This window comes from Artibeus jamaicensis, unplaced genomic scaffold (assembly GCF_021234435.1).
Source record: "Artibeus jamaicensis isolate MK-2021 breed Jamaican fruit bat unplaced genomic scaffold, CSHL_Jam_final contig_589, whole genome shotgun sequence".
In the NCBI taxonomy this organism is placed as follows: domain Eukaryota; kingdom Metazoa; phylum Chordata; class Mammalia; order Chiroptera; family Phyllostomidae; genus Artibeus; species Artibeus jamaicensis.
The window spans coordinates 2,371,468-2,443,556 of record NW_026521896.1 but is presented as its reverse complement, the minus strand read 5'-3'; the positions used below and the strand labels follow the sequence as shown (position 1 = coordinate 2,443,556).

The 72,089-nt window shown below is 40.7% G+C and overlaps 1 protein-coding gene and 1 non-coding gene across 4 annotated transcripts; both read left to right on the top strand.

The window, feature by feature from the left end:
- The first annotated feature begins 5,017 nt into the window (after nucleotides 1-5,017).
- On the top strand, nucleotides 5,018-5,180 carry LOC128628207 (U1 spliceosomal RNA). Its single transcript, XR_008392535.1, has one exon. It is a non-coding gene; the product is annotated as a U1 spliceosomal RNA (small nuclear RNA).
- A 37,674-nt stretch (nucleotides 5,181-42,854) lies between these two features.
- On the top strand, nucleotides 42,855-64,509 carry LOC119046736 (zinc finger protein 420). 3 transcript variants are annotated; one of them, XM_037141859.2, is made up of 5 exons: nucleotides 42,855-43,160; nucleotides 44,577-44,625; nucleotides 48,444-48,532; nucleotides 50,746-50,872; nucleotides 61,372-64,509. In XM_037141859.2, exons 3-5 carry the CDS (start codon nucleotides 48,524-48,526, stop codon nucleotides 63,285-63,287), a joined length of 2,052 nt encoding a protein of 683 aa, XP_036997754.2. In that variant the 5' UTR covers nucleotides 42,855-43,160; nucleotides 44,577-44,625; nucleotides 48,444-48,523; the 3' UTR covers nucleotides 63,288-64,509. The 3 variants fall into 3 exon arrangements, with proteins under 3 accessions (XP_036997754.2, XP_036997755.2, XP_053526536.1); XM_037141860.2 differs by having other exon boundaries at nucleotides 44,574-44,625; XM_053670561.1 differs by lacking the exon at nucleotides 50,746-50,872 and having other exon boundaries at nucleotides 44,574-44,625.
- The last annotated feature ends 7,580 nt before the right edge of the window (nucleotides 64,510-72,089 follow it).

Below are 72,089 nucleotides of genomic sequence, written 5' to 3'. Positions count from 1 at the left end.
GACATTTAACAGTGGCAATTTGACAGGTCCTTTGCACCTGTAGTCTGTACATTTTTGGTAACATCACAAACCTGGCTTCAACTCTTAAATGAAAATAAACTTTTAAGACAGTTAGCTATGCCATTCTGATGGCCAATACTGAGCATAGTGATTTTCCTTGAACTATAATTTTTGTCCTGAAGATCACCCTTACTGTTACTACAGGGACTACTTTGGGTCCCACTTTTTATTTTGACTCTTCATTTGCATAAACACACCAAGAGCAGCCTGGATTACTTATGATCCTTAAGTCCGCTTTGCTGGAACTCACTCAGGGAACCTTCAGATTGACTTCTCAGTCCACCCCTTGGGGCACAGAAGCAGAGCCACACATCTGCCATCTCGCTTCCCTTGTACCAGTCATTTCACTCAAATTCTTGAGCCTCTATTGTGTCTACGGGTTCCTTTTTAGCCATCTTTCAGGAAAGCAAACTTCTTTCCTTCCCTGGAAAGGCTGACTGGAACTACACAACCAACCAAAGTACCAGGATTTTCTCCTGGGCTTTCGCTAGCTTCACAGGTCAATCCAAGTTCCTCTGAGCTCTCTGGTAATGACCAGAACCCATACACGCCTCCTTCATGAGTGACATTCCAGTCAAAGTCCTGGTTAACAAAACCACTTATTGGTCTTACTGGTTTTATGCAAAGAAACCTTAGGTCATCATTTATACCTTCAGAATGCCAAATTCTGGAGGGATCGGGTAGGGAGAAAACACAAAGCTTGAAGGAAAATCTTTCTCCTTCTAATACCCATCAAGATACATCTTCATGGATCTTGATGGGTATTAGATCCACCTTCCATAACTGACACCACATAATTTCTTTCCAAAACTTCCACATTTCTATTTATTTTTATAAGTTCCCACAGACTTTCTGCAATATTCACAAACCTTCTATAGCTTTTTTACCTATCTAGATTTATCCACAATTCACTTTTAATCCCTGTTCCTTTCCCACACTGGGAAGGACTGTACTTAAACTCAGGATTTGGCAGCTAAAAGTCCCTAGTACTATCGGCTTCTTCTACTAAAAGTCCCTAGATTCGCGGGGACATTTTTCATTTTTCTGAAGCTTAGAGCTTGCAAACACCCTATAAATCAGATGGTCAGCCTTGGACCTCAGTTCATGACCTTCAAAACTAGAGCTATTCCTATCAGAACCAGTTACACAGAGAACCTGACTGCTGCAGTGTCCACACAGCAGCAGCAGAGAGCTCATAATCTGAAAAGAAGCCTTAGCCAGTTCTAAGATGGCGACGCCCATGACTGCTCTTTCCTCCATGGTGGGGCATTCACGGGGCTCATCCATTTTACCCAAAATGGCAGCACCCCGACTCTGGTTCCGTCCACCTACGTTGGCAGCCCCAAGGCTCTGGCTCCAGTCTCTAGAGCAAAGGAGGCCCCCAAGGCCCCTGGCGCAGCAGGTGAGCTGCGAATCCATGGTGGAGACTTCTCCCACTAGCAGGGTGGGAGAAGCCATAGTGGGCCTCACCTCCCCGGAAGGTAACATCACCATGGGAGTTCCTGCTGTCTGGGGTCCCCCTTTATCTATTCTGAGGATGGTAGGAGGTCTGCCAAAGACTAACTCATACAGAGTGTAGCCTGAAGGGTTAGGGGCATTCCTAATTCTAAGCAGTGCCAGCAGCAGCAAATTAGTCCAAGGTAGTCCAGTCTCCTGGTGGAACTTAGCTAGAGCTTCCTTGAGAGTCTGGTTTATGCGCTCTACTTTTCCTGAGCTCTGGGGTCAGTATGCAGTGTGCCCACTCTGTTTCAATTTGTGCCCCTTCTTTAAGGACACCCGGTACCCTGTCTCAGTTAGCAGTTCCAACAGCTGGCAAGGGCCCTCCCAGCACCCATCTCAGGTTGGTGCGGCTGAAAGGAGGTCATCTACACACTGCAGTAACACTGGGTCAGTCTCCTTCTCAGTGAATAATTTTAGATCTCTGGTCAGGGCCTCTCCGAGGGGAGTGGGAGAGTTTCTGAAGCCCTGTTGCAGTCTGGTCTGGGTCTAAGCCAGCTAGGCTGAGGACTGTAGGCGCCTGTAACCCTGGTCTTTGTCACCTGCCAGTGGGCTTTTTCTTTTTCCTTCTCAGAGCAGATACAGAGAAAAATCCGAAACACAGACTTCCAAAACAACACACAGGTAGAGGCATTCTCTTGCACCAATGCGTCCACTGGTGCCTCACAGACACATGCTCCTTCAGGCCTGGTCTCATGGCAGAGACATGCTGCTTTGCCTCAGACTAAAGCCCCTTCCTGGGTCCCAAGTGGCAAAGGCATTCTCCCCAACCAGCTAGAGGCAACCTTTCCTAGGTTTTACAATACAGGTTTCTGATCAGAAACAGAACCACATGTGAGAAGTTTGCTCTTTTCCCACAAAACCAGAAAACAAGTAGTTGAGGTTTCCTTTACTCCAGGTTTAAAACTTTCACATCCTTTATACATATTTCTACTTATCTAGATTTATCTATCATTCTTTTTACTCTTGGTTCCTCTGCTTAGGCAATCTGGTGGCTCCCTGGTCCCAGAAGGTATCTGGTTTCCTAAAGGACCCCTGCTGGGGCCGCCAGCAGAGGCCCAGGAGGTCTTTGCAGCTCGCTCCTGGCTCAATCAAGGGGGCTCAGCTGGGGTAGCCCTGCTTGTCTCCTTGGCAACCCGTTTAGTAGGACCAGGTACAGGGGGGCATGCTGGCCTCCAGTGGCCTCCCATTCCTCCAGCGGGGGTGGGGGTCACTCTTGATCTGTAGGTTTGTCACCCGTGGAGCCACAAACAGTCACTCCTACAAACACACAGACAAACATTCAAGAGTTTATACAGTCCCGCCCGAGTAGGACTGCCCAGGTGGGTATACGTTTCCCCTTCCAGATGGCCAATTAATTGGTCTCCAGAGGTCTTAGGGCTAATTGCCTGCCTGAGAGGTGATCAGTCTCTCCTTCCACCACAAGGGGTGGGCCGGCGTCCGGCTCTGGTCCCTGGGGCACTTACCGAATGGCACCTTCTCAGGTCTGGATAGTTCCAGTCCACACCCCGCCTGCCCGGGTTGAACAGCAGTCCAGAGGATGACTTCCACGAAGCCCGGGGTGGCCAGGACCCCAAATCAGTGGGGCACAGGCTTCCCTTTTGCAGCCTGATGCCTCTGGGTCATTCCCCCGTTGCCCCTTACCTGAGGCAAAAAAAAAAGCCTGCTCACATGAGTGTCTTTCCTGGTCAGGGAACCAAAATGTTACAGAAAGCAACTCAGCCACTTTCCGGTGTACGAAGTGGAAGTTTATCTTATGTGTGTGGCCCAGAGGAGTCAGTCTCCAAATTCTGGGCACTCAACAGTGGGGGAGCTCTACTTTTATACAGCAAGGGAGGGCCCGTCCTTTGGACCCTTACTTCTGGCATGAAAGCAGGAGGCAGTTACAGAAGCAGAAAGCAGAAAGCAGAGCATTATCTCTGTCATGCAGACGATAAGTAGTTATCCAGAGAAGCCAAAAGAAAACAACAGGGCTGCAAAAACAAATCACTCTCTAGTCACTGTGTTGTGTCTTAAGATAGCTATCAATTTCCCCCAACACACTAAGTAACAGGCGAGTCAAGACACACACACAAATAAATGGCCCAAATGAAAGAACAAATCAAAGCTCCAGAACAAGTGATTAAAAGATAGTCAGCCTATCAGATGCAGAGTTCGAAACACTGGTAATCAGGGTGCTCACAGAAATGGTTGACTATGTTCACAAAGTAGAGGAAGAAGTGAAGGCTATGCAAAGTGAAATAAAGGAAAATGTACAGGAAACCAACAGTGAAGGGAAGGAAACCGAGACTCAGATCAACATTTTGGACAGGAAGGAACAAATAAACATTCAACCAGAACAGAATGAAGACAAGAATTCAAAAAAACGAGGAGAGGCTTAGGAACCTCAAGACAACTTTAAACTTTTCAACATCAGAATCCTGGGCATGGGAAAAGAGGAGGAAAAGCAAGGAATGAAAAACTTATTTGAAAAAAAAAGAAAAATGAAGGAGAACTCCTCCAATCTGGCAGAGGAAATAGACTTCCAGGAAGTCCAGGAAGTTCAGAGAACCCCAAAGAAGTTGGTTGGATCCAAGAAAGCACACACCAAGGCACATCCTAATTGTATTACCCAAAATGAAAGACAAGGAGAGAATCTTAAAAGCAGCACAAAAGGAGACGGTTGTCTACAAAGGAGTTCCCATAAGACAATCTGCTGATTTCTCAAAAGAAAGCTTGCAGGCAAGAAGGGGCTGGAAAGAAGTACTCAAAATCATGAAAGGCAAGGACCTACAACCAAGATTGCTCTATCCAGCAAAGCTTTCATTTAGAATGGAAGGACAGATAAGGTATTTCCCAGATAAGGTCAAGTTAAAGGAGTTCAGCATCACCAAGCCCTTATATGAAATGTTAAAGAGACTTATCTAAGAAAAAAGAAGATGATCAAAATTATGAACAGTAAAATGACAACAAACTCACAACTATCAATAACAGAAACTAAAACAAAAACAGAAACAAACTACGCAAGCAACTAGAACAGGACAGAGTCATAAGAGTGGAGCTCATAGGGAGGTCTATCAATGAGGAGGGGCAGGGAGGAGAACAGGGGAAAAGGTACAGGGAAAAAGAAGCATAAATGGTAGGTACAGAATAGAGAAGGGGAGGTTAAGAACAGCATAGGAAATGGAGAAGCCAAACATCTTATATGTACAACCCATGGACATGAACTAAGGTGGGGAAATGCCTGTGGGAGGGGGGTACAGGGTAGAGGGGATTAAAGGGGAGAAAAAAATGGAACAACTGTAATAGCATAATCAATAAAATATAAAAAAAGAAAAGTACCTGATTTAGATGTAAGAAAAATATATAATATATATGAGAAAAAACTGTAAAAAATTTTATTTTGTTTTCTTGAGCCCCGGCCCCATTGTATCCAGGGTTCTCCAGACTGCTGAAGGAATACAATAGTCTCTAAAATGAGATACTTACCTGTTAGGGGAAGTACCATGTCAAGAAGGTGATCTTCCCAGGATTAGGCCCACCCACTGTACTTTGTGTGTGTTGTCCCCTGCAATTTCTCCAAATGTGGGAAACTTGACCAAATAATTTGTGATAGTGGGGTTCTGCATTTGCTCTCTCCCCTGATAACCGATGTTCCAAGAGTAATTGTCTTCCCTGGCTGGTGTGGCTCAGTAGATTGAGTGTTGGCCTGCTAACCAAAGGGTCACCAGTTCAATTCCCAGTCAGGACACATGCCTGGGTTGCAGGCCACATCCCAAGCAGGGGGTGCATGAGAGGCAACCACACATTAAGTTTCTCTCCATCTCTTGATTCCGCCATTCTCCCCTCTCTAACAATAAAGAAAGAAATGATTTAATAAATAAATAGGAGATACACTTTGCCTCCTTGCATAACCAAAAGCACAACAAATTCAAAAACAAAAACCAGAAGTGCAAGAAGATTGAACTGCATGGAACAAAAACAAACTAAGCAAACAACTAGAACAAGAAGAGAATCACGGAAATTAAGATCACATGAAGGGTTATCAGTGGGGAGGGAGTAAGAATGGGGGATAAGATACAGAGGATAAGAAGCAGAAATGATAGGTAAAAAATAGCGGGAGGTTGAGAATAGTATAGGAGATGGAGAAGCCAAAGAATTTCGTACAACCCATGGACATGAACTGGGCAGGCAGAGAACGCTGGTGGGAGGGGAGGTGCAGGGTGGAGAGGAATAAAGGGGAGAAAACAATGGGACAACTGTAATAGTATAATCAATAAAATATATTTAAAAATAGAAGAAAATGATAACATACTTGTCATTTTTAGTTTTTTTTTTAAAAACAATGTGCAGTCATTTGTTCATTCATTCCTTAGAGATTTCAGCACTATAATAAGTAGTCTTGTCACAGGTGGGCACAGGTAACCAGGTTCTTGGTGATCGTGGACAAAGAATTGAACCAAACACACAGAGTTTATGGCATTATGGGAGAGAGCAGATTTATTAAGCGGTAGTACACTCCATGGAACATGGGAGTGGGCCAACTCTGAGCAGAGATTTACCTCAGGGGCTGGAGGGATTCTGTTCTTATAGGGCAGTTCCTTCCTGGCTAGTCTTGGCTTTTATTGAGCATGTACAAGTAGTTGTACTACTTCACCTCAACTGGAGGTCCAGCATCTACCTGTAGCAACAGTGGAGAACTTGTAATGGGCCACAGAGATATCACAAAGGTGCTGTGACAAAGCATTTTGTGTTCTGCTGACCCGGGTTTATCTGGGGGCCATGTCTCAACCATCCAGGGCACTGTGTGCAGGTTTCTCTCTACCCCTTGGTCCCAAGGGGCAACAACAACCACCCAATGAGTGTGGGGGGCAGGGGGAATGGGCCTTTATTCTCCAAGATCATGGCCAAGTGGCTGTTTGCTCTCACTCCAGACCCTCAGGTGCAGGCAAGACAATATTTCCCATTCCCTGTTTCAGCAAAGCACCCTTAGTCTGTACCTGCAGCTGAATTGGAGCAGCAGTCCAGTGGAGCAGCGCTTCAGCCCCAGCTGGGCTGGGTCCCCATCTGACTCCTCTCATATAAGCCTTTCATCCAGCCACCCAGCACTGGGGTGGCAGCCACAGCTCACAGGCCCTGCTTTAAGAGGCCATTGTATCATTCAATCATTCTGGCAGCTTGAGAGGGATAGGCTACATGGAATTTCCAGTCAATCTGCAGGTCTCAAGCCCATTGTCACACCAAGGGCCCAGTAAAATGCTTCCCCCGAACACTTTCAATAATTAGGGGTCGACCATAGGCAGCACACGTCAACTCCAGTGCAGCAATTCCTGCTTTCTCATCTGGGTGCCAGAGGGGTAAGCAGCTTAAAGTCCTGTAGCCGTGTCCACACATGAGATTACATACCTATACCCCTCTGAACTAGGTAGGGGCCCAATCACTTCAACCTGCCACCGTGTCAGCGGTACTGTCCGCAGCCACCTGCCCAGTAGTTCCCACAGGCCTCCGGGCATGCTCTCACGAGCAGACAACACAGATTTCACAAGCTTCCCGCACCTCTGCTAGGGTGACAGGTAACCCCTAAGTTTTTATGGTGAACCACATGGTTTTCTGTGCTGCATGTAAGAGGCAACAGTATAGCCACTAGGCTACTTCCCTTCCTGATGGGCTGGTGGTGGGATCCGTTTCTAGCCATCACGCCTGGGCTAGAGCATTGGGTTCATCATCCCCAGGGAAGGCCAGGAGTGCACGCCCAGTCACATGATATACAGTGCTTAGTTTCTGGTGGCCTAATTCCCAGAGGTCTTGCCACAAGACCTGTCCCCTGAAGGGCCTATGCATAACCAGCCATTTATGTGCATGCCATGTAGAGGTCCATAATGTGAGCCCCAAGCACACTGCCCAACTACCTGTGCAAATAGTCGGGGCAGGGCTTCATTGACAGTCACATGCCACACAGCTTTGAGTTCTGTCACTGGCTACTTGGGCCTACACCAGTGTCACACCAGATTGTGTCTGTTTCTGGTTGAACTGCCACAGCCATCCACACTGCAGGCTGACACCTGCTGGACCCATCAGTGTACCAGGCATCTGAGGGAATAGGTGCCTGCCTGTCACGGAAGGGGTTACTGTCCAGTTCCTCCATAGGGACAGAACAGAAGATTTTTCATCTAAATAGGAAACAGGACCTAGCACTTCCTGCAGCTCAGCTGAGAAGGAGCCAGTTGACAGAGTCCTCCTTTGCTGCAGATAAGCCCCCACTTAGTTAACGTGGGCATCTGAGCCGTCCCACTACAAGGCTTGGCCATCCAGTCTTGGACCCACCCTGCGATGGGGTGTGTGGGCCTCACTGTCACGGGGGCAGTTCCTATTATGGCCTCTGTGGCCAACAGGGCAGCACACACTGCAGCCAGCTGCTTTTCAGTCAGGGAGCACCGTGCCTCTGCTCCCTTCTAGAGCTGGGACCAGAAACCCAGTGGTTGATGTAGCTGTTCTGATCGCTGTCACAGACTCCACCTAAAACTTCCACGTGTCACATTCACATCTAGCTCACAGAGTCTAGCAGGATCCAGCGCTTGCAAGACCTCAGTGCGTTTAATGGTGGGTTTTGCTCCTTGGAACTCTTGTCCTGAGGTCAGGGTCTGATCCCAGCTTGCTCCCTTTTTCACCAGAGCATACCAGGGGCCGACAATCTGTGGGAGGTGAGCACAAATGCTCTCCAGTACCCCAACAGGCCCAAAAGTGTCTGTGGCCCTTTCACAGTGGTAGGGGTCAGGCACGCCTGAATCCCATCTATCACCGCATCAGGGATGACTTTTGTCTTACCGGACCAGACAACCCCCAAGAACTTGACAGACAATGCAGGGCCGTGCAGCTTGGCCTCGTGGACTGACCAGCCATTTGACTCCAGGTGTGACAGCATTTGTGGCACTGCTTTCTCTAACTCTGTAAGAGAATCACTGGTTAGCAAGATGTCATCAGTGTAATGGAACAGGTACACTTCTGCAGGGGGTGGCCACTCAGCCAGGTCCTCTGCCACAAGCCTGTGACAGATGGTAGGGCTGTGCAAGTACCCTTGAGGGAGTACTGTAGAGGTCTATTGTCAGCCCTCCCAGGTGAAGGCCAACCTACCTTGACACTCCAGAGCAATGGCAATGGAGAAAAAGGCATTTGCTACATCAGCTACAAAGTGGTAAGTCCCCAGCTCATTAGGTAATCAGCCCATCAGGTCTACCACAGAAGGCACCGCTGCATGAATTGGAGGAACAACCTCAATGAGCTCCTGGTAATCTGGCTTATCACTTATCATTCTCCATGTGCCATCTGGCTTCCTCACTGGCCACATGGGGGAGTTAAAGGGACTGTGAGCAGCCCTAATTGTCCCCACCATTCCCCACTCTCCTATAGTTACCACAATTTCCTCATGTGCTCTGGGCAACTGATATTATTTCACCACTGTTACCTGTCGTGGGGGTGGCAACTGTATGGGAGGATGCTCAGCATGTCCCCTCAGCATGGCTGTTACCACTCGAACCCTCAGGTGAAACCCCTCTGTGGTTGTGTGTAACCACAGTCCTTGGAGCACATCAATAGCCAGGATGTACTCAAGAATGGGGAAAACATAAACAATGTACTCAAAGAGGGGCAAATGCTTAATACCCAGAGAGAGCCATACAGCCTGCACCCTCACACTCAACAGAGATTTATGCAGGCCCTGGAAAGTACTCAGGGAGTCCATGTAGGAAGGTACATTCAGCTCCTTTGTGCACTAGGGCCAAAACCTGCTGGACATTTGTAGGTGACCAATGGCTAGCCAATTCAACATGTGGCCTCCAGTCCCTGGCCGTTCCCTGTAGACAGGTTCCTCATCCTGCCCCCTTTTCAAATGTCCAAAGGATATCTGCTCTGTCTTCTCAGGAGGTTGATGTAGTGAGGTGGCCTTCCGGCCACACTGCATGGGCCTCTGACTTCATGCTCCCAGTCTTCTTCCTCACCACCTTCTTCTTCTGGGGCTGCAGGAAGTGTTGGTCCGCTCACAGCAGCTTCCAGAGCTCTAACAGGTAAGAGTTTGGAATCCTATCAATCTTAGTTCGATCCACTCCAGCCCCTAAAAGACACGACCGCATCTGTGTTCTGGTCACCCACATGGGAGTGCTGTTTTGACCGAGAAACAGAGGGACTTTAAGACACTGCTGAGCTGCTTTTTGCTGGCAGCAAGACTGCCTTTCCCAGACTCGCCACAATCATGGTGACATTGATACAGGGTGCAGCCAGCGGGGGGGGGGGGGGGGGGGTGGGGGCACAAAAAAAAAAGATTTAGAAAGGTGTCCAGAATTGAAAGTGTATAGAAATATTGGAGAGACATATAAGATGTCCTCACCACCACCCCCCCCCCCAGGGGGAAGGGATGAATGGAGCCAGGCCATTGAGAGCTGTTTTGCATAGCAACAGTTTTGGAGCTAACCTTGGGAGGAATGGTTATTTAACATATCTATAGCCTTTAACTGGTTTCATAGATATGTTAAATAGCAGTGGCCAAGTTTGGAGCCAGAGAGAAGGGACTAGCAGGGACTGAGGAAGGAACTAGCAGAGACTCAGAATGTAACTAAGGGCTGCTCTCCTGAGGGAGAAGGTTATGGCAGGGACTCAGGATGGAAACTAGGGTCTGGGCTCCGGAGTGAGAAGGCCTGTGTGGGAGCTTGGAAAAGACTGGCTGCAAGACACGAAGGGTCCCCGCTTGGCCAGATGGAGAGAGAGCCACGCGGTTTCAGCAGAGTGAGGACCCCCTCTTTCCCAGTTGAAAGGGAAAAACCACGCAGCTTTGCCAGAATGGAGATCCCTGCAGCCAGGTGAAGAAGAAAGCCACATGCTTTTGGTGGAGTGCGGACTCCTGCAGCTTTTGTAGAAGAGGCCCACGCGGCTTTGGGGTGCCCACTTTGGCCGCGTGGCCTGAAAAAGCAAGAGAGACTTTGACTGGAACTGGGTACAAAGGACTCTTGCCAGTGGACCGTGAGAGGGTACCACAGTACTTTGGATTAACTCGAGATCCTGCACAGTGACCCAGCTGACGGTGCCAGCGGCCTGCAACACAGACGTGTGCTCTTTTCCTGATTTACGGTACCTGGAGTTGGGACAGTGGGAGAAGGGAGCGCTGTGTGGGTATAGGTGTATACATAAAGGACTTTGATATTTTAGTGGTGGCATTAGGCCTGAATAGCATTAAATAAACATTTTGTTTCCTTTTCACAAATCTTTGGCATTAAGAGATGTCTTTCCAATTGGCGGCGGACAGAAGGGCCCAGTAGATTTTAGTATTTTGTTTTTGGGAGGGGCCCCTGTTGTATAGCAGTTTGGGGCATCCCTAGGTGGGCCAAATATTGTATTGCCCCTCCCTCGGACCTCCTCTTGTTCGGTAACAACATCATTAATATGACAGTGGACAGACAGGGCAAAGAGTGCCAGGAGCGATCAGAAAGAGGCAGGAGGAGTGTGCTGTTGCAAGACACCCTGCATCCCTGCTGTGAAAATTCATCATCGGGGCCCTGGGTCTTGGGATTGAACATAGCCTGACGCATGCCCAACTCCTGCAGGATTTGCACTAAGTCCTCAAAGGACAGCCACTTGTTCACAGTGTCTGGCACATCTCCCGCATTTGCCCAGACTGTACAAACAGCTGCCATGACCCACTGCAATAGCAAATGCGAGCCCTGCACCGTCATGTACCGCCTGCTAGTCTGCAGCCCTTGGCCCAGAGACGGGTGAGTCATGATGGAAGCTAACTTTTCCATCTCCTTATCAGTGCACTTGATCCTGTCCACCCCTAAATCTCACAGGCTTGAAAGCCACAGTGCTAAGGGCTCCCCGGGTCGCTGGTGAAACTGATGCGTGAGATCGACCAGATCGGCCTCTGTGTAAGGATGATAGGCGGTATGTTCCTCCATCTGAGCGGGACCAGGTGTATCTCCCCTCAGCGCCAGGGGCTGCGGGGACTTCATTTTCTGTAACGCCACTGAGTGGGCCTTCTGGGAACATGGTTCCTCATTCCTGTCCTTTTCAGCTTCCCACCCCTCCACTATGGCACCTCCACTGTGGCAGGGCAGGAGGATTGTCGCTGCTCAGCGGCTTGGAGCTCTTCCTCTTGGGTGTTGATTCAGAACCAAAAATACTATCTGTTTAACAGGAAATATCAGGTTCCCCCAAATGGGGAAGTTCCCCACTATCCTGGCTGGGGGAAAGTGAAGCAGAGCAGGGCCATTGAGATTTACTTTGCATATCTGAGGAACTTGGCCAGTGTATGAGTAATGGTAAATAGCTGTGGTTGGTACTCCCTGGCCCCCAGGCAGGGAGATGAGCATGACTCTAAGCCAGGATGCAATGTAATTGGGGGAGGGGGGGCTTGCTGCGCTGCATGAGAGTGGCTGGTCATCACAGGGCCACAGCTGCCCAGACTAACAATGGCGTCTGAGAAAGGCAGAAGAAAGTGGACTATTGGCAGGTGTAACCCTTTGTAGGAGGAGTTGGAAATGGGGCTATGGAGGAAGACCCGTGCCAGGATTTAAACCCCAGTGCAGGGGCAGGCAGTCCCACCCTTAGCCATGTAAGAGCTATGGACTGGGTGGGAAGGAGAGGAGGAGAGACATGAGAGGCTCTCTTTTGCCGCGGTCCGGCCGCAGCGGGTCAAAGGTTCCCTTCGAGGTGAAGGTAGGAGTCGGCGCGGAAATCAGGCCACTACACAGCTCAAGGCAGGTGATGCTCTGAAGACGTTTATTGAGAATCAAGCAGGGTTTTTCTATTTTTCTACTTGGCTAGCAGTTCTGGTTTCATGGGTTTTGTGGTTTTGATACAGGGTGCAGCCAGGGGGGCCCCCCAAAAAAAACAGATTTGGAATGGTGTCCAGAATTCAAAGTGTATAGGAATATTGGAGAGACATATTAAGATGTCCTCACTGCCCCCCCCCCCCAGGGGGAAGGGATGAATAGAGCCAGGGCCATTGAGAGCTATTTTGCATAGCAACAGTTTTGGAGCTCAGGAGAATGTAATGAGGGGCTGCACTCCTGAGGGAGAAGGAACTAGCAAGGACTCAAGATGGAACTAGAAGCTGCGCTCCTGAGTGAGAAGGGACTCGAGATGGTAATGAGGGGCTGCTCTCCGGAGTGAGAAGGGCTTGGACTCAGGATGTAGCCAAGGGGCTGCGCTCCTGAGCGAGATGGCCTGGGTGGGAGCTTGGAAAAGACTGGCTCCAGGACATGAAGGGTCCCCGCTTGGCCAGATGAGGGAGAGCCACGCGGTTTCAGCAGAGTGAGGACCCCCCTGTTGGTGAGGTGAAAGGGACCCACGTGGTTTTGGCAGGGTGTGGACCCCCTCTTTCCCAGGTGAAAGGGAAAAACCACGCAGCTTTGCCAGAATGGAGATCCCTGCAGCCAGGTGAAGAAGACAGCCACATGCTTTTGGTGGAGTGCGGACTCCTGCAGCTTTGGTAGAAGAGGCCCACGCGGCTTTGGGGTGCCCCCTTTGGCCACGGGGCCTGAAAAGCAAGAGAGACTTTGACTGGAACTGGGTACAAAGGACTCTTGCCAGTGGACCATGAGAGGGTACCACAGTACTTTGGATTAACTCGAGATCCTGCACAGTGACACAGCTGACGGTGCCAGCGGCCTGCAACACAGATGTGTGCTCTTTTCCTGATTTACGGTACCCGGAGTTGGGACAGTGGGAGAAGGGAGCGCTGTGTGGGTGTAGGTGTATACCCTAAAGGACTTTGATATTTTAGTGGTGGCATTAGGCCTGAATAGCATTAAATAAACATTTTGTTTCCTTTTCACAAATCTCTGGCATTAAGAGATGTCTTTCCAATGGGCGGTGGACAGAAGGGCCCAGTAGATTTTAGTATTTTGTTTTTGGGAGGGGCCCCTGTTGTATAGCAGTTTTGGGCATCCCTAAGTGGGCCAAATATTGTATTGCCCCTCCCTCGGACCTCTTGTTGTTCGGTAACAGTTTCTCAAAGTTCCTGTAACAGGAACTTGGCTGTCTTATCTAAGTTTCTTGATGCAGGTATCCTATTCTTTGTTCCGTGTCTGGGTTAATATTAGAAATGGGTTGGTGGGTAATTATGCCCGCCAGGTTGACTTGTATACTTGTCTATGCCTTTTCTTATTTTCTCTTCTGCTAAGGGCTGTAATTCTTTGAGTTCTTCTAAAATCTCTTTATATCTAGTTGGCCATATTCTAGAGTAGTATCTTAAGAGACTTTTCTTACTTCTATTTTTCTTTGAGCAGTCATACATTTTTATGGGGTGTTGTCTGATCTTGCTAGTCTTTCTGCCCAGCGTAGGCTTGGTGGGTCTGGGGGGTGTAGGGACTACTTGAAGGCCCTTAGCTCCCTTAGGTGGGTACCACGGCCTTCCCTTAAGGAGATATGCTGGTCCCCATGGAGTTTTTACGGTTGGTGGAATATTCCTGGGTCTATTCTTAGGTTTTGGAGGGGCTTTTGTCCCATAGGGCTATTCCTACGTTGCAGGGGGCTTCCAAGGGTACTTCTTTCAAGTTTCTCTAGGAGTTCTTCTATAGACATGTTTTGTACTTTGATTCCCTCTAAGAAAGCAGTGAGATCATCTCCTGATTTCCCAGAGTTTTCTAACTTATCTTGGGTGTTTTTTCAATGATCTGTTACTGATTAAGCTTGAATTCTCAGAATGTTCTGGTTGTTTGGTCCTACATTCCCTGACATTTCTAGTATGGTATCATTATTCTGCTCATTGAGCAGGGAAAGGTCTAAGTACACTATCTGAATCACTGCCAGGGTATTCATAATGATTAAAGCAGAAAAGGTCATGATCCCCAAAGCAAGCACAGTCATAATAGGTACTGCAGGGCCTTCCATGCCACGTCCACCAGGTTGGAAAATGCTTCCTTGAAGTCTTACACCCCCTCTCAGGACCTTGTCACGGAGAGAGAGATCCAACAGTGGACGCGGCAGTGGACATGGCACTCTTTCTCTCACACTCTTAACCATGAGGCTGAGGAAGGAGAAGCCTCTTGACCATGTAGCAGCAGTGCAGGGTCTTAGCCACGCAGTCTGAAAGGATGCAGAAGGACCCCCACCAGCCCACCATAAGCATGTGGCTTTGGATCAAGAGCAGTAGTCTAGCTGAGCACAGACAACTGGTAGAAGCCAGAATACAGATGAAAATCTGCCCAGCTAAGCTACAGATTCTATTTCTTTTCATGAGAGACTGTGCCTCTGACTGGCCAGGTTTAGCAAGGGGAGAACTATGTGATTATGGGTGCATTTTTTTTGTTTGTTTCTAAAGAGCATAGGATTTAACAGAAGAATTCCACCATTGTTCTAAACCTGCATAACTTTTGAATAAATAGTTCCTTTCCTCTTCATAAGACTCTGGCATTGGGAGTCACGGTTCTTACTGGTGGTGGGCAATAGAATCCAGTGGTTCTGTTACAACTGCAGAGATGAAAATGGGCTTTATATTCAATCACTCCTCAAGTGACAAAAGCCAACCACCACATTTCTCCCCCATTTGTATTACATAAAAACCTTCTACTAGAACCCCATTGGGACATTTCATTCTCTGAGGTTGCCTTTACTCACTTTTTAAGTGTGTACTTTCACTGTAATAAATCTACTGTGCTTTGTTAAATCCTATTGTCCTGTTCTTGAATCCTGTCTTGTGTGGTAAACCAAAAACATGGACCCTGGCATCATTATCAAATTGAGGCCTGGTTTGGCCTTTTGGGTGCCACCTGGCATCAGCTTGAGGAAGCTCTTAATCTCATATTAACTGATTAAATGAGCTAACTTCATGAGGAAAAAATACTCAGTATCCGAGACACAGCAGGAAGTTTGGGCCACCCAACCCCTCCTACTCTCTTGTCTGTTATATGCAACTTGTCACCAGCTGAACTTCAGAAAGATATAAGGGTTGCTGATCTTGTAACTGTTATCCATTTGTTCCTTTATGTAAAAAGTGTAATCCTATGTCTTATTTAAAATTGCCTGAACTAAAAATGAGTAATTGCTTTAATTAATAAAGACTTTAGTAGCATGGATAATTACATCTTTGTACTGTTATGTAGCTCTCTGGTCTGTATCTTACTGTAGGGAATTGCTTCACAGGACATGGAAATGTGGCTCAGCACCCACGTGGAAAACCAGTGGGGAGCGAGTTGGCACACAGGACCGTTGTAGGCAACAGATGGGTCGATACACGCTCTCAGAGACGAAAATTGGTTTCAAAGAATTTTAGTTTTATTTATCACAAAATAATAGTCCAAATATAAATTTGGTGGCCAAGCTTTACCTGCGCAGGGGCGAGCTTCCCCTTACCAGAGCTACAGATGGAAGTCGCACGTGGCTTACAGACTTCGGGGCTTTTATAGGGCAGAGCAAGCAAGCACGGGCTTACAGAAGCAGATGTGGCGGTTAGCTATTAGCTAGGTTGCTAAGTTGAAAACGGCGAAGGTCCCTAATTGGTGGGTGTTGCTGCTGACGGACCTCTTCTGGAGGGCCCTGGTTAGTTACCTTATTTGGCTAGAATTTTGAACCCAACTGTTCCCGGAGGTTTATTTATTACCCAGTCTCAGGAACTGCAGATGCCTAACGGCTGTCTGTATGTTTCCACTACTAATGGCCATTACAAGGACCATGACTGTGAAGGAGTTCTCCCAAGGGGAATCAGACCTGCCTTATACCTAGGCCACTTTGTGACTTGCTCAGTCTGCTTTTAGCTGACCGACTTGCCTATCTTTTGAAGCACTGAAAAACACAGGTTCTGGTGGCCACTCCTCTCCACTTTCAAGGCAGGGCAGGCAGCTGTTCTGGTGGTCAGTACCAATGGGAATGTCCAAAAGAAAAGATCATCTGTCCAGCGGTGATATGGGCAAATAAGCCTCAAAGAATCTACCATTGTCAACTGCTTCACCCAGCATCCCCATAAGGCTGAAAGTCTTTTCAGGAGAGCCCCATCTGGAGTCACCAATTTTGTTGCCAAACTCAGGGATTCCCTGCTTTGGGTGTTATATTCAAGAACAGACATGGTTGTTGCAAGGTGGTTTTATTTACCTTCAGCAAGTAAAGGAGATGGGATTCATATCCAGTGCTCTGTGTCCCTGCAAGGAAGCTTACAAATTACTGATGTACACTATTTTGTCAATTACATGTTGATTTCTTCTTTGCAGTACCTACATTTATCCAGTTCAGTTCCTGTCGGGCTCATCCTGTTTATGACAGTAAAAATATATTAAGTATGTTTATAACAGTATATAATACCATACTTATTCTTTTTTCAAGTATATTTTGTTCATTAAGCTATCATAGTTTTCCCAATTTCCTCCCCTATATCCCTCCTTCACCTTGCACCCCCCAACCCTCCAGCATCCCCCTCCTTATTTCATGTCCTTGAGTTGTACATATAAGTTCTTTGAGTTATCTGTTTCCTATGCCATTTTTACCTCTTCCCATATATTTAATGCCTACCCATTATGCTTCTTCTTCCCTGTACGTTTCCCCCCTATTCCTCCCCTCCCCCTCCCCACTGAAAATGCTCCATATGATGTACATTTTTCTGATTCTATTCCTGTTCTAGCTGTTTGCTTAGTTTTTGTTTTCATCATTTTTCTTTTCCTTTAGGTTCACTTGTTGATAGTTGTGAGTTTGTTGTCATTGTACTGTTCATATTTTTAATCTTCTTTTTCTTAGATAAGTCCCTTTAACATTTCATAAAATAAGGGCTTGGTGATGATGAACTCCTTTAACTTGACCTTATCTGGGAAGTGCTTTATCTGCCCTTCCATTCTAAATGAAAGCTTTGCTGAATAGAGTGATCTTGGATGTAGGTCCTTCCCTTTCATGACTATCAATACTTCTTTCTAAGACCCTTCTTGCCTGCAAGGTTTCTTTTGAGAAATCAGCTGATAGTCTGATGGGAACTCCTTTGTAGGTAACTGTCTCCTTTTCTCTGGCTTCTTTTAGGATTCTCTCCTTATCTTTAATCTTGGGTAACTTAATGATGATGTGCCTTGGTTTGTTCCTCTTTGGGTCCAACTTCTTTGGGACTCTCTGGGCTTCCTGGACTTCCTAGAAGTCTACTTCCTTTGCCAGATTGGGAAAACTTTCCTTCATTATTTGTTCAAATAAGTTTTCAATTTCGTGCTGTTGTTCTTCTTCTGGCACACCTATAATTCAGATGTTGGAACATTTTGAGTTGTCCCAGAGGTTCCTAAGCCTCTCTTCATTTTTTTTGTTTCTTCCTTTTCTTCTAGATGGGTGTTTATTTCTTTCTTCTGTTCCAAATCATTGTTCTGAGTCCTGGTGTCCTTCCTGTCACTGTTGGTTCCCAGAATATTTTGCTTTATTTCCCTTTAGGTATCCTTCATTTGTTTTTTCATTTTTCAACCAAGCTCAATCAGTTCTGTGAGCATTTTGATTACCAGGACTTTAAATTCTCCACCAGATAGGTTGGTGACCTCCTCCTCAATTAATTTTGTTTCTCAGGCTTTGTTGTGTTCTTTCATTTGGGCCATAGTTCTTTGTCTTGGTGCCGCTGATGTGTTGTAAGGGGGTGGGGCCTTAGGTACTCAGCAGGGCAGGGCAAAGCTCCTTGCTGTGTGCTGCCTGTGGGGGAGGGGCCAGAGAGGGAACAATGGAACTCTCCTGCTCTTCTCTCATGCACTTTTTAAAAAAGATTTTATTTATGTATCTTTAGAGGGGAAGAGAAGGAGAGAGGAAGAGAAATATCAATGTATGGTTGCCTCTCATGCATCCCCTGCTGGGAACTGGCCTGCAACCCAGGCATGTGCCCTGACTGGGAATCGAACTGTAGGAGGGTACAGCCAGGGGTCCCCAAAAGAAGGATTTACAGTGGGGTCCAGGAAATATTAAAAATATGGGATGTCCTTGCTCCCACAAGTCTGAGCTGGGGGGATAGGATACATGGAGCAGGACCACTGAGTTGTTTTGCATAGCAACAGTTGCGCAGATAACCTCTAGAATGGTCATTTAACATATCTGTAACCTTTAACTGGTTTCACAGATATGTTAAATAGCTGTGGCCATGCTTTGAGCCAGGGAGAAGGGAGTGACTTCCACCCAGGATGTAACTGGGAGGCAACTCCCAGCCCCTGTTACAGAGCCTGTGTGAGAACTTGGAGATGATTGGCTCCACACCAGGGGGCCATGCCTGCCCAGACTCACTATGGCAGCCCAGTAAAGCTTGGAGAATATGGGAGTCCTGGCAAGTGTAGCTGATTGTGGGAGGAGTCAGAAATGGAGCTGCAGAAAGATTGGCACGGGGATTTAAATGCAGATGCGGCAGCCATTGAAGAGAGACCCACATACTTTTGGCTAGAATGGGGACTCCCGCAGCCATGTGAGAATCATCATGTAGCTTTAGCAAAAACCATGGGGCTTTGGCCAGAGTGGGGGGACCACCCTCCCACCCTCCGCAGCCATGAGAAGAATCATCATGCGGCTTTAGCAGAAAATCACCACACAGCTTTAGCAAAGAATCACCACATGGCTTTCTATTTCTCTTCCTGAGATACGGTACCTTGGATTGGGCAAAAGGGGAAGGAAGGACTGTGTGTGTTTGTGGTTGTTTTAAGGGACTTTAGGATTTTGATGAAAACATTAAGTCATTACTCTTAAGTCTGTATAACTTGAATAAAGTTATACATTCCTTTCCTTTTCACCAATCTCCAACATGGAGAGCTATAATTCTCTGGCAAAGGGAAAGGTGAACGTAGTACAGGGGGACCCCAGGAGAAGGGGGGGCAACTAGGTAACATTGTGGAACCCCCTTCCCTGGTGGCCAATCCAGGAAAACCATGGGAGAGCACATGAGCAGTAGCTTTAAAGTAATACAACTACTTGTCACAGCAAAAGCCTGCCAAAACTAGCCAGGAAGGATCCGCCCTATAAGAAGAGTCCCTCCAGCCCATGAGGTCAATCTCTGCTTGGAGTTGGCCTGCTCCTACGTTCTTTGCTATAAACTCTGGGTGTTTGGTTCAATTCTTTGTTCCGATCACCAAGAACCTGGTTACCCATGCCCACCTGTGACAGAACTGTGATCCTTTGGTCTGCAGGTTTGCGCTCAATCCACTGAGCTACACCAGCCAGGGCTCTGGTGCACTTTTGAAGGGACTCTCCTGTGAGATTGGGAGTTTCTTTCACTGTGGCAACTGCTGTAGTCCACAGCTACCTCTGAGTCTCAGTTTCCCCTTAACTCAGCCCCTCCCACGCAGCCTACTGCCCCCATGGTCCACCGCCTCACCACAAGTTCTCTCTGTCTGCTGCCTTACTGGTCTGTTTCTTCTGGTTCACTGTTCTTTAATTCCTTGGTTGTTGGATTTCCATGAAGCTTGATTTTCTGCTGCTTTTGGTTGTTTATTGATTTTAGATTGGTTGTTATCCTCTAGGTTGTGGGAGGAAGTGAAGGGTTTTTACCTACACCTCCATCTTGGCTGGAACTCTGATATCATACTTTCAAAGGACCTACATTTCTATCAGTACATAATAAATTAAAAAATGGTGATATAGCCATGTAACAGAATGCTGTACAGCTGTGAAAATGAATTATAGCTGTATCGCTAAATCTCAGGATCATATGTAGACAAAAAAGGAAGTCACAGAATATATAAATTATTTACATGAAACTAAAATATGCAGTTACATAGTGGAAACTATAAAGAAAACCAACCGACTTATAAACACAAAATTCAGCATAATTGTTATGTGTGAGGGGAAAGAAAGGGAAAAAGAAATATGCTTAAATAATCTTTTTAAAAAAGAAGAATGGATATAGATATCCAGGGATTTTCCAAGTTAACAGTTATATTCTTTTCTTAAAATAGGTAGTTGGTACACAAGTTTTTACTGTATTGTGATTTGTTATATTTTGCATAATTTCCATAAATATTCTTGTATATACTTAATGTTTAATAGAACCATTTAAAAAAAGATTTTATTAATTTTTTTAGAGAGAGGGGAAGAGAGGGACAAAGAGAGGGAGAGAAACATCAATGTGTGCTTGTCCCTCACGTGCCCCCAACTGTGGACCCGGCCTGCAACCTAGGCATGTGCCCTGACTGAGAATCAAACTGATGACTTTTTGGTTTGCAGGCCCACACTCAATCCACTAAGCTACACAAGCCAGGGCAGAACACTTTTTTAATCCTCACCTGAGGATATGCTTAATGATTTTAGAGAGAGAGGAAGAGAGAGAGAAATATAAATCAGTTGCCTCCTGTATGTGCCCTGACTGGGGATAGAACCTACAACCTAGGTATGTCTCCTGACCAGGAATTAAACCTGCAACCTTTTGGTGTATGGGATGACTCTGCAACCAACTGAGCCACCCAGCCATGACAAGAAACTATTTTTAAATTTATTAGTTGAAAGAGTAACTTAATATTTTTAAAAAGCTATCTTTGAAAGCTATGAATTAAAAGAATGAGGTAAATTCTTTTGGTTGGTCAAATGTAATGGTCTCAATTTTCTCTTCATACTTGGAACCTCTAAGGCAAAGGTGTCCAACCTGCAGCCCATAGGTTACATACATGCAATCCAGAATGGCTATGAATAGGGCCTAACACAAAGTTGTAAATTTACGTAAAAGCTTCTTTTGCTCATCAGTTTTTGTTAGTGTCTGTGTATTTAACATGGACCCAGACAACTCTTGTTCTTCCTGTGTGGCCCAGAGATGCCAAAATGTTGGACTTAGAGTCTAGGGCAACTTCTCAAATGACATTGGAAGATATAATTCCTGTTATTGCAAAAACTTGGTTTTATTAGCTAGTGGTTTCACACTGGATGAGTTCTCACATTCCTATACTCTTGTCACTTGTCCTTCAACCACATCTATCTCATGATCCAATAAGAAAATTATAATGAACTTAGAAACTAGTCATCTTGCATATAGTAAAAGATGAGGAACTGGCCATAGTGTGGCTATTCGATAATTAAAGGCCTTTTCCATGGTTATCAGGGAAGCAAGGCTATCCCAGAAACGGGTAGAGAAAGGTGTGAAATGTGTAAAAATTAAGATACCAGCAGAGTTGTAGTACATCTCTGCAAAGCTCTATGCACTTTTGGAGAACATGGATTAAGGTTTCAGATTCACAAAGTAAAAAACAAGGTGTTCCAGATGATAGATTTAAAATTTGGGGAAGATGTCCTTCTCTAGCCAGTTGAGATCACTCTAGTTTTCCAACACACAATCTGTAGATAAATTCCTCTGAGTTCAATTATCTCTGCTCCCCTTAGGAGAAGTCTTGAAGGCCCCTGGTCCTTGCAACAAGAAGTTCTTAATCACCCAGTGCCAGGCCCAAGATTCAGGAGAATGCCATCATAAATGAGGAACTATTCAGATATGTTACAGGATTCTGACAGGTGTAGAATGGTTAAAATTATAGTCAATAGATACTATGTAATCTTTAATATATACAGCATTGGGCAAAAGGTTTACAGTTGTAACACAAAGAAATAATACAATAATAAATAATAATACAAGAGTAAATTCTGGGTTTGGTGTACTCACAACTGTATGTTAAATAATAATACAAGAGTAGACTCTGTTTCCTATACTTGCAACTACAAACCTACTTTTGCCCACCCCTGTGTGTCCCAATAAAACATACAACATATTAACAATTTTTAACATCTTCTGTATGCCATACTGCCCCACCAAGGGGCAGGGATTCACTTGGGGCCCCCCATGAACAGCACCAGGTAGTGGGTCTTCCATATGCCACATTAAATTTTAACATCTTGATGATAATAAAAATGTATTCTATTACTACTTCAAAACACTAATAATTTGTTTTAAACACTGTGAACAGTTGAAGGTGTATGAAATTTACTGCAACATTTTATAGTTCAAAACATGGAAAAAGCAGATTATAAAACAGTAAGTAGTATATGATATCATTTTACACGATGATATATTTAGGTGGTGCTTGGAAACATAAAACTAAAATGTGGTTATCTCTTGGTTCTGAGACTCAGTGATTTTAATTTTTTTTCTTTTTCCTCAGTTTATTTCTGAATTTTAAAAAATTGACTATTATGGTTAAGAACATATATATTTTTGTAACACTTTTATCCTTGGTTAAATATAAGCTATCTTTGAACAATAATAAAAGGAATAGAGACTCGAGATAATTTTTAAACAATTGCTGTGTTCTTACTAAATAATTTTATTGTGAGTTCCCAAAACTTGAATGAATTTTTGTTTTGTAAAATATACATTTATGTGTTAAATTCCCATCCTGATAATAATTACTATAAGATATTTGAACCTTTTGGTAACTAAATCAGTGCTAGTCTATTTAACATTACTTCTGACCAGCTCGATTGGACCAAATTATCCTGAGCTGGTACCAAGCCACCTTCTTCAGTTACCTTTAGTGTCATTTAATTAATAAGATCATCAAAATAAAATCCACAAGTAAAGCTGTATTCATAAGATCCATTAATATTAAGTGATCCCTCGGGTTCTATATATTTTGGACATGAGAAACAGTATTGTCACAGTAGTATCTATGGCATGAATATAGTCCTTCTCTAATTTCTAGAATATACATTTATAATTTGGTAATAATTTTTATATACTCTTTAAAGTTACTTCAGTATGGCTTTCTGTTGTTTGATAGGTTAAAAACAACTTTTCATCTTTTTATATTTCTCAAATACCCAACACCAAATATCTAATACCCTCTGTATGATAAAAACTGATAAATGTCCTAATTTTCAACCCAACTCTTCATTTTTATTGATTTCTAAGAAGTAGTAACCTGACAGGTACACATAAGTGAAGGCACAAGAATGTTCAGGAAAGTATCATTTATTATACTGAAAAAATGGCAACATAATATTCATCATAAAAGAATAGATTGTTGTAAATACTAACATTGGAATACAAGCTAATCAGCCATTCACATTTAAAATATATATATATTATTGATTACGCTATTACAGTTGTCCCATTCCCCCCCTTGATTCCCCTCCACCCTGCACACCCTCTCCTACCCACACTCCCTCCCTTTAGTTCATGTCCATGCGTCTTAAGTTCTTTAGCTTCTTCATTTCCCATACTTTTCTTGCCCTCCCCCTGTCTATTTTCTACCTACTATTTATGCTACTCTGTACCTTTCACCCTCTCTCCTCCTCCCATTCCACTGTTGCTAACCCTCGAAGTGATCTCCATTTCTATGGTTCCATTCTGTTCTAGTTGTTTGCTTAGTTTGTTTTTGTTTTAGCTGTGGTTGTTAATAACTTTGCTGCCATTTTACTATACATGTTTTTTCTTAGATAAGTCCCTTTAACATTTCATAAAATAAGAGCTTGGTGATGATGAACTCCTTTAACTTGACCTTATCTGAGAAGCACTTTATCTGCCCTTCCATTCTAAATGAAAGCTTTGCTGGATAGAGCAATCTTGGATGTAGGTCTTTGGATTTCATGACTTGGAATACTTCTTTCCAGCCCCTTCTTGCCTGCAAGCTCTCTTTTGGGAAATCAGCTGACAGTCTGATGGGAACTCCTTTGTAGGTAACTGTCTTCTTATCTCTTGCTGCTTCTAGAATTCTCTCCTTCATTTTTATTTTGGCTAATGTAATTATGATGTGCCTTGGTGTTCCTCTTTGGGTCCACCTTCTTTGGGACTCTCAGAGCTTCCTGGATTTCCTGGAAGTCTATTCCCTTTGCCAGATTGGGGAAGTTCTCCTTTATATTTGTTCAAATAAGTTTTCCATTCGTTGCTCTTCCTCTTCCTCTTCTGGTACCCCTACAATTCCGATGTGGGAAGGTTTAAGGATGTCCTGGAGGTTCATAAGCCTCTCCTCATTTTTTTGAATTCTTGTTTCTTCATTCTTTTCTGTTTGGTTGTTTCTTCCTTCAGGTCCACTCCACTGATCTGAGTCCCAGTTTTCTTCCCATCACTATTGGTTTCTTGTGCATTTTTCTTCATTTCATTTAATGTAGCCTTCATTTTTTCATCTAATTTGCGACCAAAACCAACCAGTTCTGTTAGCATCCTGATCACCAGTGCTTTGAACTGTGCATCTGATAGGTTGGCTATCTCTTGGTGGCTTAGTTGTATTTGCTGTGGAGCTTTGATCTGTTCTTCTGTTTGGGCCTTTTTTTGTTGTCTTGCTGCGCCTGTTACATATGAGGCATGGAGCCTTAGGAGTTCACCATGACGGGACAACCCAGTTGCAGGGTTGTGACACTGTATGTGGGGGCGGGGTCTGAGAGGGAAAAATGCTCTGCTCTCTGTCAGATTTCAGTCCCTTCCACTGCTTCCCACAAGCAAATTGGGCCTTTTTGGTGCTGGTTCCCGGGTGGGTGGGCTTGTGTATGTTCAATGATCCTGTGGGTCTCTCCAACAAACTTTCCTGTGAGGCTGAGAGTCTCTCCTTGTGCCTCAACCCCCATAGGTGTTTTTAATCAGTGCTTTGAGGCTTTATTTCCTGGTGCTGGGACTCTGGGTTATGTGGTCTGTCTTGCTCCCCAGTTTCATGTGTTTTATCTTCACACAAATGTGGGACCGCCTGGTCAGCCAGCTGCCTTGTGCACAGTGCCTCGCTTCACCATCACCGCCTCACTGGGTCTGTCCATTGCCACCAAGTGGCTGGGGTCTGCCAGCTGTCGCCTACATGGCCAGGGTTTACCTACTGCCATCTTGCACGTCCAGGGTGCCTTACATGCCCAAAGTGCTTTATGCTTCCAGTGCCACCGCTTTCTGTGCTGCGACCCCTCTCCGCCCAGCCACCCAACCTCGCCCTGCCTACGGGTCTGGATGAATGTGTCCATTCTAACTCCTTAGTTGTCTGACTTCCATACAGTTCAATTTTTTGTCAGTTCTGGTTGTTATTTTGTTTCTAATTTGTTGTTCTTATTTTGGTTGTGGGAGGAGGCACAGTGTGTCTATCTATGCCTCCATCTTGGCTGGAAGTCCCAGCCATTCACATTTTTATATAGAACATTAATAATCAACATGGATAGCTGTCACTAATATAAGACTGAGTATATTTTAAGATTCATTTTTGTTAATTTAGAATTTTAAATCTTAAAAACCCAAGTTTATTGGGCGCATATCATTCCATTGCATCTGTACCACGTACTACTTAATTATGTCTTTGTTCAGGATATATATTTAAAAACATCATCTCAAATATTCTCCTCAGAAAGTGGCTCGTTCCAGGTCTGGGACCGGGAGTGTACAATGTGTCCAGAGTATCTTTCAAGAAGAAAGAAAGTGCTCAAACACAAATGGAAATATAGGAGCCAGCCTGAGAGGTGAATTTGAGCAACACAAAAAATGATGATAATAGAGCCTCCAGCCAAGATGGAGGCATAGGTAGATAGTCTTTGCTTCCTCCACAACCAAAAGAGGGACAACCAATTTAAAAACAAAAATCAATCAGAACTGCCAGAAAATCGAACTGTATGGAAATCCAACAACCAAGGAAGTAAAGAAGAAATAGTCATTGGACTGGTAGGAGGGTAGGGGCAGGCAGCCAGGGCAGAGAGGATGCGCAGCAAGGCGGGGACTGGTGGACTTGGGTGGGCGAGGCAGTGGGTGGCTGACCAGCAGTTCCACATTTGCATGCAGAATAATTGAGAAGAACAACTGGGGAGCAGGACAGATTGTGCAACCCAGGGTTCTAGCATGGGGAAATAAAGCCTCAAAAACTCCAGCTGTAAAAATCTGTGGGGGTTGCAGCAGTGAGAGAAACTCCCAGTCTCACAGGAGAGTCTGTTGGAGGAACACATGGGGTCCTGGAACACACACAAACATTCCCACCTAGGACTTAGCAGAAAGGCAGAATTTGCTTGTAGGTATCGAGAGAAGTGATGGAAAGTAGGGTGATCCCAGCAATGGCCATTGTCCCCTCTCTGACCCCTCCCACACACACAGAGCCACAACACAGCAAAATGGGTTGCCCCATCCTGGCAAATACCTAAGACTCTGCCCCCTTGCACTGTAACAGGTGTACCAAAACAAAGAAATGTAGCCCAAATTAAAGAACATATCAAACTCCAGAAAAAGAACTAAGTGATGAGGACATAGCCAACCTATAAGATACAGAGTTCAAAACACTGGTCATCAGGATGCTCACAGAAATGGTTGAGTATGATCACAAAATAAAGGAAGAAATGAAGGCTATACAAGTGAAATAAGGAAAAATAAACAGGGAACCAAGAGTGAAGGGAAGAAAAACAGGACTCATAGCAAAGATTTGGAGCAGGAGGAAGAAATAAACATTCGACCAGAACAGAATGAAGAAACAAAAATTCAAAAAGAATGAGGAGAAGCTGAGGAACAAATAGGACAACTTTAAATGTTCCAACATCCATATCATAGAGGTGCCAGAAGGGGAAGAGAAAGATTAACAAACTGAAAACTTATTTGAACAAACAATGAAGGAAAAATTCCCCAATCTGGCAAAGGAACGAGGCATTCAAGTCCAGGAAGGTCAGAGAGTCCCAAAGAAGTGGGTCCCAAGGGGGAACACATAAAGACACATCATAACTAATTACTCAAGATTAGAGATAAGGAGCAAATATTAAAAGTAGAAAGAGCCCTGGCTGGTGTAGCTCAGTGGGTTGAGCGTGGGTCTGTGAACCAGAGGATAGCAGTTCAATTCCCAGTCAGGGCACATGCCTGGGTTATAGGCCAGTTCCCAGCAGGGGATGCACAAGAGACAACCATACGTTGATATTTTTCCCCCTCTCTTCTTCCCTTCCCCTCTAAAGATAAATAAATAAAATCTTTTTTAAAAAGTAACAAGAGGAAAGGAGTTCCCATAAGACTACCAGCTGATGTCTCCAAAGAGACCTTACAGGCAAGAAGGGGCTGGAGAGAAGTATTCCAAGTCATGAAAGGCAAGGACCTACATCCAAGATTACTCTATCCAGCAAAGCTATCATTTAGAATGGAAGGACAGATAAAGTGCTTCTCAGATAATGTCAAGTTAAAGGAGTTCATCAACATAAAGACCATATATGAAATGTTAAAGGGACTTACCTAAGAAAAAGAAGATCAAAACTATGAACAGTACAATGACAACCAACACAGCTATGAATAACTGAACCTAAAAAACAAAGACAAACTAAGCAAACAACCAGAACAGGAACAGAATCACAGAAATGGATATTATGTGGAGGGTTATAAGTGGGAAGGGGGTAGGGGAGAATGCAGGAAAAGGTAGAGGGAATAAAAAGCATAATCGGTAGGCACAAAATAGACAGGGGGAGGTTAACAATAGTAAAGGAAATGGAGGAGCCAAAGAACTTATATGTATGACCCATCAATATGAACTAAGGGGGAGAATGCTGGAGGCAGGGGATTGCATGGCAGAAGGGGATAAAAGGGAGATAAAAATAGAAGTATAATAGCATAATCAATAAAAATAATTAAAAATGATAATAAATGGGCTGAAATATATTGTTTTTTGTACTAAAATACTTTACATGAAAAAATAATCTATGAGTAATAACTCAAGAGAGAAAAAGCAGAGGGAGAAGAAAAGGGGTAAAAAGCAAAGCTCTTCTATAATTAAGAAGGAATTAGAAAATTAAAAATCACCATTGTGAAAAGGAAGATGATGATGGAGTAGGAGGGAGCAGATTCCACTTCCCCCACACACAGGAGAAAAACCTAGCCGAACTATGGAGAAACAGAGCAAATGGCCAATAGTACCCCAGCATATATGAAAATAAGAGACCAAGGATTGTAGTGGACACTGAAAAACCAGACAGTAAGGAGAATGTTTCAGGACAATAAGGTCCCAGGAACCAGCTCAGAGACCAGGGCAGCTGTAGCCCCAGGCCCAGCACCCAGTTGGTGCTGGGTCTACCAGACTTCTTGGGTGTGGCAGGCCTGCCAAAGAGTCCTTGGGAGAGAGCGGGGTCAAGTGCTCCCTCCCTTCCTGGCCAAGTAAAGTTTAAGAAGCACCAGGAGAGACCTGGTTGCTTGAAGTCTCACAGAGGGGAATAAGAACAAAGAAGCAAACATACAGAGGCTGTGATCACCCTCGAAGTCTGTGGTCACCAGCTTGAGAGAGCTGAGAGTCGTGTAGTGACGGGCACTCATCCTGTTGGTCACCGGTCTGGCTAGAGAATTGGGCTGTATGGAACGGCAAGCTTAAGTAGGAGGAATTTCTCAAAAAGAAAAACTGTTTGGGGGATTCTCCTGGAACAGCTGGTCGGCCTACTCCCCACCCAGCCAGGCAGCCATCCTTAGGTTACGCGGAAGGTTCTGTGGAAGGCTGCAGGGAGGTCCCTGTGCACCCCCTTAGCACCAGGAAGGGATGGGGCAGCCTGGACTAGCATGCACCCACACCCCAGCCCACAGTGGTAACCCAGGGGAAAGAGGCTCTAAGGAAGACCTGGTTCCCACACCCACGGTGGGGAGAGGTGCCAGACTAGCTCTCAGGACAGTATGCGAAAGACTGGCTGAGTGCAGATTGGGAAGGGAGAAAAGCCATACCAACCACCCCTGAGCCTGTTACAGCCAGCAAGACCAGAAAAACCAGTTTGGCCAGTTTGAAAACAACAAGAGGGTTTTTTTAATTGAAATAATCTTTTTTATAATTTTCAATACCTTTTTTCTCTTTCTCTCTTTCTTGTTCTATTCTTTCTTCCTTTCTTTCCAATTTTATTTCTTCTTCCCATCTCCAGCTTTTTTTTAAAATACCCACAAGTGAGACAAAAAAATCTGGAACTCTGAAAAGACCAGAGTTGGACCTAAAAAGGGGGCATCCCAACAGTTGAGGCAGTGAGACAAATTTCACTTTGCTATTAGAGAGGACCTGCAAGTTACTGCATATTTGTATTACTATTTTTCATTATTCTTACATCTTTTATTTTAATAATATTTTTGTTTTCCTCTTCTTTCTGTATAGTCTTCTTTGCTTGGCTGGTTATATTGTATCAGTTGACAGGTTTCCCTTATTTTCTCTTTCACAGTGTATTGCTAATTTACAGTCCTTCACGTCACTTGTGTTCCTTTAGCATACTACTCAAAGTCCTTATACACCCTATTCTTGTTATCCAGATCACATTGATTTTGTCATATGATTTTGCTATATTATTGTAAATAATAGCTGTTCCATACAATTGTAAATACTTCACGACACCCCTCCCAGATCTTAGTCCACGTCACAGTTTCCTGAACTCTATTACTGTAGTGGTTAATTCTATTCTTTCACACACACCTATGTACTATCCTTCACTCCCACCTTACCTCAGAATCTGACCTCCCAAAACCTGACGGCTTTCAAGATTCAACTCACAATCCTTCCCTCTCCAACAAAGTCTTATCTTCTTTCCATCCTTTTAAAAAGTGGCTAGTTGGGTGGAAGATCACGGTTAATACTATACATAGCCAAAGGATCTCCCATCTCTTCTCTACTGGCAAATATAATAGAATACTTTCTTGCTGTCTTAAACCATTTTCCCTTCCCCTCCAAATGATCACAAAAAAGAGTAGGTTGAAGCAGTGAACACCAGGATACCCACTGGAAGAGGAAACCCAACAACAAATAACAACAGAAGAAGATAAAGGAGGGAGCAGAAACCACACAAACCTCAATCCAGGACCTATCTGGAAGTATAACTAAATAGTTGATAAACTACCCAGGACAAACAACTGAACAAGAGCAAAAGAGAATCCTCAAAACCTTGTGCACATGGAATAACCAGCTTCAACACAACCTGCCCTCAACAGCACAACAAAATACAACAGGTGGTGGACACAGTGACCCTCAGTTAACCAACTGGTGGGAAGGACCCACCAAAAAAAGACCCCAAAACAATGAAAACCCAAGGACAAACACAGAGCCAACTTAAACGACAGCCCAAGACCAGTGAGCTTGGGAGATCAAGGACACTGCACCACTGAATCTCACAGGTATTCTACCACAGAAGTTCACACCATAAACCAAAGAAGCCAGAAAAAATCAATTTAAGAAGCTGAAGCTAACAAGTCTCACAATGAGTAGACAAAGAAACAATCCCCAAATGAAAGGAAAGGAGGAAGCCTCAGAAGACATGCTAAATGAAATAGAGGCAACTCAACTATCAGATATTGAGTTTAAAGCAATGGTTATCAGGAAGTTCAATGAGCTCACAATGAGTTACCAGAAACTACAGGGAAACTACAATAAACTCACTGCAAACTATATCAACATGAAAAAGAAAATAGAAACTATCAGCAAGGGCCAAGAGGAAATGAAGAATACAATTTCTGAACTGAAGAACACAGTAGAAAGAATCAAAAGCAGGTTCAATGAAGCAGAAGAACAGATCAGCAAGCTAGAGGACAAAGTAGAAAAAACACCCAGAAAGAGTAAGAAAAGGAAAAGAGGCTCAGAAAGAATAAAGAGAAATTAAGAGAAATGTAAGACAATATGAAACATAATAATATCCGAATAATAGGGATACCAGAAGGAGAAGAGCAAGGGATAAAAAACCTATTTGAAAAAGTAATGATGGAAAACTTCCCTAATTTGATGACAGAAAAAGTCACACAAATCCAGGAAACACAGAGAATCCCAATTAAGAGAAACCCAAACAGGCCCACTTCAAGATACATCATAATTAAAATGGCAAAATTCCAAAACAAAGACAGAATTTTAAAGGCAGCAAGGGAGAAAAAGGAAGTAACATACAAGGGAGCCCCAATAAGGTTAGCTGCTGACTTCTCAATAGAAACCCACCAAGCGAGAAGAGAATGGCAAGAAATATTTCAAGTAATGAGAACCAGAGGCCTGCAACCAAGGCTACTTTACCCAGCAAGGCTCTCAATCAAGATAGAAGGCCAACTAAAGAGCTTCCAAGAAAAAACGAAATTTTAAAAAATACACCTACACCAAATGAGCTCTGCAAGAGGTGCTAAAGAGACTGCTCTAAGAAAGGAAGAAAAAGAGAGAGACAGAGAGGAACACAGGAACAAAAACGGCATCAATAAGTACTTAACAATAATAACCTTAAATGTAAATAGATGAAATGCTCCAATCAAAAGACATAGAATAGCTGAATGGATAAGAGAGCATGACCCACACTTTTGCTGCCTACGAGAGATCCACCTCAGGACAAAAGACCTACACACGCTGAAAGTGAAGGGCTGGAAACAAATTTTCCAAGCAAACGGACAAGAAAAAAAAGCCAGGGTAGCAATACTCATATCACACAAAACAGACTTCAAAAAAAGGGCCATAAAGAAGAAACCAAGAAGGTCACTTCATAATACTCAAGGGAAGAATCCACCAGGAAGATATTAACATCATAAATATATATGCACCCAACATAGGAGCACCCAAATACATAAAGAAAATTTTAGAGGACTTCAAGAAAGATATTGACAGCAACACAATTATACTAGGGGATTTTAACACCCCACTGTCAAAAATGGACAGATCTTCCAAACAAAATATCAATAAAGATATTGTAGCACTGAACAATGTCCTAGATTAGATGGACTTCACTGATATATATAGAGCCCTTTATTCCAAAGAAGTGAAATCCACATTCTTTTCAAATTGACATGGAACATTTTCAAAGATAGACCACATGATAGGACACGAAACAAGCCTCAACAAATTCAAGAAAATTGAAATCATACCAAGCATTTTCTCCGACCACAAGAAACTGAAACTAGAAACCAACCCCAAGGGAAAAAAACCCAAAACACTCAAAATCATGGAAATTGGACAGCATGCTATTAAACAATGAATGGGTCAAGAATGAAATTAGGGAAGAAATAAAAAAGTTTCTGGAAACAAATGAAAATGAACTCACAACAACCCAAAACTTATGGGACACAGCGAAGGCAGTCCTGAAAGGGAAGTTCATAGCAATACAGGCCTATCTAAAAAAGATAGAAACATTTCAAACAAACAACCTAACCCTACACCTACAAGAACTTGAGGAACAACAACAAAGACAGCCCAGAGCAAATAGAAGAAAGGAAATAACCAAGATCATAGCAGAGTTAAATGACATAGAGACTAAAAGCACAATCCTAAGGATCAATAAATCCAGGAGCTGATTTTTTGAAAAGATAAACAAAATTGACAAGCCTTTAAGTAGGCTCATCAAGGAAAAAAGAGGACACATAAACACAATCAGAATGAAAGAGGAGAGATTACAACTGACACCACAGAAATACAATGTAAGAAATACAATTTCTTACAATATATTATAAGACATTACTATGAAGAACCATATGCCAAGAAATTTGAAAACCTAGGTGAAGTGGACAAATTTCTAGAAAAATACAATTTTCCAAAACTCAATGAAGAAGAAGCAGAAAGGCTGAACAGACCGAAAACAGCAGATGAAATTGAAGCAGTAATCAAATAAACCCCAACACACAAAAGCCCTGGACCAGATGATTTCACAGGAGAATTCTACAAATCATTTAAGGAACAGCTTGCCCCTGTACTTCACAAACTATTCCAAAAAATCCAAAATGATGGAAGACTCCCAAACTGTTTTTACGAAGCCAGCATCATCCTAATCCCAAAACCAGATAAAGACACAACAAAGAAAAAAAACCTCAGGCCAATATCACTGATGAACATAGACACTAAAATTCTCAAGAAAATACTGGCAAACTGCATCCAACAATACATTAAAAAAGATCATACACCATGACCAGGTGGTATTCATCACAGGGAGACAAGGATGGTACAATATTCCCAAATCAGCAAATGTAATACATCGCGTAAAAGCAAAGACAAAAATCACATGATCATATCAATAGATGTGGAAAAAGAACTTAAGATACAGCACCCATTTATGATAAAAACACTCAGTAAAGTCAGAATAGAGGGAGCATTCCTCAACATAATAAAGGCCATATATGAGAGACCTACAACCAACATCATACTCAATGTGCAAAAAGTAAAAGTCTTTCCACTAAGATCAGGAAGAAGGCAAGGTTGTCCACTTTCACCACTTCTATTCAATATAGTATGGCAAGTTTTAGCCACAGTGATCAGACAGGAAAAGGAAATAAAAGGCATCGAGATTGGAAAGGAGTAAACAAAACTGGCATTGTTTGCAGATGACACGATAGTGTAACATGGAAAATCCTATAGATCCCACCAAAAAACTGCTCGACCTAATAAATGAATTTGGCAAAACACCTGGATACAAAGTCAATATCCAGAAATCAAAGGCATTTTTGTATACTAACAATAAAACAGCAGAAGCAGAAATCAAGAAAAAAAATCCCATTTGATATGGCAAAAAGAAAAATAAAATATCTAGGAATAAACCTAATCAAGGAGGTAAAAGACCTGTATGCAGAAAACAACACTGAAGAAAGAAATCAAGGAAGACACAAACAAATGGAAATATATACCGTGTTCATGGATTGAAAGAATTAACATCACCAAAATGTCCATATTACCCAAAGCAATTTACAGATTCAATGCAATACCTATTAACGTACCAATGACATATTTCACAGATATGGAATAAACACTTCAAAAATTTATATGGAACCATAAATGACCCCGAATAGCTGCTACAATTTCAAGAAAGAAGAGCAAAGTAGGAGGGATCACAGTACCTGATACCAAACAATATTACAAGTCCACTGTAATCAAAACAGCCTGGTACTGGCATAAAAACAGGCACATAGACCAATGCAACAGAAAAGAGAGCCCAGAAATAAACGCAAGTCTCTATGGGCAATTAATATTCGACAAAGTGGGTAGTAACATAAAATGGAGTAAAAATAGGCACTTCAACAAATGGTGTTGGGAGAACTGGACAGCTAAGTGCAAAAAATGAAACTCAAGCACCAACTTACACCATACACCAAAAATAAATTCAAGGTGGGTAAAAGACTTAAATATAAGTCGTGACACCATAAAAGTCCTAGAGGAAAACATAGGCAGGAAAATCTCAGATATTTCATGCAGCAAAATTTGTACTGATATGTCTCCTAGAGAAAGGGACATAAAGGAAATAATAAATAAATGGGATCTCATCAAAATAGAAAGCTTTTGCACCATTAAAGAAAACAGTATTAAAATATAAAAAGTACCAACTTTATGGGAAAACATATTTGCCAGGGTTTAATCTCCGAAATATACAAAGAACTTACACGACTCCATTCTAAGAAGACAAACAACCCAAGTAAAAAATGGGCATAGGAGACTTCTGGCCAAGTTGGAGGCAGAGGTGGAAACATTGTACCTCCTCGCACAACCAAAATTAAGGACAACAAAGATTTAGAAACAGAAACACAACCAGAACAGATAGAAAATTGAACTGTATTGAAGTCCGACAACCATTCAACCAGACTGGCAAGAGGGCTGGAGTCGGCGGCCAGCAGAGAGGGGTCATGGCAGGAAAAGGTGGTAGCTGCCAGACCTGGGAGCACAGGTGGTGTACTTGTGAGCAGATAAATGAAGCAGAAACAGGCAGCAAGACAGGCTGCTCAACACAGGGCTCCAGCGATGGAAAATAAAGGCTAAAAGCACTGATTGAAAAGGTGCCAGGAGAGACTCCTAGCCTCACAAGAGAGTTCACTGGAGAGACCCACAGGGTCCTAGAACATACACAAACCCATCCACCTTGGAACCAGCATTAGAAGGGCCTAATTTGCTTGTGGGAAGTGGCAGAGGGGACTGAAATTCGAAAAAGAGCAGAGCAAGTGCCATTGTTCCCTCTCTGATCCTATCCCCACATACAATGTCACAACCCAGCCACTGGGTTGCTCCACCCTGGCAAACACCAGGCTCTGCCCCGCATAGATAACAGGTGTGACCTGACCAAAAATTATGGCTCAAACTGAAGAACAAATCAAAGCCCCAGAGCCAATACTTTAAAGCGACCAAGAGATAGCCAACCTATCAGATACACAGTTCAAAACACTGGTGATCAGGATGCTCACAGAAATGGCTGAATTTGGTCACAAATTAGATGAATAAATGAAGGTACACTAAGGCAAATGAAGGAAAATGCACAGGAACCAATAATGATGGGAAGAAAACTGAGACTGAACTCAATGGAGTGGACCAGAAGGAAGAAACAAACAACCAAACAGAAAAGAATGAAGAAACAAGAATTCAAAAAAATGAGGAGAGGCTTAGGAACCTCCAGGACATCTTGAAACGCTCCAACATCTGAATTATAGGTGTACCAGAAGGAGAAGAGGAAGAGCAACAAGTGGAAAATTTATTTGAACAAATAATAAAAAACTTCCCCAATCTCGCAAAGGAAATAGACTTCCAGGAAATCCAGGAAGCTCAGAGTCCCAAAGAAGGTAGACCCAAGGAGGAACACAGCAAGGCACATCATAATTATACTAGCCAAGATTCAAATGAAGGAGAGAATCCTAGAAGCAGCAAGAGATAGAGACAGTAACCTACAAAGGAGTTCCCATCAGACTGTCAGCTGATTTCTCAAAAGAGATCTTACAGGCAAGAAGGGGCTGGAAAGAAGTATTCCAAATCATGAGAGGCAAGGACCTGCACCTAAGATTGTTCTATCCAGCAAAGCTTTCATTTAGAATGGAAGGGCAGATAAAGTGTTTCTCAGATAAGGTCAAGTTAAAGGAGTTCCTCATCACCAAGTCCTTATTATACGAAATGATAAAGGGACTCACATATGAAGAAGAATATAAAGAATAGGTACAGTGAAGGTACAGCAACTAACAGTTATTAACAACTACACCTAAAACAAAAGCAAACTAGGCAAACAACTAGAACAGGAACAGAAACACAGAAATGGAGATCACATGGAGGGTTAGCAACAGGGAAGTGAAAGGAGGAGCAGAGAGGATGTACAGAGAATAGGTAGCATAGAGGGTGGGGAGAAAATAGATGGGGAGGGCAAGAGTAGTGTGGGAAATGTAGAAGCTAAAGAACTTATGACATATGGATATGAACTAAAGGGGAAAAATGTGGGCGGGAGGGGGTGTGCAGGGTGGAGGAGAATGAAGGGGGGGAAATGGGAGAAATGTAATAGGATAATCAATAAAATACATTATAAAAAATTAAATAAATGGGCAAAGGAGTTGAACAGACACTTCTCCAAGCAGGACATACAGAGGATCCAGAGATATGTGAAAAGATGCTCAATATCACTAGCTATCAGAGATATGCAAATTATAACCACAATGAGATACCACTTCACACCAATCAGAATGGCCATCATAAACAAAGCAATGACAAACGTTGGAGAGGTTGTGGAGAAACAGGAACCATAGTGCACTTTTGGTGGGATTGCAGACTGGTACAACTTCTATGGAAAGCAGTATGAAATTTCCTCAGAAAACTAAAAATGGAACTGCCTTTTGACCCAGCAATTCCACTGCTAGGATTATATCCTAAGAACCCTGGAACACCAATCCAAGAGAACCTATGCACCCCAATGTTCATAGCAGCACAATTTACAATAGCCGAGTGTTGGAAGCAACCTAGGTGCCCATCAGTAAATGAATGGATCAAAAAACGATGGTACATTTACACGATGGAATACTACGCAGCAGAGAGAAAGAAGGAGCTCCTCCCCTTTGCAACAGCATGTATCTAAATGGAAAGCATTATGCTGAGTGAAATAAGCCAGGCTGTGAAAGATAAATACCATATGATCTCACCTTTACCCGCAACCTAAACAACAAAATGGATAAGCAAGCAAAATATAGCCAAACACATTGATATAGAGAACAGGCTGACAGTGGCCGGAGGGGAGATGGGAGGGAATTTCAGGGGAAAGGGTTTGCAGGAGTGAGAATGAAGGACATATGGAGAAAAAACTAGGGGTGGGGAGTGGAAATGGGAGGGAGGTAGGGAGTACTGGGCCAGTGGACTGGGATGAGAGTAAAAGACAGAGAACTGTACTTGAACAACAATTAAAAATTTTTTTAAATAAAAAATAAAAGAAATTAGTTGCTAAGACAAAAACACTGAATAAAAAAATCACAATCGCAACCTCTAATTTAATAACCTATTTAAGCCAGGATCATCATGAAATGACTAGGTAAAAGGTTTTATATACCGTGACCTAAAAAATATCTCCATCAGATTACTTCTTTTTTTAAAAGTTATTTATTTACTCATTTCTTTTTTAGAGAGAGGGGAAGGGAGGACAAAAGAGAGGGAGAGAAATTTCAATGTGTGGTTGCCTCTCACTTGCCCCTCACTGGGGGCCTGGCTTGCAACCCAGGAATGAGCCCTGGCTGTTTGGTTCACAGGCCAGCACTCGATCCACTAAGCTACACCAGCCAGGGCATGATTACTTCTTGATTAATAATGACTAAAGGTTACTTTTACCATGGAGTAATCAGGTGCACACATTTCTTGAACCAAAGTGAACAAATTTAGTATCATTAGAAATGGATCAAACCTAAATTACGTGCTTCTTGATGTGATACAATAAGAACATACCACCACCTATACATAGTATTCTTGCCAAATACATTTGAAGTTAACCTAGTCATGACACAACAAATTAATCCAGAATGTTAGACTTTTTTTTTTTAAAGATTTTATTTATTTATCTTTAGAGGGGAAGGGAAGGAGAGAGGGAGAGACACATCAATGTATGGTTGCCTTTCATGCGTCCTCTGCTGGGAACTGGCCTGCAGGGAACCGGCCTGCAACCCCGGTATGTGCCCTGACTGAGAATCGAACTGTGATTGTCTGGTTCCCAAGCCCGCACTCAATCCACTGAGCTACACCAGCCAGGGCCCAGAATGTTAGACATTTTACACAATAAACATTCTAGACTCCTCAACTCTTCAAAACTGATATTATGAAACATAAGTGAGGGGAAACTTGACAATCAAGGGTGTCCAACCTTTTGGCATCTCTGAGCCACACTGGATGAAGAAGAGTTGTCTTGGGTCACACATTGAATACACAAACATTAACAAATAATGATGAGCAAAAAAAGGTTTTCAGTAAGTTGATGATTTTGTGTTGGACAGCATTCATAGCCATTGGCCCATTGGACACCCCTGCTACATTAAAGATACTAAAAATATGTGCCCTGTCCTCACCACATGAGAAAACAGTGAGAAGTGGTCATCTACAAATCAGGAAGGGGCTCTCACCAAGCATCACATTTCTTGCAACAAATCAGTCTTGGAACCAAATCAATCTTGGACTTTCCAGCCTCCAGAACTGTGAGAAATAGATGTTTGTTTTTGATGGCTGTTGTTTTGAAAGACAAGTCCATCCAATGTAATATGTGACTTTGACTTTTAGATCATTTTTTAAAACTGACATATAGGACCTTTGGGGAACAACTGAGGCAATTTAAATATGAATTATATAGCAGATGACACTACAAATCAATGTTAAGTTTCTTACGTGTATTCAAGATATTGAGATTATATATGAAAACCATCTTGTTCTTAGAGATGCAAATGAAAATATTTAGTGGTAAATATATGATGTCTGCTCATATATGTTTATGCAAATGTTGAGCAAAAAACAAAAATATATAAATAGTTACAGACAGCAATTAAGCAAATGGTGTAAAATGTTAAAAACTGGTGACTGTAAATGAGGGACATACAGTACACATCGGTATACTATGCTTTTAGTTTTCCTGTAGCTTTCTTTAATTGTTGTTCAGTTATAGTAGTCCCCATTTTTCCCCCATTACTCTTCCCTGCCCTATCCACCCACCCCACCCTGCTTCCACATTCAGTCCTCCCCGCCTCAACCCTATTGTCTTTGTCCATGGGTCCTTTTTCCTGTAGTTTAAAAATTTTTCAAAATAAAAACTTGGGAAAAAATAACTATAAAAATGCCAGAGTACCTCCAATACTTTCCCAGAATGCCTGACTCATGTACTGATGTAAATTCAATCTTTTGGAAGAAAGTGAAAAGCATTTGCCAGTATCGATAAAGTCTCAAAGAAAATGATCTAGTGCTGGGAAAGAGAACATACTTACCAATACTGTTCACAGGCAGCCACTACCAGAGGGCCGATCCGGTTGATGGGCTAAAAAGATAACTAATCCTTTAAGGTTCGAAAGGTCAAAATGGGTCATAAAGACATAAATCTGCAAAATCTAGCACCTGAGATCTATGAAAAACTATCACCTGAATATTCCTTTTTCTCTACACTCTTTGTAAGGGGCATGTTTTTCTGGATTTTGTCTGCTTCTACAGAGCTTAGGTCCCTTGCATTCTTTTCTTGCTCCAATATCTTAAAAGTCTCCATTTTCTACAGAATTTTTAAAATTTAAATTTAAATAAATGAGTAATTTATTTTCCCCATAAAGGAAGAAAAAGAGATTATCAGTAATGCTTAAAGTCCCCTTTGACACTTCTCCCTCCTCTCTTCCCACCACCAGAAATACCATTAACAAAAGTTTGGTATGTTTCCTTCCATAAAACATATACTGTATTTTTATATTAAATGTATCACAATATATACTAAAAAAAAATCTTCAGCCCCTGCAGCCCATATTTCTAATGGGAATTAGAACCTTTTTGGGAATCTGATAAAATTGCCTATACTTTTGCTAAAAAAATTCATATTATATCTACACATGCAAATATCACAAGTTTAATATACAATAAGAAGCCCATCCAAATGGAATCTGTTCATCTTAAGTTAACAATTCCTGTTTTTCAATTTTTTAAATTTTATTTCTAAAAATATTTTACTTATTTATTTTTTAGAGAGAGGGGAAGGGAAGGAGAAAGAGTAGGAGAGAAACATTAATGTGTGGTTGCCTCTCGTGTGTCCCCTACTGGGGACCTGGCCGGCACCCCAGGCATGTGCCCTGGCTGGGAATAGAACCAGCAACCCTTTGCTTCACAGGCCTGTGCTCAATCCACTGAGCTACACCAGCCAGGGCTTGTTTTTCACTTTTTAAACAATAGCCTCCTTTTTGTTCCGAGCTTTCATCAGAACTCTTCAAAAGCCAAGAGATGACCCAAGATCAAACAGATGTGTCTTCAAATCAATGAGTGCTAATTTGAAATCAGAATTTATCACCTCTAAAATAAAATATCCCACATCTAAATCTCTCATGCATACTCTAACAAAAGTCTTACTCCCCTGTGACACTTTTGTTACCAAACAAGAGGTCCAAGGGAGGGGCAATATAATATTTGGCTCACCTAGGGATGTCAAAAACTGCTATACAACAGGGGCCCCTCCCAAGGACAAAATACTAATATCTACTGGGCTCTTCTGTCCGCCACCAATTGGAAAGCCATCTCTCAACGTCAGAGATTTGTGAAAAGGAAACAAAATGTTTATTTAGTGCTATTCAGGCCTAATGCCTCCACTAAAATATCAGTCTTGTAGGGTATACACCTACACCCACAAAGCGCTCCCTTCTCCCACTGTCCCAACTCCGGGTAGCATAAATCAGGAAAAGAGCACACGTCTGTTTTTCAGGCCGCTGGAATCGTCAGCTGTGTCAGGCAGGATCTCTAGTTAATCCAAAGTACTGTGGCACTCTCTCATGGTCCACTGGCAAGAGTTCTTTGTACCCAGTTCCAGTCAAAGTCTCTCTTGCTTTCCAGGCCACGTGGCCAAAGGGGGCACCCCAAAGCTGCGTGGGCCTCTTCTACCAAAGCTGCAGGGGTTTGCACTCCACCAAAAGCATGTGGCTTTCTTCTTCACCTGGCTGCAGGGATCTCCATTCTGGCAAAGCTGCATGGTTTTCCCCTTCACCTGGGCAGTTATCCCCTCAAGTCCTGGAGCCCATCTTTTCCAAGCTCTCACACCTGCGCTCCTCATTCAGGGGCACAGCCCCTAGTTACCTCTCCTGGGTCCAAGCCATTCCCTTCTCCCTGGCTCAAAATTTGGCCACAGCTATTTAACATATCTATGAAACCAGTTAAAGGTTATAGATATGTTAAACAATCATTCCAGAGGTTAGCTGCAAAACTGTTGCTATGCAAAATAGCTCTCAATGGCCCTGGCTCTATTCATCCCTTCCCCATGGTGGGGGTGGGGGTGGGGGTGGGTGGGGGGCTGTGAGGACATCCTATATGTCTCTCCAATATTCCCATACACTTTGAATTCTGGACACCATTCCAAATCTTTTTTTTGCCCCCCCCCGCCCTTGGCTGCACCCTGTATCACTTTGACCTACTCTAAGTCACTGCGATTTGACCATCCTTATTTCACATAGACATACTGAATTACACGGGTTCATTTATTCAACAATTCTGCTGAACTTGCTATTATAGTCACATTACTGGGAAGAGATCAAAGTATTTGGTATAGGGCCCTGCAAGCCAGAATAAGTTTTATTATTTTTTTTCCTCCTGTTTCCACCATTCCAAGGATGGTGGGATTATAACTCTATATTCTCTATGTTGGAATTTCAAAAAGTTTGTGATTATTTATATTTTTAAAAAAGACCATGAAGTCTTAAAGTGAAAACAAGTTCAGGCTTACCAAAACATACATCCTTAAGTTCCTTTCTCTTTGTGAGCCAAGATTTGCCCATTAGAAAATGGGGACAAGGGTTTGCCCTGGAATTCAGGAAACCTGACTAATGCTGGCCTCTGCTAAAATTCACTCTTCTCAGGTATAAACTTACATTATTACTACGTTAGTCAATGGCCTTTCAACCTTACCAAAGAATGTCCCCCAATAGTAGAAAAGAATGGATGCCTACTTTGTGCGAAAGAATGGATGCCTACTTTTTCCTCCGTGTCAGAGGAAGAAGCAGTTAGCCTAGGACTGGCTTTGAAATAATCTTTCTTTTAAAAAATGTTTATTTTGTAGTCTTCCCCGTAACACAATGTATTTGCTCTGATAGAAAAATCATTTATGTGCCAGATAAATTGATAACCTTTTCTAGATCATCAAATTAGTGTTCACGGAATAACTTGACCACCCATCATTTTTTCACAGTCACACATTGCTCTTTTGTTAGCCAAACTCCTACAGACACTCTGATATGCAGGCACAAGAAAAGCACATTTACATAAACGAACTATCACCAGATAAAACAAACTACAATAGCAGATATCCTTATTCTATCAGACAATCCCACGCACACGTAGAATCACACACGTGTTAACAACCTGCCACTGCCCGACAACATCTCGCGTTGTTTCACACTCATTCACACACTAAAGTGCCAGGAGAGACACAAAAAGGGTCTCATGCTAGTCGCAGCCTCCGGCAGGTCTTTGCCTGACTCCAGCTCCTTCCCCGCACCTGCCGCGAAGGCCAGCCCCACTTTCTCCTTCCCTGGGACCACTCAGTACTCCAGGTCTCAGGCCTCAACTGCCCCGGCAGCGCGCCCCCGACGCCTGCGCACTGCGCGCTGGAGGGCCCTCCCAGAAATCGCCGGCGCAGCCCGGTGCGCGAGTAGGTTCTGGCGCGGGGGTCCAGGAGACCCCTGCTAGGTGGACTGTGTCTCCCTGTGTCTTGGCTGGCTCACTACAGCCTCCCTGCCTTGGACTACATTTCCCAGAGCCACCGGGTTCCAACGCGACTTCGTTTCCGTTTGTTCGCGCGATCTGGGGGCCTCGCGCGTGGGGAGAGCTGTATCCGTGGAGGAGCTAGGGCTAGCTCTGGTGAGGCCCGTGAAGCCGAATCTACCTGGAACCCGAGCGCCAGACTCTGGACCCCGAACGGCACCTTCTGGAGAGGTGGGCGGAAAAGCTCGAAGGAAGCCGCTGGAAGTGCACGTGTGGCGGCACCTCCTCCGGATTTGTATTGTGCGACAAGCCAGACTGATTTTGGTGACTGTATAGGTTAGGAGGCTTGTGCGACTGTGGTTTTGTGTTCAGGTGTTTGTGTGAATGTGAGTTTTTTGTGACTATGAGGGTGTGATAATACTTCTGTGACTGGGGTTGCTTGTGACTGAGGTGCGCGACGGTGCTGTTGTGACTGGGTGCACTTTAAGGTTGTGTATGTGATTGTATCGTGTATTTTACTGCATTTTGCCTGAGATTTTGAGATGTTATAAGTGTCTCTGTGACAGTGTTCGTGTCGGCTTGTTTCATCTATTTGGTAGTTTGTGTTTGACTATCTGATTGGATGACTCAGTGTGCTATGTTGGGGGGAGTGTATGTGCCTGTGCCGTTTTCGTGACTATGAAGAAAGTAAAAGTGCTGCTATTAAACGGCGTTTTGGGCCGTTGTGTGCTCCTGGCAGGGTAGTTGTGTGTGCTTCAGGAGGGTTGTGTGTGTGCTCTGTGTGTGATTGGATTTTGTTTAAGACTAGGTGGCCTGACTGTAGCATTAGCGTGGTGAATGTGACTCTGGTGGTGTGACTAGGGAAATGTCATTGTGTCCCTTTGTGTCGTCATTTGTATATTTTATAGTCTGTGTCCTTATGAGAGTTTTGTGGAGTACAGAAGTAAAATTGTTGGGATGTTAATGGGGTTCATTCCAGGATAGAATCTGCCTATGGATCATGAGACCCATCTGGCTGTGTCCTCTACTGAGAGAGGACTCGACTTCTTTCCCTTCTTGCCAGAGCGACTACCCTCCCTCTTTCCCTCATTCACACATGGCCTGTTATTGATTGCTTTATGTCTGTATCCATCATTAGTTCACCCTAGGGTTGTAGTTGAAGGTTCCCTGCTGTTTTCTGGTGCTCTCTTAAGGACATTTGATGCAGGAAGGAAGTCAGAAATTTGAGCCCATGAATGAAGAATACATGAGTTGTTTCTAAGCCACAGGCCTGGTTTTGAGATGAAAATGTTAGAGCTGATAGCACCTTCAAGAAAGACCACTTGTAAATGTAATAGGATTTCAGGAGTGGGAATGCTTTTGCAGAATGTGCTGTAAGAGGCAAGCTGCCCACTTAAGAACCTGTAACACACCCCTGTAGGGGGGTCTGTAGTGGTCAACTTGGCATCCAGAAGTAAATTCTAGCCCAAGACAGCTGTGATTTTCTTTCTGAAACAAAAAGTGAAGAACTGTTCTAGTCTCCTTTTGACCTCCCTCTATGTTAAATGAGGGGTAGATTGGGGAGTGGGAGACAGAAGAGAGTGTGTTCTAATTTAGAATATACCTTAAGAAAGGCCTAATAATTCCATTTACTTTTCCTGACAGTAGAGCCCAGAGGAGGAAAAAATGGCTGTGATGCATTGGAAAGCAAACCATGGTGAGTAGATGTTTCCTCTTTGTTTGCTGAACTGCCTTTGTTTGTTTCAGGACATAGGAATCTTTGTTTGCTTTTTGAAATTTCCTAGCTAAGCCTTTGCGAATAATAGGGGAGGGGCAGTTTTCTGTAGATTGGGAGCAAGGATGGTGTGCAGTTAATTGTGATAGATAGTTGTTAAATTGAGGAAGAATGGATCTGAGATTCATAAATGTAAAAAGGATTCAATATTATGTTATTTCTTACATAGCAATTTTTCACCATATAAATTCACCGTAGGATTTTTTATTCACTATATAAATACAGAAAAACGATCTTCCTAGAGTTTAGTAGGATATAATTGACTAAGGATCTGTAATCAAATTACTGTGTTTTAAAATTCACCTAAAAATAACATCTCTCATATTGTTAAGCCACCCACCTGAGAGGCAGAGCTAGGCTCATTTGTTTCATGTTGCTTTTACTTTTAGAAATTGTTCCCTACCCCTTGATTGAATTTTATTTTAAAAGTACCTAAAATATTTACATATTTCCAAATTCTAAACTACAGAACAAGAAGAATTCAGAGATGTCTGGTATTCATTCCTATCCTATCAACCCTGTTTCCTTCTTCCAAATATAGATAACTACCTATAATTATCTTTGCTTTATTCTTCTCTTTGGTTTATGTGTTTGTATGTATATGTATATATATTTTTTTACTATCTCATTCTTAATTAAAAGGGAGGGTCCTACGTACGCTGTTCAGCATCTTCCTTTTTTTCCTCACACATTAATGTATCCTAGAAATCATTCAAAAACGGCCTGCAGAAATCTTCCACATTCTTTTTTTTTTTTTTAAGATTTTATTTATTTATCTTTTAGAGGGAAAGGGAAGGAGAGAGGGAGAGAAACATCAATGTATGGTTGCCTTTCCCCTGGGTGTAACGGGGTCCTTCTTTTATAGGGATATTTTGTGTGGGTGTGATAGTTTATTTTGCCAATCTCCTGTGGGGAGGCATTTGGGTTTTTTCCCAGTATTTTGTCATTACATAATGCATCAATCAATAATTGTCTATATAGTTTCTATTTATTTAGGTTTCTTTATGGGACAAATGTCTAGAAATAGCCTACTTTTAGTTTATTTTAATGCTTTTGACATAAATTCTACTTGAATTGCAATGCTAATGATAAAATTGGCGCATTTCCTCATTTTCTTCCCTCTTTATCTTTTTCTCCATACCCAACTTTAGAAAAACAACTTAGTGTTTATATTGTTAAATATTATTATTATTAGTTTTAGTTTTTTTCAGGCTTAGTTAAATCTTTCAGGCTTCAAGGCCCAGGCTGAGGAACCTGGGCTGATACATACTCTGTTTGGCCCAGGGTGTCAGCAGGGGGCATGAAGGACCCTCCAGGTGATGCATATGAGGCCCATTCTAGGCAGAGGCAGAGGCAGATGCTGGGCTGGAAAGGGGGCTTGGGCAACTTTTTTTGGTGCTGATGGTCCAGGCCTCTTTTATTTGTTTTTTATAATAATTTTTTAATTTTCTTATTATACTAGACATACAATATAAGTCTATTTTGTCTTATATTAATACAGGTACACAAGCTTTCTTATACTTAGTATTTGTGTGGTGTATCTTTCTCCACTATTTTACTTTCAGCTTATCAGTGCCTATATATCTAAAGTCTGTTTCTTGTAAAGAGCATATAGCTAGACTTTCTTACCTTGTTTTGATGTTGTGTCTTTATTGGAATGGTGTTGGACTATTAATCTTTAAGGTAATTGCAGTATAGTTGAAGCCCTGTGAGGGATGAGAGCATCCATATATGTCTCTTCAGGAGAGCTTGGTGCTTTTTAGATTTTTATTATAATTTCAGTTAAATTTCTTTTGCTTATAATTTTCAGCTAAAAATCTGTGATGAATTTAAAAGGAATTACGATTTTTAATCTCATCTGAATTATTTTTGTTTGTTAGAATGGACGCAATTATCTATTGCACCTTCCTAATATATAGAGGAAGTGGAATTTCTAATTAAATATCTATTGAGTTCCTATATCAGTGATTCTGTGTAGGAGCAGTGACTTTTCCTGGGGAATGTTTTAGAAATATATCTGAGTGCTTTTAAGTATTGTAACAACTGGGTGAAGGCTTCTAGCTTTTGAAAAACTAAAGTAAGACATGGATCTAGATCACAAGTTAGACAGCTTTTCTATAAGGGAATAAACGATAAATAATTTAGGATTTTTGAGTCATTCAGTTTTTCTTCCTACTCTTTAGCTATTCCATACTAGTGTGAAAGAAGACAGTATATAAACAAATGACTGTAGATGTGTTCCAGTACAGCTTCATTTACAAAAATAGTTGGTGGGCCAAATTCTAATCTAGATGTCCTGCAGTGCATAACAAAGAATTGTTCTATTACCTACAAAATGAGGATCATACCTGAGGGGGAAAAATGTGTTTCCAATTATGAGGGTCTAGAACCTTTTACATAAAGCATTTTTGCATGATTTATTTCAAATTTCTACATTCATTTTAGCATTATTGATGGTTTTACTATTAGTTAAATCTTTCAGGAATGCTAGATTATTTGAGAAAGATGGACTTGTTTTATTCAGAAATTCACTGAGACTCTTTAAAACAATAAAAAGCTTTGGCACTAATGGCAACACCGCTTATGACATTTGACTTGTGAATACTACATACTTGTAGAAGCCTCCATTTGTAGATAATGAATTTCATTTATTCCACAACACAGATTTGTATATACACACACATACATACATGTATAAATATAGCCTTTATTTCAAAATGTCAAATATAAGTAAAAATATGTCAACAGTACTTAGTTGAATATTGTCATCTTATAAATCTAAATTTGTCCATTTTAGGTAGTTGTAAGCATTTAATTATTTATGCCTTTTACTGTAGTGGTTTGATTTGTGACAGCATGGATGGAACTGGAGAGCATTATGCTAAGTGAAATAAGCCAGGCGGGGAATAGTCCTGGCTCATGTAGCTCAGTGGATTGAGCGCGGGCCTGCAAACCAGAGGATAGGGGTTCAGTTCCCAGTCAGGGCACATGCCTGGGTTGTAGGCCAGTACCCAGCAGGGGACCCACGAGAGGCAACCATACATTGATACTTCTCTCCCTCTCTCCTTCCCTTCCCCTCTAAAGATAAATAAATACAATCTTAAAAAAAAAAAAGCCAGGTGGTGAAAGACAAATACCATATGATCCCACCATTAATAGGAACCTAATCAACAAAACGAACAAGCAAGCAAGGTATAGCCAAAGACACTGACATTGAGAACAGGCAGACAGTGACCAGAGGGGAGAGGGGAGGGGATAATGGGGGGAAAGGGTGAAACATTTACAGGAACAATTATAAGGGACATATGGACAATAACAAGGCGGGTGGAAACAGGGGAGGGAGGTGGTGGTGAGGAGGTGGTGAGGGGAAAAGGTAGAAAACTACTTGAGCAACAATTTAAAAAATAAAATTAAAATAAAAAAGTTTGTATTTAAAGAAATATATATTGAAATATAATAATTGGTCATTATCTCTATTTTTGGTATAATATGTAAATGGATAACTATAAGTTTTATTTCAGAAGTGATAGAGAAGATTTTGTAAATATTTTCTTTTTGAATACAGAGAGCACTGAGTTTGGCAGGGTTAAGAACCACCACCTATATTCCCCCTATATAGCGTGTATTTTGGGAATGGGAGCAAGAGACAGGAAGAGGAGGGCAACAAAGGTAATTCTAACTTAATTCTTTTGGTGCTTTGTGAAAAGCATGATCTCATGGTTCTGTTTTCTTCGTTCTAGCACTGCCTTTTCCAGACACTGTGCTTCTCCAAGATAGGAATCCAGGAGAGGATTGATCATTTCTTATAGATCTAAAAATCATGGCTCAGGTAAATGGGGTTTTCTCCTGTCCTCTTTAAAATATTTTATTTATTTAATTTTAGAGAGAAGGGAAGGGAAGGAGAAAGAGTGGGAGAGAAACATTAATGTGTGGTTGCCTTTCATGTGTCCCCTACTGGGGACCTGGCCTGCAATCCAGGCATATGCCCTGACTGGGAATCGAACCGGTGACCCTTTGCTTCACAGGCCTGTGCTCGATCCACTGAGCTACACCAGCCAGGGCTTCTCCTGTCCTCTTTAAATAGCCACTTTTTTATAGGGTATGTCCATGTTTACATTCCTTATTCCTGAAACTAGTTGACCCCCAGTCAGGGATGAGCTCCTCAGTTTATTACATTCTTTTAACTGATAGTGTCTTCTCTACCTGTGTCTTTCTAATCCAACCTATATTCACATACAAAGCTGTTGAAAAATCAGTTGAGAGTCTGAGAGCTCCCTTGTAGGTAACTAACTGCTTTTCTCTTGCAGCCTTTAGGATTCTCTGTCTTTTACCTTTGGCATTTTAATTATGATGTGTCTTGGAGTGGGCCTCTTTGGATTCATCTTCTCTGGGACTCTTCTGTGCTTCCTGGACTCGTGTGTCTTTTTTGTCTTTTCTACCAGGTTAGGGAAGTTTTCAGTCATTGTTTTTTCAACTAGGTTTTCAATCCCTTGCTCTCTCTCTTCTCCTTGTATGCCTGTGGTACAAATGTTGATATGCTTGATGTTATCCCAGAGGTCCCTTAAATTATCCTCATTTTTTGGGTTATTTTTAGCTACTCTAATTGGGTATTTTCTGCTATCTTGTCTTCCAAATTGCTAATTTGATCCTCTGCTTCATCTAACCTGCTATTGATTTTTTCTAGTATATTCCTCATTTCAGTTATTGTATTCTTCATTTCTAACTAGTTCTTTTTTATGGATTCTGTATTTTTTTATGCTGTTGAATTTCTCACTAAGTTCCCTGAGGATGCTATAATTGGTTTTGAACTGTGTATCTGGTAGTTTGATTTCCTTTATTTTATTTAGTTCTGTTTCTAGAGATTTCTCCTTTTCTTTCAGTTGGGATATGTTTATTTTTCTCCACATTTTGGCTGCCTCTGTGTTTGTTTCTATGTGTTAGGTAGGTCTACTATATCTCCCAGTCTTGGTAGGATAACCTTATGTTAGAGGGGCCCTGTTGCATCCAGTGAAGCAGCCTTTCCTGTCACTTGAGCTGGGAACTCCATGTGTGCCCCCTGTGTGGGCTGTGTGCACCCTCCTATTGTATTTGAGCTTGGATTGCTATTAGTACATCAGTGGGAAGGGTTGACTGGGCACAACTACAGTGGAGGAACTGCAGTGCCGAAGTTGACCCCATGGTCCAGAACTCACTTCAGCTAGGTACTGGTGCCCTCCATGTCTGCCCCTTGAGTGTGTTGCTTGTAGAGGTGGTTGGGTGGTACTTTGGTATAGTCTGAAGATGGCTACTGCGGGGTGTGGGCTCTGGGGCCTTCCGGATGGTACAGACGAAGGCCAGCTGTCTGTGTCTTTTCTGGGACCACCTGGAGTGAACTGCAAAGTGATCTGCAATTGGCTGTTATTTGGCCTGTGCTTGGAGGTATCCAGGAGAAGCCAAGTTGTAGACAATTCTAGCTACTGCTAGTGCCAGGTCTGGGATCACTTAGAAGAGATACGTGGCATTCAGAGGCCAGATGGTGCTCGTTTGGGGTTGTGAACCTTTGAAGGAATTTAGGAAAGTATAGCATGAGCCAAGACAGGCCATTTGTATGGAAAAGCCAGTGAAAGCAGCTTGGGTACCCCTGCAGTTTGGGTGGGATAGGGGTCTCAGGGACTCTTATTTCTTAAATAATGGATAAGAAAGGGAAACTCATTTTTTGGGAATGTGTGATGTACAAGACACGTAGTATACAAGGCACTTCTGTCTTCTATTAATTTTTATTGGAATATTGTATTTTAAAATTAATTTTAATTCATTAACTTTATTAATTCCCAGGCTTTGTGTGTAATGAGATGATCTAGATTCAGGAAATGTCAGCAACAGGATAAAAAGGCACATGTTGTCACTTCTGAAGTACTGATTTTTGTAGTGTCTTGTCCATGTCAGAGGCTTAGCATGTATGCTCTGTTACCTTACTGGTTAAGAGCTCCCTATCATCTCCCCCTCCATTGAAAGTACATTTTTTTTTTATTTCCACTACTAGTATTATGTTTGTTGTTTCAGAGATTGGTGATGTTCAGGGATGTTGTCATTGACTTCTCTCAAGAAGAGTGGGAATGCCTGGACTTTGCTCAAAGGCATTTGTACAGAGATGTGATGTTGGAGAACTATAGTAACTTGATGTCACTAGGTAAGGATATCTACTTTGTAGTATTTTAGGTTCTCTTTTTGGAATGGCTGCCTTAACTGATGTTATTTCAAGGTTGTTTTTAAGTAATTAACTGAATTTCTTCTCAAAGTAATGGTTTTAAATTACTGGGAATAGACATAGTTTCTTCATAAGGCACATTATCTTGTCCACCCTTCATATATAATTACCTATTTTCCTATCTTCTTTGATGGTCAAGGGGCTAGGTTTTAACTCTGGGACATTTATAATATTGTAAGAAAAGGCAGACTATGCATTGTTAACATTTAGGTCTGCTAAAAGAGCTCACATTTTTAAAAAATAGATATAGGTGGGCACTTAGGCTGTCTCCAGCACTTTTGAGTTGGTGTTTCCAGATTCTTAGGGTCTAATCCTAGCAGTGGGATCACTGGATTAAAAGGCAGTTCCATCTTTAGTTTTTTTAGGAAACTCCATGCTGTTTTCCACAGTGGCTGCAGCAGTCTGCATTCCCACCAACAGTGCATGAGGGTTCCCTTTTCTCCACATCCTTGCTGACACTCATTGTTGATTTGTTTATGATGGCCATTCTTACTGTTGTGGAGTGGTATCTCATTGTGGTTTTATTTGCATCTCTGATGGTTAGTGATGTTGAACATCCTTTCATATGTCTATATGCCCACTGTATGTCCTCCTTGGAGAAGTGGCTGTTGAGGTCCTTTGCCCATTTTATAATTGGGTTGTTCTGTCCTCCTGGTGTTGAGCCATATGAATTCTTTATATATTTTGGAGACTAAACCCTTGTCCAAGGTACATTGGTAAATATGCTATCCTATATAATTGGTTCCCTTTTCTTTTGATGCTGTTTTCTTTAGCCATGCAGAAGCTTTTTAATTTGATGTAGTCCCATAAATGAGTGAATCAGAAACTGGTTACATATACACAATGGAATACTACACAGCAGAAAGAATTGTTGTTAAGAATTCTTCATACATTCTAGATATTAAGCCCTTATATGTGGCTTACTGATACTTCTCCCATTCCATAGCTTCTCTTTTAACATTCTTTTCTTTTTTAACACCCATTTCTTTTTTTTTTTTTTTTTACTTTTTATTAGTTATTTTTCAAGTACAGTTTTTTTATTAATCCCACCCCAGCCCACCCCTCCCACATGCACTCCACCTCCCTCCCATTTCCACCCCCCTTAGTTCTTGTCCCTGTGTCCTTCATATTTGTTCCTCCAAATCCCTCCCCCTATTTCCCCCTTAAATTCCCTTCCCTCTCCCCTCTGGTCACTGTCCCCTTGTCCTCTATTTCAGTGTCTCTGTTTTTATTCTGCTTGCTTGTTTGTTTTGTTGTTTAGCTTCCTGTTAAAGGTGAGATCATATGGTATTTGTCTTTCAACTCCTGGCCTATTTCACTCAGCATAATGCTTTCCAGTTCCATCCATGTTGTTGCAAAGGGTAGTAGCTCTTTCTCTCTGCTGCATAGAATTCCATTGTGTATATGTACCACAATTTTTTTATCCATTCATTTACTGACGGGCACCCAGGTTGCTTCCAACTCTTGGCTATTGTAAATTGTGCTGCTATGAACATTGTGGTGCCCTCCAGCTTTGTTCTTTATTTCAGGATTGCTTTGGCTAATCTGGATCTTTTGTGGTTCCATATGAATTTGAGCATATTTTGTTGTGTTTCTGTGGGCATATTTCTGTGTTTCTGAAGCATATTTCTGTTTAATGCCATTGGGATTGCATTAAAGCTGTATATTGCTTTAGATAATAATGCCATTTTAACAGTGTTACAATCCATGAACACAGAATATCTTTTCATTTGTGTGTGTGTTTTAAGTTTCTTTCAGCAATATCTTGTAGTTTTGAGTGTACTGGTCCTTCATGTCTTTTGCTAACATTTTTTTCTGAGGTATTTTATTCTTTTTGTTGCAATTTTAAATGGAACTCTATTTCTTTTTCTGGTATTATATTCTTAGTATATAGGAACAGAAGAGATTTTGTACATTGATTTTGTAATTTGAAACTCTTACTGTATTTGCTTATTGCTTCTAAGTTTTTTGGTGGGGACTTTAGTGTTGTCTATACATAGAATCATATTGTCTGCACATAGTGGCAGTTTTATGTTTTGTTCCCAATTTGGATGCCTTTTAGTGTATTCTTTTGCCCAGTTGCTCTGGATAGGCCTCCCATTACTATGCTGAATAACACTGGTGAGAGTGGACATCCTTGTCTTGTTCGTGATCTTAGAGGATATGCTTTTAGTTTTTTACCATTGAGTATGTTAGCTGAGGGTTTGTCATAAATGACCTTTGTAATGTTACAGTAACTTCTATACTCATTTTATTGAGTTTAAATTATAAATGGATGCAATAGCTTGTCAAATGTTTTTTTCTGTCTTTAAGATTTTGTTTATTTTTAAAGAAAGAGGAAGGGAGGGAGAAACATTGCTGTGTCAGAGAAACATTGATCTGTTGCCTCTTGAAAACCCCAGCAGGGGACCTGGCCCACAACTGAGGTGTGTGCTTTGACCAGGAATAGAAGTGGCTTTGTGGGACAATACCCAAAGCACTGAACCACACTGGTCAGGGCCAAATGCTTTTTCTTCCTCTACTGATACGATGATATCATTTTCATCTTTTATTTTGTTAACGTAATGTATCACATTGATTGATTTGAGGATGGTGAACCAACTGTCTATGCATCCTGGGATGAGTTCCTCCTGAATGTGATGTAGGATCCTTTTACTGTATTGTTCTTTTCCATTTGTTTAAGATTTTTGCATTTATGTTCATCAGTGATATTGGCATGCAGTTTATTTTTGTATGTATGGTTGTTGTCTGGTTTTGGTATAAGGGTACTGTTGGCCTTGTAAAACATTTTAGGAAGTATTCCCTCTTCAAAATTTTGAAAAATATTAGAAAGGATTATTAAGTGTTCTTTGAGTTTGTTAGGATTCACCAATAAAGCCATATGGTCCTGGACTTTTGGTTTCGAGGGAAGTTTTTGATTAGTTTCAGTTTCCTTGCTGGTGGTTGGTCTATTTAGGTTTTTACATTCTTCATAATGCAGCCTCAGGATGTTGTATACTTCTATGAATTTGTCGCTTCTTTGAGGTTGTGGAATTTAGTGGGGTGTAGCCTTTCATAGTATTCTTGTGTATGGTCCTTTGTATTTCAGTGGTGTTTGTTGTAACCTATCTATCGTTTCTGATTTTATTTTTGTTTTTGGTAGAAGAGCTCTCTTGTAATGCAGGTCTTATTGTGGCAAATGCTCTCAGCTTTTGCTTGTCTGGGAAATCTTTTATTTCTCCTTCATGTGTAAAGGATGACTTTGCTGGATATATTGTGTTTGTCTGATGGCTTCTCTTTAAGAGAAAATTGCAGTATTTTGAATATTTCTTTTCATTCTCTCTTGACTTGCAATGTTGGAAATCGAAAATCTGATGATACTCTAATGGACTTTCCTTGGTAAGTTACAGTCTTTCTTCCCCTGGCTACTTTGAGAATTCTTTGTCATTAATTTCTGACAATTTGAATAATACGTGTCTTAGAGAAGAACCTTTTGTGTTGATATAATTAGGTGGTCTGTTAGCTTCCCTTATTTTAAAGTCCAGTACTTTCCATAGGCTTAGGAATTTATCATCAATATTGTTTTTTGGAGTAAGCTCTCTGTTCCCTTCTTCCTCTTTTCTTCTTATACCCACTATTTTTATATTGTTCTTTTAATGCAGTCAGATAGTTGTCATAGAGCTTTAAAATTTTTTTATAATTCTTTGTCTCTCTTCTTCCTTGGTCATTTATAGTTTCCCATCTTGAGCTTGCTAATTCTCACTTCTTGTTTTCTCTATTTCTAATGCTCTCTCATGTATTCCTCATCTCGTTTATTGACTTATTTAATGCTCCAGAACTAGTTTCTTTTTTATAGTTTCAGTATCTTTGGTAAAGTACTCTTTTTGTTTGTTAATTATATTCCTGAGCTCATTGAACAGCTTTTCTGAGTTTTCTTGTATCTCACTGAGTTTCTTCATAGCTGCCATCTTGAATTATCTGTCATTTAAATCACATTCTTCCATGGCTGAGTTTGATTACTGAAGACTTTTTATTTTGTTTTTGATGCTCCCAGATTACTTTGGTTTTTTGTGGTATTTAGTGGACTGTGTCTGTGTCTGCACATCTGAGGTAGTTTAAATATTGTTTTACTCTACATTTTAGCAGGTTGATAGGTAGGGTGCTTTTTCTTGTTTTCCAATAGATGGTGCTATAGCACAGATTTTTGTTTTCTATCACCTGTACTTTTTACACCTCTTGGATTATGGTGGAGTAACATTGCTTTAGTTACGGAAAATGCCATGTAACCACCAGTTTGGTGGGAGGCTTGCCTCGGTTACAGGACACCATTACGTGGAGGAATGTGGTGAATGGTTTTGTGAGCTCACAGCACTACTTCCTTTTTAATAATGGCCACTGACCCCACAGTGTTTTTGGAGATGTCTGCAATGCCTGTAGTGGCTTTGCCAGGATTGGCTGGAGTGGTTCTGCCATGATTGTATTGTCCTTCCTCCCATTCTGCCTCCTCTCCTCACTCCAATGTGCCCATGTTCAGAGGTACTGATATGTGGATCTTTCCGGTGTGTGGGTTTGTTGAGCAGGAGAGCCTTTGTTAAGCTATACCGTCTGATTTGTAAATTTAAGGGGAGTAACCAAATAACATTTTTTAAGTTTTGAAAAATAAATGTAAAGCAACCTTTTCTTTCCTTCTCTTCTTTACTTATCTGTATCCAAAGACTCCCTCAACCTCATCAAATCCCATGCTTTAAATGTCATGTGTATGTTGCTGACTCCCAAATTTACATATCTAATCCAAATATCTTTTCAGAACTTTATATTTGAACATATACCTGTCTATTCAACATCTTTTTTATATCAAATAATTCAAAACCAAACTCTTGATACTCTCTCCCAAACCTGCTTCTCTATAAATGGGTTAAGGGAGGTCTGTAAGGGAGTTAAGTTCACAAGTTAGGGCTCTTCCTCTGCCAGCAATGGCTGTTGGCAGTGCTGTACTCTATTGGGTGTATCCGTTTTCTACCAAGCTCTGCCATTATGGGTAGAACAAGAAAGGCAAATTAATCATTTTAGGGCTCCCCGCTCCTGCCAGCAATGGTTATTGCCTTGCCACCACCACTGTGCTGTTTAAGCTTCTCAGCCACATCTGCTGGGCTCTGCAGTGATGGGGGGCGGGGCAGGCGATTTTTTTTTCCTAAAGGTGACTGCATTTGCCCCTCTTATGTTCCAGGCCATAGTTTGAGGGCCACAGGGTAACTTCCCCACTGCTCCCACACTCATTGGAGCTGTGGTGGATGACAAACTGCATTTGTGGCCACTGTTTTGTCCTTCCTCCCTGTCCACCTCCTCTAATCATTCTAATATATTCATCTTCAGAGGTACTGATATGTGGATCTTTCAGGTGTGTGGTTTTGTTAAGCAGGGGATCCTTTGTTAGGCTATAGTCGTCTGATTTGTAAATTTAAGGGGAGTAACAAAGGAGTCTCCTCACTCAGCCATGATGCTGCTATCCATCTTCTTTGCTACTTTTTACAACAAAACCTTTCAAAAAGCATTTATCATGCTCCCTACATTCAAGTCTTTCTCCATGCTCTCTTAAGTCTGCTTTAATCATAAATTGCCCCATTACTCCACAAAAATTATTTTATGAAGATCATTAATAACCTTTGTTAAATTAGAAATCACCATTTTACTTTCTCTTCTACTATTTGACATAATTGATCATTCCTTACAACCAAAATATTTCACTTGGCTTCTGAGATTCCACACTTTTCTAATTTTTCTCTTTCCCCATTGGCTGGTTCTTCTTTGTCTCCTTTGCAGTTTCTTCTCATCTATGTGACCTCTAAATTTTGAAGTGCCTCAGGGCTCGATCCTCAAGCTTTCCTTTTCTTTTCTTGTCTGTATCCAAAGACTCCCTCAACCTCATCAAATCCCATAGTTTTAAATGTCATCTATATGTTGCTGACTTCCAAATTTATCTAATCCAAATATTTTTTCAGAACTCTGTATTTGTACATACACCTGTCTACTCAATAGCTTTTTTATGTCAAATTATTCAAAATCAAACTCTTGATACTCTCCCCTGAATCCGCCTCTCTGTAAGCAGCATATTCATTGCTCTAGGTGTTCAGGTAAAACACTTGATTTCCTCGACTTCTCTTTGTCATATTACATGTTCAATCCAATGATATCTCACATCTGACTTTCTCCACCTCTTTCTCCATAATCATCTTTTCTGAGCCATGTGGATTATTTGTGTAGCCTCGTAACTTCTATCTACCCAGCTTTTGTACTTTCCCATTATCTGTTATCTTTTAATTTTAATGAAAATCGGAATGATTCCTTTTTAAACAGAAATCGAATCTTGTCATGCTGCTTTTTATAACCCTCTAATGGCTTCTCATCTCAGAGTAAAAGTCATTTTTTTAAATGGCCAAAACTAAGATTTCTCTTGTCATTTATCTTTGAGACCAGAGGATTTTTTTTTTCATTCATATAAACTCTAGGCCCAATTTTGTGAAGTTTTTTTCTTAATCCCTGACCTATTGTTGGTTCAAAGACTTGTCTCTTGGATTAAAAAAAAGTTATTGTACTTTTTCCATCACCATTTAACCCCTTTATACCCCCATCCCCCTGGAATCACCACACTGTTGTATATGCTCATGAGTCCTTTTTTCCTTCTTGCTCAATTTCTTCACCCCCTAACCCTGCCCCAATAGTTCTCATCCTGCTCTCTATATCTATGAGTGTGTCTCTGTTTTGCTTGTTATTTCAGTTTGTTCATGAGATTTCACATATAAGTGAATCATACTGTATTGCCTTTCTCTGACTGGCTTATTTCACATTTTTAGATCATTTAAGGTAAGCAATTAAAGACTGTAAATGTTCTGAGGTTAGCTATGGTTTTATTTTTTTCTTTTTTAAATTATATTTTATTGATTATGTTACTACAGTTGTCCTAATTTTTTCCTCCTTTACCCTGCACTCCCCACTCCCTCAGGCAATCCCCCCACCATTGTTCATGTCCAGTGGTCATGTGTATAAGTTCTTTGGCTACTTCATTTTGTATACTGTACTTTATGTTCCCATGGCTATTTTGTGACTACTTCTTTGTACTTCTTAATCCCCTTACCTCTTCACCCATTCCCCCACACCTCCCTCCAACCTGGCAGCCATCAAAACGCTCTCTGTATCCATGATTCTGTCTGTGTTCTTCTTGTTTGCTTAGTTTGTTCTTTAGATTTAGATTAGTTTGTTGATACATATGTATTTTTTGCCATTTTATTGTTTTAAAGCGTGTTTACCATTTTAGTTTTTGATTCTCATTTCATTGTGAATCTACTTTCTTTTAAGCTTTGCATATTTTAGAATGTTGTTTGTCATGTTTTATTCAACATTTATTGGTGTTCTTCAGGAAATCTGATGCACTATCTACATCTAAAGTGTATCCACTGTCACAGTCATAATATACAACAGTTCCATCGCACTCTAAATCCCTTCACTGCTGTCCTTTTGTTGTCAACTCCTCCCCCCTCACCAGCCTATGAAAAATTGAGATATTTTCTATCCCTATTGTTTTGTCTTTTTCAGAATGTCATGTAAGTGGAGTCAAAATATATATTCTTGGGGTCTGGTATTTTTCATTTAATAAAATATATTTAAGAATTATCCATATTGTTGTATGAATCAATACTTTGTTTCTGTTTATTGCTGAATGATGGCCCATTGTATGGAAATACCAAAGTTTATTGATTCATTCGCCTTTTGAGTAACATCTGGGTTTTTATTTCTGGACAATTATGAATAAAGCTGCTGTAATCTTTGTTGTATAAATGTTTGGACATGAGTATAAATATCTCTGATTTTGACTGCTAGATTGTATATGAAGTGTGTGGTTAACTTTATAAAAAAAACCCTACCAAACTGTTTCATCATGAGTACAGTTTTTCATTCCCAATAGCCGTGTATGAGACTTTTTGTTCTTTTTTAAAAAATATTTCCACCCAACATCTTTTTTTAACATAAAATTTCTTGAACTTTATTTCTCCAGACTCCTTCTATTACAAGTCAATAATTCCTGTTTTTGTTTTCTCCTTCCTCCCAAACATTATATAAGATTACAGAAATTTTCTTTATGTCTTTGACCTGTTTCAGTGCCTCAGAAATTATAAAGATATTCTTCTTGGATGAACAAATAAATTGGCCTTTGATAAGAAAGTAAATAGGAGAAGATATGAGACAGAGTGTAAAGAAACAAAAGAGACTGTGAAGTAATGATAAATAAATGAAAGCAACTTGCTATCTTGGTTGAAAAGAATAGGGAAAACTAAAGAAGATAACCAAGGCTAGTATCTAAGAAGCATTATGCAAGAGGGAAAGTAATTGATGAGGTATTATACTCTTTTTTTTTTTATTTTTACTTTAGATTTACTATGGATGTACTTTTATTTCCCTTTGTCAGGAGGTATCGAGGAAACCACAGATGAACAGTTTCTAATTAATTTACTGTGAGGGTGAGGAGAGGTTTACTGCAAAGGACAACACAAGAATATGTAGGAGTAATAGACTGTTGGGTATCATTACTGTGGTGGTAGGTACATGACTTCAGCCCTTATAGGGCTGTTTCTTTTATATGTTTTCTCTTGTTTTTAATTATTTTTATACCTTCACATAGTTATTTGTTGAGTGCTATACAGTATAAATAAAAATTACATAATTATTTAGAAGACTTGGATGATTTCATACATCTCAGTGAAGATTTAGGTTTGTTTATGGCAAGCAATTTTGAATTATTTTAATCCAGTTTTCTGGGTTTGAGATCATTCAAATATGATTTAACTTCAGACTCTGTCCAGAGTGGTCTACCGTTTTTCCCTTGTTTTTCATGGTAGCCCTGAGAGTTCCCATTCCAATGTATGGAGAATTAATGTTGGGCCCCATGCTACAGTTATTGTTGCCCAAGCTCTATGAAATAAATGGTTTAAAACACTACCTAGTTTCTCCACTTCTTAATTGCCTTTTCCAGATTGTAAGACTTCCCTCAGGGGACAAGTAGCCACCAAACATTTAGTTTTTTTTTTCTCTGAGTTTTCATATTTTTCAACTTGTAGCCTATTAATTCTTTATTTCAATATTAACTTTTTAATGCTTTCAGTCAAGTGCCTTTTATAGTTTGTCCAATTTGTGTAATTACTCTCATCCGGAAGGTTAGTCTAAATTACTTAGCCTTCTGTTACCAGAAATGGGTGTGTAAGATTCAGGAACTTATATTTAAATTGAAACCTGAAGGATGAGAGTAATTTTGTGTAGAGTATCTCATACAGAGCAGTTCAAAGATGTGGAACCAGCCCTGGCTGGTGTAGCTCAGTGGATTGAGCACAGGCCTGTGAACCAGATAATCTCGGTTCGATTCCCAGTCAGGGCACATACAGGGGTTGCAGGCCGGTTCCCTGCAGGCCAGTTCCCAGCAGGGGATGCACGAAAGGCAACTGTACATTGATGTTTCTCTCCCTCTCTCCCTCCCTTCCCCTCTAAAGATAAATAAATTAAAAAAAAAAGATGTGGAACCAGCTCTAACTAGTTGTAAGTTCAGATTGGATGTGTGACTTTTTTGGAGCCAAAAGAAATCAAGTATGTTTGGAAAATGGCAAAGGAGAAAAGATTCATGGGGAAATCAGATACGTAAGTAGTGACCAGACTGTGAAGGGCTTTGAAGGGCTTTATTAAAGTCATAAAAACCATTTGGATTTTATTCTAAATTTAATTTGAAAGTCATTTAAAGATTCTAGTCAGAGATAGCAAATCATAATCTGAATCTGAATCAGAATCAGTTGGCAGACTGTATTAAAACTAAAGATTTTCATGATCTTTTTCTGACTCACTAGATTCAGATCCAGTTAGTCTGGTGTGTTATCTGGGTGTCTTTGGTTTTAACACACGTCCCAGGTGATTTTGATTCCCACCAAAGTTTGAGACCCACTGACTTAAAAAAAGATTTCTTAATCTCTCTCCTTATCTTCTCAGTAGATTTTTTGTTATTCTCTCATCTCTTATTACATCTCTTATTATCTCATCTCTTTTTTACATGTTAATACATGAGGTCATTCTTAGCTAGTGTTCTTTTCAAATTCCTGGTAGCAACATATTACTGCAACATGAAATTAGTGAATTTTGATTATGCATGTGTATGTTGGAGAGAGAGAAAACTAGAATAGAAAGCAGGGTAGGTATTGCTTTATGAAACTATAAATGTTGCAGACTGTGATGTGAAAAGTAACTAGTATTACTATAGATCATAGTAAGCAATATTTTATACATAATGTAGGCCATATATTTTTCATGGCTATTTCACTATATGTATTTTTCCTATGTAGTCCTTTTCACTATTGAAGTTCTACTTCTGAAATGACAACCAACATTTTTTATTGTTTTTTATCTTTCAGATTTGCCTTCAAGGTGTGCAAGTAAATTCTTATCTCCAAGAAAGGACACTTATGAAACGGAATTATCCCAATGGGAAATGAGTAACAGGCTTGAAAACTATGATCTTAAGGAGTCCAGTTCTAGAGATTATTTGAAATTCAGAGGCACATTGGAAAATCAAAAGAAATATTTCAGTCAAGTAATGATCATATATGAAAAAATGTCCATTTTCAATCAGCATACTTACTTATCTCAATATCCCACATGTCATTTTGAGAAACCCTATAAATGTAAGGAATGTGGGAAGGCCTTTAGACGAGCTTCCCACTTAACTCAACATCAGAGTACTCATACAGGTGAAAAACCCTATGAATGTAAGCAGTGTGGGAAGGCCTTTAGTCGTGATTCACAGCTCAGTCTTCATCAGAGACTTCATACTGGCGAGAAACCCTATGCATGCAAGGAATGTGGGAAGGCCTTTACTCAGAGTTCACAACTTATTTTACATTATAGAATTCATACTGGCGAAAAACCGTATAAGTGTGAACAATGTGGGAAAGCCTTTATTCGTAGTTCACAACTAACTCGACATCAAAAAGTCCATACTGGTGAGAAACCTTATGAATGTAAAGAATGTGGGAAGGCCTTTACTCAGAACTCACAACTTACTCTACACCAGAGACTTCATACTGGCGAAAAACTCTATGAATGTAAAGAATGTAGGAAGGTCTTTACTCAGCTTTCACAGCTTATTCTGCATAAGAGAATTCATACTGGTGAAAAACCCTATCAATGTAAGGAATGTGGGAAAGCTTTTATTTGTGGCTCACAGCTTTCTCAACATCAGAAAATTCATAATGGGGAAAAGCCATATGAATGTAAAGAATGTGGGAAGGCCTTTATTCGTGGCTCATTACTAATGCAACATCAGAGGATTCATACTGGTGAAAAACCCTACAAATGTGAACAGTGTGGGAAGGCCTTTATCCGTGGTTCACAACTTACTCAACACCAGAGAATTCATACCAATGAGAAGCCCTATGAATGTAAGGAATGTGGAAAGACCTTTAGTCATGGTTCACAACTTACACAACATCAGAGAATTCATACTGGTGAAAAACCCTATCAATGTAAGGAATGCGGAAAAGCCTTCAATAGAGGCTCACTCCTTACCCGGCATCAGAGGATTCATACTGGTGAAAAACCCTACGAATGTAAAGAATGTGGAAAGACCTTTAGTCGTGGCTCAGAACTTACTCAACATGAGAGAATTCACACTGGTGAGAAACCCTATGAATGTAAGGAATGTGGAAAGTCCTTTATTCGTGGCTCCCAGCTTACTCAACATCACAGAATTCACACTGGTGAGAAACCTTATGAATGTAAAGAATGTAGAATGGCCTTTACTCAGAGTTCACATCTTTCTCAACATCAAAGACTTCATACAGGTGAGAAGCCCTATGTATGCAATGAATGTGGGAAGGCCTTTGCTCGTGGCTTACTGCTTATACAGCATCAGAGGATTCATACAGGTGAGAAACCTTATCAGTGTAAGGAATGTGGGAAGGCCTTTATCCGTGGTTCACAGCTTACGCAACATCAGCGAATTCACACTGGAGAAAAACCCTATGAATGCAAGGAATGTGGGAAGGCTTTTAGTCATGGTTCTCAACTTACTTTACATCAAAGAATCCATACTGGTGAGAAGCCCTATGAATGCAAAGAATGTAGAAAAGCCTTCACTCAGAGCTCACACCTTTCTCGACATCAGAGAATTCACACTGGTGAGAAACCATATCAGTGTAAGGAATGTGGGAAGGCCTTTACTCGTGGCTCACAACTAACTCAACATCAGAGAATTCATATCAGTGAGAAATCTTTTAAATATAAGGAAAGTGGGATAGACTTTACTCATGGTTCACAAGTTTATATATGAGTTTTTTGACTCTTTGGGATTAATACAGGCAGACTTCTGTGGTCATTAATCCATTATCATTAAAGAATTCTTAAAATTTGAATATGGGGGACTTGCTTCATAAAGCTCAGCATCACTGAATTTATGTAGGGAAAGATAATGATAATGTAATCCGTGTAGAAAAATCTAACATTACTGAAAACCAATTAAACTTCAAATTTTAATAGACAGTAATTTGTTAGTATAGTAAATATAGGAGGGACTTTAGCCATAGCACATCTTGACTATCAGTTGCTTCCCTTCATGACATTGATAATTAACCTCCACTTTTGTTTAATCATTTGTAAGAAAATATACTTCCTTACCAGATTCTTGAAAGTATTGTGTGAGTTATTACATGTAAAGCTTTTAGAACAGTGCCTTAAACATAGCATATCACAAATATTAGCTGTCATTATAGTATTAGATAATTCGCATGAGAGGAGACTTATAATGAATATTGAGAAATCTTTCATTTAACACTTAACCTCAGTTATTTGAGTGGGGGCACTATATGCTATAATAAATGTGAGAAAGCTTTCATTCAGATTTCATCCAGTATACTATAAAAGGAAATTCATACTATACAAAAAAGCACTGTAGATTCAACCAGTGGATAGTTGAAGAGGTGTTAAGTGAATGGTAACAAAGTCCCAAAACTCATAATTTCTACTGTTCCTGACCACAATTTAAGAATATTATTTAGAAAGGAAAAAAAAGGATAACCAAAATAAATCTTTCTACTTGGAACTTTTTTAAAACTTAGATTTACAGCTTTTGATTAAACTAAAAATGAAAACTGACATTACAGACTATTTCCGCAATGAAGAAATGACTCTGTGTCAGAGACTGCTGTTTTTCTGTCCAATATCTATTTTCCTTCTTTACTAACAGAATTCTTGGTTGAAAACCTGTGTCAGATTCCCTTGCAAATCAACAAAGTGGAAGTGGTAATTGTATGAGTATGACATTTAAGAAATCTTTGTTTTTCCTGTCTATTTTTACTCCTTTGTTTACAATGTAGACATTTAATCTGCAGCTCTGGCAGTTTTGTGGGAATTTCGAGAATGGTATTAAGGATGGTGGAGCAGAAGCACAGAACAAATATACACCTCTGCCAGTTTAATGGAACAGCCATAACAACTCTGGTCTTCTTGCTTCCTGTATTTCTTTATATAAAAATGAAAATAAACTTATTTGTTGATGCAGTTGTCATTTTCTTATTAAGGATATAAAATTTTGTAACTGGATGTGGAGTGCTTTGGGCAAAGAAATCTCAAATGTGGCATTGCCTTAGGGCTATGGAGAAAGAATCGACCTATCTCAGACTAGGAAACTGAAGATAGTTTTTATACACAGACATTTGGCCAGACTCCTACTCTCTCACAAAGCATATCTTCTGTCAATCAAGACTGTTACGTTAGAAGAAGTGATGGGAGTGTTTCAGAATGCTTCTTGTTTCATTCAGTAATGTTTTGTAAAAAACTCAAAGTAGGGTTAACTACAAGGACTGCTAACAGATTTAAAACAATATTGTTTTGTTAAGAGATGCATGTGCTCAATCCAGGTTGATGGTAAATTTCAGAACCTTGATCCTTGTTGTATTCAAAAGCCAAACTAGTTGTCTTTAAGCAAAGCCACTTAACAATGATTTAAAGTGGCACCCTAAACAAGAAGTGAGACCATTGGCCATCATTGCAAAGGCAGTGAGTCTATTAGCAAAAAAAAAAAAAAAAAAAAGCTTCCCCCAAACCTACTGTTCTTATTATTACATGTTTGCTGTATTTCAGGCTCTGTCTTAGGTGTTTGGGATTTATCAATGAGCAATTCCAGCAAGAGGTGATAGAATAATACATTGTAGAGTATGTTAGAACATGTTATGGGGGAAAATTCAAAAGTTGAGGGAGATGTGACATTTTAGGCTGCTATATGAAATAGAATGATCAGGGTAAACCATGGAGAAGGAAAGATCTGAGTCAGGATTTGAAGGGGTGAAGGAATAAATCAGTAGTTATCTAAGGGAAGAGCATTCCAGGCAGAGAAAAGGCCCTATAATGAGACAACGGTAGTGTATTTGAGCAACATCACTGAAGATATTGTATATGCTATGGGTGGTTGATAAAGGAGGTCAAAGAAATAATGACCACATCCTGTAAGTTACTGTAAGCATTTTGTATTTCACTGAAGTAAATGTGCAGCTGTTGGAGAGTGTTGAGTAGAGGACATGATCTGACATGTTATTGTGTTTAAAAACAAATAAAACCTAAGTGGCAATGAGCAGGAGGCTATGGCATTAATTCAGATAAATGATGGTAGTGGCTCAGACCAGAGTGGTAACAATGGTGAGAAGTGGTTGGAATCTACAGGTACATGGTAGCTATGATGGAGCAAGCAGTATTTGTGTAGGCGGTAGATGTCAGGTGTGAGAAAAATGCCCAGAGTGAGTTTGACCCAAAAGTTTAGGTACCAAGTAACTGGAAAGATGTTGCTCTCATCAGCTGAGGTGAGGAAAGCTGCAGTTCCATCAGGTTTGTAGGGAAGATTGGAAGTTCAATTCTGCACGTCCTGGGCTTGACATGTCTTCTAGACACAAAATCACAATATTGAATAAGTACTTGGATGATCTAGCTTGTACAGTCAAACCTTGGTTCTTGAATGTCTCTCATCTTGAACCGTTTGGTTCTCAACAAAGTTGTGGGAAAAAACGTCAGCTGTTGAACAGAACTTTGGTTCTTGACCAAACAACCCTTTCATGCTGATACCTGTGGGAAAATGATTGTTTTTTTAAAAATTGCTTCTCAAACTGCATTCTGAAACAAACTTGAGAACTAAGGTTCCACTGTACTATTTATTATAGAGATTATATTAATTTGGTAGTTACTACCTATACATATTTAAAATCATGGGGCAGAATATGATCATTAAGGACCTCAGTGTAGAGAGAGAAAGGACTGACCCCAACCCCCTTAAGAGTTCAAGGATGATAAACAGCAAGGGAGAATTAGTGAAATGGAAGAAAACCCAACAGTGGTGTCACAGAAGCCAAATGAAAGTGAGGCAAAGGAAGGATGATCAATGGCATCAGATACCATTTGCAGATTCTCTAATAGGCTTTTGAAATGGCTATTGGGTTTAGCAATATGGATGTTATTGTTGACCTTAAGAAAAGCATGGACATTTTTCTTTGTTTTGGAGTAAAAGCTAGATAAGAGAATGAAAACTAGTAACTGTGAGTATAGAGACAACTTCTTAGAGGCATTTTGCTGCTAAAGGGAGAGAGATGTTAGTAATTTGGAGCAATAGGGATAGAAGTATAGTGTAAGGATTGGAGAATAGCGATTCTGTATGCTGATGGGAATAATCCAGTAGGACAGGGAAATTATTCCAGACACAGAAGGAAGAATCACCGGAGCAATGACCTCTTGCAGGTAAGATTTAACAGATGAAGTATTAGCTTTAGATGATATGGAAAAGTAATTTCTAATAATAGGATAACAAATGTGGTGCAGATGCTGAGAAATGGGTACATGAACTGGAAGAAATCTTGGAAAGTGGTCTCTTGATTCCTTCAGTGCTTTCATGAAGTATTAAGCAAAGATATTCATGAAGGTGAATTTATAAAGGTGTAATTTGTAGGGGTTGAGAGGATTGGAGTTTTAAATGAAAGATATGAAATAGTCATTGAAGTGAATTATTGATTTATTTAAAATTATATTTTCCATTACCATTTATTCCCCCCATACCCTCTTTCACCTCCATACCATCCCTTTCCCCACAGTCACCACAGTTTCTGTCCATGAGTTCTCTCTTTTCGGCTTGATCCTTCTACCTCCCAAGCCTGCCAAAACTGTCATTGTCCACTTTATGTCTGTCTCTGTTTTGCTTGTTCAGTTCATTAAATTCCATATGAGTGAAATCACTGACTGGCTTATTTTACTTAACAGAATATTCTCCAAGACCATCTGTGTTTTCACAGAGTAAAATTTTCTTTTTTTATAGCAGAGTAGTATTCCATTGTTTAAATGTACCATAGCTGTTTTTACTTGCACATCTAATGGTGGACTTGGGCTGCTTCCAAATCTTGGCTATTGTACATAATGCTACAGTGAAAATAGGGGAGTATATATTCATTCAAATTAGTGTTTGGGGTTTCTTCGGATAAATTCCCATAAATGGAATCAGTAAGTTCTATTTTTAATTTTGAGGTAGTTCTTACTGCTTTCCACAACGGCTGCAATGATCTGCATTCCCACCAGCAGTGCAGAAGGGCTCCCCTTTCTCCACATTCTTGCCAGTGCTTGCTTCTTGATTTATCGATAATAGCCATTCTCACAGGTGTGAGGTGATATTGTGGATTTAATGTGCATTTCTCTGATGATTAGTGATGTTGATATCTTCATATATCCCTTGGCCATCAGTATGTCCTCTCTGGAGGAGTGTCTGTCCAGGTCCTTTGCCCATTTTTTAAAAAGCTGGCTCTGTGTGTGTGTGTGTGTGTGTGTGTGTGTGTGTGTGTGTGTGTGTACTTTTAAAAGCTGTTTATACATTTTGGATATTAATCCCTTACTAGATGTATCAGCAAATGTGTTTTCCCATTCAGTGGGTTGTTTTTTTCATTTTGTTGATGGTTGTCTTTTCTGTGCAAACTTTTTGGTCAGTCTCATTTCTTTTTTTTTTTTTCTTTTTATTTCCTTGCCTGAGGAGATATATCAGAAAAAATGTTGCTACTAAAAATTTTTTAGATTCTACTGCCTTTGTTTTATTTCTAGGACATTTTTGCTTTCAAGTCTAACACTTAAGTCTTTAATCCATTTTGAGTTTTTTCTTCTGTGTTGTGTGAGAAAGTGGTCTAGTTCCTTCCTTTCTCCTTCCTTTTCCTCCCTCCCTCCCTCCCTCCCTCCCTCCCTCCCTCCCTCCCTCCCTCCCTCCCTCCCTTCCTTCCTTCCTTCCTTCCTTCCTTCCTTCCTTCCTTCCTTCCTTTTTTGTGGGTATCTGTTTAGTTTTCCCAACACTATTTATTAAATAAACTATCCTGTTGTATATTTTGGCCTCCTTTCTCAAATATTAATCGACTATAAAGGTGTGTGTTTACTTCTGGGGTCTCTATTCTATTCCACTGATCTGTATGCCAGTACCATGCTGTTTTGTTTGGCCCTGTATGACAGTTTGATGTAAGGTAGCATGATTCCTCCAATTTTGTTCTTATTCTCAAGATTGCTGTTACTATTTGAGGTGTTTTATGGTTCCATCTAAATTTTGGAATATTCTAGTTCTGTGAAATACACCATTGGTATCTTGATAGGAATTACACTGAATCTGTAGATCACTTTGGGTAGAATGGACATTTTCATTATTTTAATTCTTCCAAGCCATGGAGACAGTATGTGCTTCCATTTATTTGTATCTTCTTGAATTTTCTATAGTGTCTTTTTATTTTCTGAATACAGGTGTTTTCCGTTCTTGGTTAAATTTATTCGTAGGTGTTTTATTTTTGAAGCAATTATAAATGGGATTGTTTTCTTAATTTCCCTTTCTGAGAGCTCATTATTGGCATATAAAAATGCAGCTGGTTTTCTGGATATGAATTTTATATCCTACTACTTTACTGAATTCATTGATCAGTTCTAGTAGGTTTTTTTTTGTGTGTGTGAAATCTTTCAAGTTTTCTCTATATAGTATTATGTCACCTGCATATAATGAGTTTTACTTTTCTGTCTTTCTGAGTTGGATATTTTTTTATTTCATATTGTTTGATTACTGTGGCTAGAATTTCCAGTACTATGTCAAATAAGAGTTTTAAAAACAGACATTGCTCTTCTGTTCCCAGTCATAAGGGCAACACTTGTAGTTTTTGTCCATTGAATATGATGTTGGCTGTGAGTTTGTCATCTATTGCCTTTGTTACATTGTGGTATGTTCCCTCCATTTCCACTTTGCTGAGCATTTTTATCTATGCATATGATCATATATTTTTATTTCTATAGTGTATCAGGTTTATCGATGTGCAGATATTGTACCAAACTTGCATTCCTGGAATAAATCTGACTTGATCATGGTATATGGTCCTTTTGATGTATTGCTGTATTCAGTTTGCTATTATTTTGTTAAGGATTTAGGCATTTATGTTCATCAGGGATATTGGCCTATACTTTTCTTCATTTGTAGTGTCTTTAATCTGATTTGGAATTAGGATAATGCTGGCCTTGTAAAATGAGCTGGGAAGTCTTCCCTCTTGAATTTTTTGGAATAGTTTGAGGAGGAGAGGTATTAGATCTACTCAGAATGCTTGATAAAATTCACTTGTGAAGCCATCTGGTCCAGAGATTTTGTTTTTTGGGGGGAGTTTTTTAAAATAATATTTTTTCAATTTCAGTAGTTGTAATCTGTCCATTTCGGTTCTCTGATTCTTCTTGATTTAGTTTTGGAAGATTGTGTATATCTAGGAATATATCCATTTTATCCAGGTTGTCCAATTTATAGGCATATAATTGTTTGCAATATTTTCTTGAAGTTATTTCTATTCTTTGGTGTCAGTTGTTACTTCTCTTTCATTTTGGATTTTATTTATTTGGGGTCTCCTCTTCTCTCCTCTCTCTCAGAGTCTGGTTAAAGCTTTTACAGTCTTGTTTTCTTTTCATAGAATCTGCTCTTGGATTCATTGATCTTTTGTATTGTTCTTTTGGTCCCATACAGAACATCAGTGGAGATATTTGGTACATGCCAAAAGGTACTTGATATTTGGTCATATTTTGGCAATACAGCCACAATTCAACTATTGGGCCAATAAAACATAATATTTTTATGTATTAATCCTGTAAACCAATGGCATAAATAAAATTATGGAATGTTTCTTCAGCATGGACATTTTGGATAGGACCAAATATCAAGGATCTCTGGGTGTGAGTCAGATTTCTCTACAGACATTTGTACAGGACCAAATGTTCATTGACCCTGTGACTAAGTAAAACATCAGAAGTGATACGTAATTTCCTTTTCGTTTGCTAAGAAAGTAATTTCCATAAGAATGCAGAAATAAATACTGGTACATCATTAATTACAATTAATGTAAATAATGTTGCTATTAAAGGATATCTTTACTTCCAGTTTGGAACCAAGATGGAATATAAAGAAATATTAGACTAAGGTAGAAGAGTAGTTACAAGATCTAAAAGAACTCTGAAGAGTATCCAAGCTACGGGAGAGTATTCAAGAAAGGACACATTTTGAAGGTGCATTCTATCTTTAAGTTGAATCAGGCTTCATAGAAGGTGTGGTTTTAACCCCACTTGATGAATAGTTTTGGTGGGTTGTTTGGGCCAGAGCCAATGTACCATCATTTAGCAACCAGAAAACAAATCTTGGGACATGATCTACCTGCATGTGGTAGAGCTGAAGTGAAAGTGCAGGGCTTAGAGAACAGTATCTGCACTGAGAGGACCATGGGAAACCACAAGGACATGGGGAAGCCACAGCTGGTGGGCAGACAGCTAGGCAGACTCAGAGGCCTCTGCAGGCCATGGACTACAGTTCACATTGTGTTGAGAAGGTAGTCAGTTGGCCTTGGCTGGGTTGTATAAGTTGTCAAGAGATTACAATATGCTCTCTAGGGTATACAGATGGGGCAGAGTGCCACTGAATGTTATATACCTACACTACCAGATAGCCATGTAGAAGGAAGAAGAAAACTCAAAACATTACACCAGGCCCAGTAAGAAAAGCCTATTGAAAAAATCAACATTATCTTCACTGAAAAGAACAAAATGCTTAGAAGTCAGTCCATTGTAGCAGGGCATGTACTGAAAGTTTAATTTGGAGCTGTGAGGCAATAACTGATAACTGGTACAACAGTGGAAAAATATGAAAATATGAGCTCCTTTCAGTCAGAAAAACAATAGAAAAACAGTGAAATGCCTGTGTAAGTAGTTCATAAGAAAGAAAGCATAAATTACCAATAAACAAAAGTAGTTCACCCTCATTAGTATTCAGGAAAATGTGAACCTGAGCTACATTATGATACAATCCCACAGTATCTATTAGAAAAATAAAGTTAGCAAGTATCAAGAATTAGTGAGGAGTGAGAATTTGGAGAAAGGAGAATTTCATCTGGTGGTAAAAGTGAAAATCATAACTAATTTAAAGAAATAGGCAGTACTGCCCTGGTGGCTCAGTTGGTTGAAGCATTGCCCTGTACATGAAAAAAAGTTCGATCCCTAGTCAGGGCATGTATGGGAGGCAACTGATCTCGCTCTGTCTTCTTCCTCTCCCTCTCTCCTCTCTCTTTCAAAGGTCAATAAAAATACCCTCAGGTGAATATTTAAAGAAAAATAGGTAGACTTACTAATTTTAAAGATCTACATGCAAAATGATAGTATATATATATATATATATATATATATATATATATATATTCATAATATAAAGATATATATTTTTTCTGTAACACAAGTATACCAGGACATAAATACAAATATGCTTCAAGTAACATTGTTTGTTGTATTTCTATTTTAGTCATATCTATAATTAAGTAATTATTTTAGTGTGTTCTATAAATAAAACACTACCCCCTAACAGAATAAAAGGAGTACATTTTTTTAAGTACTCATAGAACATTTACCATGATAGGCTATATGCTGGATCATAAATATCAACAAATTAAAAGAATCTAAATAATACAGAGTATGTTCTCTGACTATAGTGGAATCAAACAAGAATTAATAAAAAAAGTAATAAGAAAAACATCAAGCATTTGGACATTAACAAACAAACGATTTATGGGTCAAACAG

Excerpts from the sequence above, each read along its gene's own strand:
- LOC119046736 (XM_037141859.2), top strand. Across the intron at positions 50,873-61,371 it reads TAGTAACTTGATGTCACTAG|ATTTGCCTTCAAGGTGTGCA; the intron begins GTAAGGATATCT and ends TTTATCTTTCAG.